The 62,872-nt window shown below is 33.6% G+C and overlaps 2 protein-coding genes across 3 annotated transcripts; one reads left to right on the forward strand and one right to left on the reverse strand.

Annotated features, from left to right (window-relative positions):
• Positions 1-17,623: 17,623 nt before the first annotated feature.
• Positions 17,624-22,007, reverse strand: LOC112039817 (WPP domain-interacting tail-anchored protein 2). Its single transcript, XM_065768578.1, is given in 5 exon segments — positions 17,624-18,040; positions 19,515-19,567; positions 19,570-19,696; positions 20,166-21,301; positions 21,413-22,007. Coding segments are annotated over 5 exon segments (2,094 nt in total). The 5' UTR covers positions 21,948-22,007; the 3' UTR covers positions 17,624-17,797.
• A 34,086-nt stretch (positions 22,008-56,093) lies between these two features.
• On the forward strand, positions 56,094-60,594 carry LOC112040143 (transcription factor bHLH49). Of its 2 annotated transcripts, XM_024073047.2 has the most exons (9): positions 56,094-56,864; positions 56,974-58,094; positions 58,200-58,430; positions 58,521-58,586; positions 58,692-58,760; positions 59,141-59,212; positions 59,306-59,503; positions 59,776-59,863; positions 59,956-60,594. In XM_024073047.2, exons 2-9 carry the CDS (start codon positions 57,171-57,173, stop codon positions 59,991-59,993), a joined length of 1,686 nt encoding a protein of 561 aa, XP_023928815.2. In that variant the 5' UTR covers positions 56,094-56,864; positions 56,974-57,170; the 3' UTR covers positions 59,994-60,594. The 2 variants fall into 2 exon arrangements, with proteins under 2 accessions (XP_023928815.2, XP_023928823.2); XM_024073055.2 differs by having other exon boundaries at positions 56,094-58,094.
• The last annotated feature ends 2,278 nt before the right edge of the window (positions 60,595-62,872 follow it).

Here is a 62,872-nt window from a genome sequence, read left to right on the forward strand (position 1 = left end):
TTTTGGAATATAAAAAAGTGTCACTAAGGGATAAACTAGGAGAAGAGATTGTTCCTTTATGATTAACAAGCGTAGGAGTTCCATTAGTAGTGTAAAATAGATGGAATGTGCTAAGGGTGTCTTATCAGAGAATTGTGATTCATCAAAGGTCATGGTTACAACATGTAGTATAAAAAAACCAAGAATGTTTATCTGAGATGATAGAAAAGGAAGTGGAAGTTTGGGATAAAACTTGTTGAACTACTACCTCAATATTAGCAGTAGAAAGTGAGGAAGCTAAAGATGGACTTGTAGGAACCAATAGATCTGAGGGACACATAGCAGTTGCCCAAGGAAGAGCAGCTTTGTTCTACTCTTGCATGAATTTCTACAGTTTGCTACAAACAGAGATAGCACGGCCTTTGGCATGACAAAACTCGTAGCAAGTACCTTTGGAAGATTGAGAGGTGGGATGCCCAGAGGTTATTCGTGGATGAGCAGTAAATGTAGCAATGTGAGGCTGTGGGAGAGGAGAGAGTGTAGTCAACAGATGGTCAGAGGATGACATGTGATAAGTAGGCTAACGGTTCTCCTCGGAGATGAACTCCTTGATTGTAGCATCCAGAGAAGGAGTAGGAGACTGGCTAAGTAGAAAAGTCCTAGTAGGCTTAAAATCCTCATGTAAACTCATCATGAAATGCATAAATTCATCATAGTCCTGATATTTGGCAAATAGCTTAATGTCCTTAGGATACAATAGTGAAGGATCTGCAGTAGAGAGTTGTTCCCACATAGAAGAAGTCTGAGAATAATAATAAGAAATATACCTGCCTCTTGGTGCATTTGATAAAGCTTTGAGTCAATGTGGAACTCTAGGCTCGAATCATTAGTGCAATTGTAGCAATTGGACAGAAATATCCAAGCAACCTCAGCAATACCAAGACAAGGAAGAAGACTATGAACGGTAGGTACAGAAGCATTGAGAAGCCAAGACAAGATCTTACTTTGAATACTCTCTCATTCCTTTAGGCGTGGTGCATAATCATCTTCTGTAACAGTAGTCTTAGAGACATCGGCATCAATTGTGGCTTTGGACTTAGGTATTGGTATTGGTTTGGGAATTGAACCAGTTACATACCTCCATAGTTTGCCACCCTTGAGAAAGACAATCATATTCTGAGACCATAAATGATAGCTAGTAGGATCATCCAAGATAATGGTGATAGCACGAATAATGTCTCGTTCGTTTAGTTGAGTCATAATGAAGAAAATGACCAAAAAGAGGGATTTAGAGACCTTAAACGAAGAAACAAAACACAAAATCAAAATCTACATGAAAAACTGAGCAAGATGGGTTCTATTAAAATTTTTTGACTTCGGTCAACGGTGGCGGTCAACAACGGTGGTCAAAGTCTGATGACGTCATTGTGCTGATGTCACTAGGACTGACATCATGATGATGATGTGCACCGATGTGAAAAATTGATTTGAGCACGTGGGGTGCGTGAAAAAATGTTGGCGCATGGCGGCAAGTTCTCTGGTGCGTGTCAGCTAGGGGTGGTGCGTGAGGCACATGTAGCGCGTGTTTGATGGACAGAAACTTGGGGTGGCACATGCGGGCATGTGTGAGCTCTGATTGGGCTGTTTCTAGCAAGGTTTTGATCGTGATAATCTGATCTATCACGTCGTAGTTGTAGTTCAACGATTTGATTGACGAATAGACTAGATCTGCGAGTGTAGTGGTTGGGTTTGACGGTGGAGACTCACTTCTAATGGTGGCTACTAGTGAAGATGAGGGCAGTGGAAGGATGTTAAAGAATACCACTGGGTTAGGGCAATGACTCTAATACCATGTTAAAAATATAAAGTGAGAGAGAGAAAGACTGAATAGTCTGTATATTGATGTATATTCTTTATATATGACATTATACAATAGAGTCTTATATAGACTATGTATGAAGTACAAGTAATATGAGTATATTACAAGTACAATATACTGAGTTAAGCTAAACTAAGCTATATACTAACAAAAGTGTTACGGTAATTCTAAGTATCACAAGAATTGGGTTGCTTATCTTGCGCCTTGCATTGCCTTGCTCGCAAGCCAATTTCTCTTCCTAAAATTCTCATAGCGCCAACTCAACCCATAAACCCACAAAATCCAAGGTACCAAGTTCGGTTGGGTTGGGTCAAATTTACTGGATTGAATGCACAGTTCACATCCTTATTGGTGACCAATTAATCTATTAAACAAAATGGACAACCCAATCTTGGATTCAATAATCTCAGCAGATATGAAGGAATTTGTCATGATTCTATCCGGTCCAACTGCCTAACCCCTGCTATCACTGATGGAGGGAGGAAAAAGAAGAAGAAAGTAGTATGGCTTAGCCACTGGCTGCTATGAAATTTAAAAGCTGGGTTAAGATTGTTGGCATCCAGGGTTGGTCGAGTCTAGACTACAAACATGCAAAATGTGAATCTGCCATCATTTCTGGGCTGGCATATTTAGATTTAGACCCCATTGTTTTGCCATCCTTAATCCTAACCCATATTTACCACCATTTTTTTTCTCTATTCGTAGCTGAGACTAATTAGTTTGATTATAGGTTTTTAACAACTCTAAGAGCCAAGCCCAAAGCTCAATTAAATTTGTTAATTTGAAGTAGGTTCAGTGATTTGTTTTAGAACATCTGAACAACTTTCTCAGGAACCATAGAAGAAACCCAGATGAAATGGAGAGACAGCAAAAGAAGGCAGAAGGGAGTTTGACCTGCTATGAGTAACAGAGTTTGCGACATACCCAATAGGCAATTGCCTTGGCAAGCTGGCCACAAATGTTGGCATTCTTCAGAGCAACTAGTAATATAATATGCCGTTTTGAGCCGGCAATGCCACAATACTGTACTAAGTAAGACCTCAAATTGGCAACATTAACCTGGGCCGGTCAAGAGCATGAGATTACTGACTGAAGACTCCTGTTTGCGTTTAGTTTATAGAAAGAAATGAGTCCATCAAAGAATATATCCTATCATTCTTTCTTTTACGTTGTTTGGAATTTCATACAACTACCAAAGCCTATTGTTTAATTCCAACAATTTAGCTACTTAGGAGAATATAAGAGTATGTCAAACAAGCCATAAGACCATAAGACCATAAGAATCCAGCTTTTTCAGAGTGTGTGAAGGCCAACAAACAAAGTATCTAATGAACAGATCAACAAAGTAAACAAAAATGCTATGCCCACACAAGGGTATGATTCATATCTATGGAATCCAGCACACCGTATTATAAGCAAAAAAATTTTCCCCCTTTGTATATGATATATAGTCAATTATATTAGAAGAAAAATAACATCTTTTTGAATTTGATAACCACAATCAAACTTATGTTGGGTGGAATGGTTGATCCTTTCCATACAGGAAACAAACAGAAAAGTTAGATGAAACTGTTACATTGTTGACATTGCCAAAGTTAGAGGTATATTATTTTAAAATATCATTAATTTAATGAGTTAAAGGTAGATAATACGTCTTAAGTGATTAGAGGAGAGCTAACTTTGATTTAATTTGTTCAAGGTCTATTATAAAGGTCATTTGTATATCCTGACTAGTTAGAGTAAATTCATTTGGACCATTCTCTGCCTCGGAAGAGTAATGGATGAGTATGTGGGAAATAGAGTTCTGAAGTGACTGCCGCCAAAGCTTGTAGAAGAAGGCTGGGATGATGTGCCAACCTTGAAGATTATGAATTCAGAAGACATGAATGAATTAAACATGACACAACAGCAAAAGGTGGGTTAACACATGCAGAATCAGCTTTTTCATCATATATATATATTGACACGTATATCAATTCTATCACAAAAAAGTTAAAATTTCCAAAAATCATTCTCTTAAATTTCTGAAATGAAATGAAACAATAATATTTGTCTTGCAGATGAATTTGATTACACTTCTCAACATATATTTTTAGAATCATTGTTATCAATAATGTTTACTGAGGCATATTGATACATCATTGTTTTCACTTCAGGACGCATTGGAAATATGGTCATACCTGCATGACCATGGTTTAATACAATATGGAGATGAGATAGAGTCAGATGGGAGATGCCTGAGTGAGCTGCTTAACTTGAGCCACGAGGAACTTTCTTCTCAGTTTGGTATGAAGAGAGGCCACATAGCCCGCTTCATGGATAGAACCAGTTCATGTGCAGATTGGCTTCCCAAACCACATGCTTTCCCTCCTACAAAAAAAATTAGTATGTCTTCTAGAAATAGCAGCCGTGTGTACAAGACATTGGACTCTAGAAATGTGCAAAGTAGTGTAAAAAAATCCCTGGGCCCTAAGTCTGTGAGAAGAGTAACTTCTGATAAGTCAACAGAACAATCATTGGCTGATTAAAGATTAAAGATGGGTACATGTTCAAAGGAATTATTGGTGCAGAACCTGCTGAGCCTAGAGTGTGCGGTTGTGTAAAACCTCCTCCTATAGTTGACACGGTCGCTCCTTACTCCGCAATTGAAAGTATCTCCATTCAAAAGCTAACTCCAGAGTATAAGCTGGGGATGGAGTTTTTGGTGAAAACAAAAACGCCGCCCATGAAAGCTTCAGAACTGTGGCGAGATAAACCGGCCATGCTTCTCTGCATCCGACGTCCTGGGTAAGGACAATTTTTCATTTCTTCTTACACACTTGTTAACATAAATGTCTGTACACCACCAATTTCACCTTTAAAATGTGAACATTAACGAAAAAAAAAAAGGATGTTGTGCATGCAAAGTATCTTGTGAAATTATGGAGGTTGTGTATACAAAGTATTCAAGATCTGAGTGTAAACGATATTTCCCACTGGGTAAATTCCCATATTCACACACACACACACATTAACACATGAAAATTTTGCTATTTGCTACCGTAGGATCAACCAAGTGGGTGGTCTCATTATATTTATGAATATTATGTTTACAGAAGTTTGTTACAGTAAATACTAAATATATTAGTAAGAGTTACATGAGGAAGCAGTAAAATGGAACTGTAGAAATTGAGGACTCATCATATTAATATGCTGATAAAGGCTTTATTGTATTTGTTTCTCAAATCAAGTAACTTCTCTTGCACTTGAAAACAGGTGCATCTTGTGCAGAGCTGAAGCTCACCAGCTATATGCCAAAAAACCGATATTTGATGCACTAGGAGTTCAACTATTTGCGGTTCTTCATGAGCAAATAGATTCGGAGGTAAATATATATTCAGTAAACTCTTGTAGCTCTTCCAATCTGCAACTACTTCTCTTTATTTGATGTAATTAACTAATTATATATGTTGGTTTTCTGCAGGTAAAGTACTTTTGGCCAAGATATTGGGGTGGTGCCGTACTGTTTGATCGGGGTATGGAATTCTTCAACGCTCTTGGTGGCGGGAAACTTCTCAAGGAGAAATTCTTATCAGGATTTGTTTTCAACCCGGGAGCAATTGCAAATTACAAGCGTGCAAAAGCAATGGGAATAATAGAGCAAAACTTCATAGGAGAAGGTGAAATCAAAGGTGGACTCTTTATAGTTGGCAGTGGAAAGAGTGGCATTACTTACCAGTTTATTGAGAGAAACTTCGGTGATTGGGCACCTATAGTTGAAGTCATTGAGATCTGCACTCAGTTGCAGCAACCAGCTGGAACATTAATTCTCTTCTTTTGTCTTATGCTAAGATGACTGCTTTCCATATCATTAATCAGTTATTCATTAACGTTAAACTTGTGCAGAACCAGCCGCAAGATTAAGGGGAGTCCATCAAAAAACATCGAGGGAATATGAATGAAAAGTTTCGTCTTTCTTTTACTGCATCAACGACTCTCTGTTCCCTGTATTTCCTACAGAAGCAAACAAACTACTTCCTATGAATGATTGTTCTTGCAAGAGATTTGTTTGTATTGCCTGGTGTAGCAGGTTTTTACTTCAACTTCGTTAATGCAGTAATGGAAATTTGTTATGAAATAGCTCTTCTAGGATTAAGAGTAAAGCTAAAAATAACTCAGGTAATACAAGACTTTATGCGGTTTGCCAAATCGTCTACATCTACCGGGTATTAATGAGAAGAACATTTGATGTAGGACTGAATTTATCATAAAACTTTTGTTATTTATGAATTTTTATATTTAACTAATTGCGGACCCACGCGTTGCGCATGATAATTTTTATTTTTTATTTTTAATGATAGTATTATTATTTTGAATATTTTTTAACGTATTACTACTTAAACTACATTATATATGTATAACCAATATATTGTAGGATTCATGGTAATAGGAGGTATTGGTCTTGGTATTAGATGTGGAAAACATAAAATATTATGTGATATTAAGCATTGTGGTTGCAAAACATTAAAAAAAAAAAAGAAAAAAAAGAAGAAGAAGAAGAATTGTGATATTTTGCACTAGTCATGTTTTTCAATAGAAAGTATCTAACCTCTGAAAATATTACAATCTCATCTAATGGTTATTTCAAAATCTGAATATCATGTGGTTCTAAAGAATTTGGATTTTTTACTGAATTATTTTACAATCTCATCTAACGGTTATCTCAAAATTTGGATATCATGTGGTTCTAAAGAATTTGGAAAATTTTTAATTTATAAAATTCCCCCATTTTTTCAACTTGTTTGGGTTCTATATTCTTTTGAACCATGGGAATATAATTCAATAAAATTTCATATTGAAAGATAAACACCCTAGTTGCTGATGTGACTCCATAGTACCTACCAACCATCATTTACTAACCGTCATTATAGTAAAAGATCATTCCAAATAATTGGTGGATAATATGAACACCCTACCAATAATATGAGGACTACTTTAGCAAAGCATTTCATTTTAAAGAGACCTAAAGAAATATTCCGGCTTGTGTGAACTTGCAATCTAATAAATAATCTGTTACAATTTGGTAGAAACCAAAAGATAATATAATCTCAATTTTGTAATAGCCTTTTCATTAATTGAGATTTGGACATACTTTACAAAACAATCCAACCGTTGGACTTGCAATTTAACAGAGAATCCATAATCAAGTGGTAGAAAATATGAACAACCTACGCAACCAAAAGAAAAAAAAAAAAATTTAGCATGGCTTTTTCATTTTATAGCTGTTGAACTTGCAATTTAATAGATATACTGTAATCAACTATTAGAAAATATGAACAACCTACACAACCAAATAAAAATATAAAAAATATTTTAGCATAGCCTTTTCATTTTATTTATAACTAAAAGTTAGAAATACTTGAACAAACAATCTAGCTTAAAAACATGTAAATTAACAGGTAACTTGTGAGCAACTAGTGGGTAAAATAGTAATCAAAATGGTGACAGGTGTCCACATCATTGAACACCAAGACCTTTTTTGTTTTGTTTTTTCTTTTGATAAATGAACACAAACACTCACAAGCAAATACACACTCAAAACCTTAAAAAATAATAATAATAATAATAATATTTTACGTCATCTATCTATAGTGTCTTCCTGCTTGGTAAGTAAGTTCACATAAGTATCATGAAGACCATTTTTCTAAGACTATTTGGAAATTCCTGTTTTTATGTAGTTCCATGAAAATTAAAATATCACAAGGTAAGACCCAACCCAAAAACTTAAAATAAAATAGTTTTTTAGACAAACCTCATTGTTTTTAATCTCCCTCCATTTTTGCTTTTAAGCTACCTTTGTTTTTACTCTTTCACTTTGTGTTAATACCTTTCACTGCCTATTTTGATCTCCCTTTGTATATGGTGTAATTAAATAGTCTGAAATTTTAATCAAGCATGTGAATTTGGGTAAAAAATTCATTAAATAACTTGTTGCTCCACAATTGATTTTTCAATTGCTATAATTGCAGTCAACACCTTCCTTTTGAATGAGATCAATAGACAACAAACCCAAAGCAATACCAATTTTGTTTTTTTTTGTAATTCGAAATATATTATGTATATAACCACGTTTTGAAGCTTGGCCTTTGGTAGCAATTATTTCGCAAAATGGACCTCACAAGAAGACTAAATTACTGAACTTTTTTGAGAATCAACTAAATTATTGAAGTTAATGAGGTATATAAGGCTACATTAAGGAAATAATTAATTAACCGTGTTCTAAGGCATCAACATGGTTGCTGAAAAATGTCCTAGACACTGATCTCAATGTTGATTTCTTTGTCCTTAGCTCATCGTGCTTAAATAGTAGTGACATGAAATAAGAGGCATAGATTTAAAAAAAGTCTGCAGTTAATTAAAACTTCTCAATTTGAGGAAAATATCGCACCTACAATAGTTTAGGACATGCCCATTAAGAAAAAATATCACAAAAGATCCAAAGAATTTTCCAAACAACTCAATAAATAATTTGGGATACATCTCAAGGCTTAAAATGACTAAGACAAACAATTTACTGCTTAAGGCACTGTTGGAGGGACTTTGATGGAGACATATGGCTACTTAGGGCTAATAGACAACAAAATAAAAACTTTAATCCAATTACCATGGGTACCAATCTACACTAACACAGAACGTTTGATAGAATTGGAGACAAACAACAAAGTGAAAACTCTAATCCCACAATCACAAAGGTGATGCAAACGTTTTGACTCCAAATATTTATGGCCATTTAACCGTACTATTTTCTTGAATACATCTTTGAAGTGGACTCCGTTAAAGTCAAGTTTAAGGTAAGGACTCGATTTCCTTCTAAGACAATATACTAATATAGGGAAAGTAGCCGATCATAGAAACCACACTCACACAGTTCTCCAAAATGCAAATATGATCACCAACTTGATGTATTAAACTGTACTTTGTAACCAAACTTGTACTTAGCAAGTTGTTCAATGCAGGTAATAAAAAAAAAAAAAAAATATATATCCAATAGGAAAAAATGAAACCCGAAGATTCCCGTATGTATTAGGATGCCTTGTGAGGATATTTTGTGTTCTAAATGTTTCTTAGATTTGTTTCAATCAATTACCTGCCTAAAAAAGAAAAATTTATAAGTTAAAATATATACAGATAGTAGAAGTGTTTACGATGGGGGCATGAAGGTATCAATTCTACGTATAATAATTCAAAGATGCAGTTGAGGAATTGCAGGGTGAAGGATTGGTCTGGGGGAGTTTCTTGACTTGATTTTGTGAAGTGTTGAAGTCATGCATTTATATGGATTCTTTGTACCCCCTTGATCATCCTTGATCATCTTTATGTTTCTCGGGTGAAGCTTTTTAATTTCTTGTACCCTTTGTCAATCATGACCAAAAGGGGGAGAAATTGTGGAGACTTTGTGGTTTCTTTTTAAGATTCTACATGTTAGGGAGAGAAATACATGCCTCTGTAAAGGGGAGATGTGTTTCATCTTGTTAGGGGGAGTGCTTACTTCCTTGTTCTTGTACCTTGGGTCTTGTGACCATTGTTTACATACATTATGCTTAACTTTTTTATATGCTAATGTATGTTTTTTTCACCTATCTTTACATGTGTTGTTTCTTTTTTTTCTTTATATACATATTTCTTTATTTGTATGCAATTTATTATTTCTGTTTCACACTAAGATGCCTTGATAAGTTTTGTTTAAGTGTTTCAGAAATACAGGTTGTCAAAGTCTTCCATGCCATGAACTCTCTTTTTGCAAAGTTTTTCAAGAGTTTATACTAGGATAGATTTTATTGTATTCAACAAGTGAGTATGAGTTGAGTGATTTATGACTTCTCTCATATGTTCATTTGTTTGTTGTAGTTTTGTTACGGATTGCCAAAGGGGGAGATTGTTAGAACATATGTCATTATTTTATGTAGTTGGCTAACCCTTCGACAAAATGCACTTTACTTGTAATTGGATTGATCTAGGATGTGTTTAATACTTCAAGAAACATGTTGTTCAAGTCTAGTATTAAAGCCATGAAGATTGGACCAAGAAACAAATAAAGAAAATGTGTTCATTAAAGCTGGACAGATAGCTTAACACATGTGGACAGATATCTCGACAGTTGCTCGACACCTTCTCAATAGCTAGCTATCTATCGAGATTCTTAAGGTGTTTCTTATCGCAATCTCGATAGCTGGTAGATCGATCGAGAAAGTTTCTATCCCTTCGACACCTGCTCAATAGCTGTATCTATCGAGGTTTAAAGCTCGACACCTCCTCGACACTTCCAGATCGATCAAGGTTACAGGAAATCAGAATTTTTAGATCTAATTTTTGGGCAAGACTTTTGTATTTGTGTAGGGTTTCTTTTCTCACAACCCTAGACCTATATAAGGCTTATTTTAGAGGCCGTCACATAAGAGAATACAAGGAGAACATATGCAAGGTGATCGATGCCTTATTCTCTCTGAAAGAAGCTACTGTGTCTTTGCGCTTTAGAGTTTTGTAACCAGGTGCTTCTTGATCTTCATTATTGATGAAGTGAAGAACTTTGCAGCCAACATCTTCTTCTAGTTGGTGATTCAGTGAGTTATGTACGAGGATTCGTGCAAAGGAGTTAGTCACGTATTGGGATCCGTGCATCATTAAAGGGTGGCGTTCATATATTGAAGAGTTCTGAAGTTCTGAAGCGATAGAAGGTTTCTACTATGAGTTCATCTACTGGGATTGTAAGGTCTAGGGACAAAGGTTTTGTACTAGATCTGAAACTTTTCTTTACTATAGTGGATTGCTTTTTGGGAAGGTTTTCCTCCAGGTTTTTTACTGTGAAACTGGTTTGTTTCATTGGTTTTTCTAGGTCATCATATTTTGTCTTATTTATTATTTCCGCTGCATGATTTTGACATGATATTGATATTTATTTGTTTTTAACAAGTTTTATTGATAATAAATCTAATTAACAATTTGGATTTAAAACTTGTTAATTTTATCAATCGGGGTCTAAATTTTCCAACAGTGTATTTGACATGGAAAGACATCAAGTGCTATAAGTAGGTATATATAAAGGTGTAGAAGTGCAAAAGGTGAAAATGGTGAATTAAAAAAATAAAGAGTTTTGTGTGTATGTATGGGAGATGAAAAGTTCTGAAACATTGAATCAAAGAGTTTTCTAATAAGTATTATTGTTTACTAAAAAAAAAAGAAAAAGGATGTTTATCCCACATTAGTTGTGTGCGTCTAGTATTTGCTGTTTATAATCCTAGTCTACAACTACAAAAGTTAGACAATCTTGTAATTGTACTCTAATTATGTAATGTATTATAAACCCAGTTTAAAACACTAGTATTACTATTTTCGTGTGTATTCTAATAAGTGTTACTATTTGCTAAAAAAAAAAATGAAACAAAAATTCAATATTTAATTTGTTTTTGTCTCAAATGTGGCATTTGAGAATATTTCAATTTTGTTTGTGTGTGCGCGCGCGCGCGCGTGCATAGAATTGAAATATGTGGGAGATGATGAATTAAAAAAATAAAGAGTTTTGTGTGTATGCGTGAGAGATGAAAAGTTTTGAAATATTGAATCAAATGATACAAAGAATATTTATTTTTTAATTAGATAAGTCTTGAAACATTGAACCAAATGAAATAAAAAGTTAATATTTAATTTGTACTTATCTCAAATGTTGTACTTATGAATATATATTTCAGTTATCTTTGCATTGAATGTGTCACTTAGCATAACCTCATACTTTTTCACTTGAAGTCTTTGCTTTTATATATATATATATATATATTGACTGATTGATATGATACATTTGTTTATATATTATTTCTATAGTTGTCTTGTGTGTACGTTTTGTGATATTATATTTTATGTAGTTAAATATGTTTGACTAGTAAGCCAGACTCAATACGGCATAAGAATTAAGAAGTCCAAATGATGGCGAAATAATAAAAATGCAGATCTTGACCTCATACATGCATTTAAATATGTTCATACACAGTTGTGTAGACATGTAGAGATAGGGTCATGACATAAAAATAGGCGTTTGTATTGTAACTTCAATGATTTGGGTGGCATGCACCTCCCTTTAACCCGTGCATAAACTTCTGTTATATAGATAAGGAAAATAAATAAATAATATATATATCGGGACGAAACTTATAAATGTTTTATTAAACTCCATCTAAAAAAAAATATAGTATTATACATGAGCAATTACTTAATCAATTGATATGTACATCGAAATACAAAGCAAAGTATGGTGTGCGACTCAAATATCCACTTTCAAAACAACTAATTATCAATCTAAACTAAAATTAAACCAAAGTGATAAGAGACAGGACCTACGATAGGGAATTAAAACACCCCCCCCCCCAAAAAAAAAAAGATTTGACAAAAAGCAGTAAATGCATCAACTTGAAAAGGAGTTGCTAGAAAAAAAAAAAAAAATCCACCGCATAGATGATAAAAACAAAAATAAAAACAACCAAAACAAAAATATAACAATAGAAATAGAGAGAGTAATCAACTTTTATTTTTTGTATGGGCAGAACATGGAATGGATTGGAGAGAAAGTTATAGGGGAGTAATGATAGGTTAGATGGAAAATAAGATGGAGGGGGAAGAGTTAGAAAAAAGGTAGAATAAACTGCAACGTTAAGCTAAGATGGAATTAGAAGGATTGGGGCATGTGTGAAATTATAGGGGAGGAGAAGAGTTTAAAATTAAAAATAAAAATAAATATATATCTAATAAGAAGAAAAGGTTGGACGAAGTGCAATAGTAAACTGGGAAATGGAATAGCCAAAAATTTAAGAAGACAAATTGAGATTGCTAATGATGTGGTGCAGTAAGAGTTTAGCAAAATAAAATGCAGATTCTCCATTATTATATATTGTATAGATCACTATATAAGATTTAAATGCCATAAGTTAAAAATCTCATATATATATATATATATATACACGCGTGTGTGTGTATATATATAAGATTTAAAAACTTTTGTATGTTTTTTAAAAAAATAATTGTAGAATATATTTATTATTTTGATGTGATGCATTTATTGTCATGTCAATTTTTATTTTTATTTTTAATGTATTTATCACAAATTGCACATAAAAGTCGCAATAACTTTTAAATAATGTGAGACAATGGGAGAGGGAGATTCAAATCCTAGTTCTCCCAATAAAGAAGAACAAGCTACGTCAAAGAGTTACAAAGTTCTTGATGAATTGTTACTCAAAAAAAAAAAAAAAAAGGTTCTTGACGAATTTATAAGACTTTTTAAATCAAATTGATAACAGTTTTAGTATTTACTATTTTTGTATAAAAATTCTCTTTGGAAGAACATTTGCGAAAAATGTATTCAGCTATTTTCTCTTGATCAATCTATCATATGCTGCTTTGGCACACTCTAGACATTACTTTCCCTTTTACTTGTATTGCATAAAAACTAGTGAGCCAGGTGGATGAATGACTCATAATTTTGCTATTATTTGCAGCTTTGCTCCATTGGTATTTGCAGGTGCAAATCTGCTTCTTAACTTTTCACTTAAATCCAAGGATCGTTGGACTATTTTACCCAAAAATGAAATCTGACGGATCTTATTTGCACATTGCCAATGCCAACAACTTCTTAACACTATTTTGCACATAATTATGTGAACCATGCACGGCAATTGAGAATAAATGGCTTATCTATATTTGTATACATCTAAAAGTTAAAGTTTAGCATTTATTGTTACTACGCTCCGGTTAAGCTACATCAGCACCATATTATAATTTCTTTTCTTTCTTTCATTTTTACTTTTTGATTTACCGGTTGATATTTATTGAGCATCTCTTTAGACTTAGGTGTTACTTTATCTTCAACTCTACTGTGTGTCTCTCCATTAACCCAAATTCTTCAGATGTTGCTATTATATGGAATTTGGACAGTCATCAATAGATTGCAATCTCTTCACCTCCTTACCTCTCATTTTTTTTTCTTTATAAATTTCCAATTATTCTCTCTCCACAAATTGATTGGCATGGCCTTCAATGGGATAGTTTCTTGAGTGTTTTAGCTGTTCTTTTGGTCATGACTTAAGTCTGCCTACCAAAACCCAATCAAATGAATGCAAGAGATAGAGAGTGACTCTAGAGCTTGCAGACAAAACTGAAGCACATGAGAGGCAAACATTAGTTGCCCAGGTCCAAAGGGTATGAACTCAAAATGAGTTTTGTTATTTGTATTATTATTATTATTTATTTATTTATTTATTTCTATCTCATTATTAGGAAAAGAAGTAGAATATAATTCAATTTTGGGATTTCATGATGAATGAGTTTGAGTTTTTAGTCTCAAAAATATTCACATATACTTTTTCTTTTTCAAAAATGATTTGAGTTGGCCATTTGATTATGTTTTTTGTAAATTGCTTTATAGTTGCCCTTCTCTAGACTATAGAGTGTTACTCTCAATATGTTTGCTATAATGTTTTTCTGTTTGATAATTAGCTTCAATGTGATGTTTTTGTTTTGGTCTTCGTTTTATAGTAAGAGCGTTATTCATTTTCATCAAAGAGAAATTGCTATTGTCTCTTTTTCCTATCGTTTTAAATGATGAACTAAATTTCATTTTTATCTCTATTCTGTTTGTTAATTCATTGATAGATGTCAACGATCAAGTCTTGCAACCACTGAAAGCTTTTTATTCTTTTGAAGGTCATACCAATCAATTGGTAACCATTTTTTCTTAGATTCTTTTGAAGCAAAGGGGAATAAAGTTGTTTTTTTTTCGGTGGTGCTTGATAATTTGCTTTTTATGGTTCAATACACAACAACTATTTAGATTTCCCTTTCCTTATATTAATCATTTGCTGTTTATTGTTTAATTGGACCATTTGGTGTCCTAGAAATTGCGAGAAAATGGAAGAGAAAAGAGAGTAGTGTTTGAATCTTAATATATATATATATATATATTTTTTTTTTGAATGGAACTTGGGATGTAACAGTTAAATTTTTTTTTTTAATCTTAATTTTTTAAAGGAAACATAAATTCTTCAAAGTACATCAGCTTGAGTAGGCTATTGTGTTGTGGTTGGAATTTTTGTGTTTTGAACCTTAGTTGGCCTATTTGGTTTTGACAAACAACTTTGTGGATTGTTTAACTTTTGAGAAATTGTTTGGGATTCTAGGAGTGAGAAAATTCAAATAACTGAATTCTTTTAAATTCCATTAGTATCTAGATTTAAGTTTATTATTGTGTGGATGGAAAAACTAATTGGTTCTTGATTCTTGAATACGTATCTATAATATTGTGCATATGAACAATAGTTGGGTTTTTAGTTTTAGATTTTGGATTATGCTATTTTTTTCAACAACTTGATTTTCTTTTTAGAATTTTCTCCTCTTGAATATCTAGAATACTGTGTACATGAGTATTAGACAAAACTTAACAATACTACTATACTGCAAGTTTAAAATTTTGGATTTTGCTATTTTTTGCCTTATTTAACACATTATGTAATAGTTGATGTGATCCAATGAAGACAAAAACAACTACTATTTTTGGGGCATAGCAGCTGATACAATCTAATAATTTCTTGTAGCCATTTAAAGTTCATGAGTTGGAATGCTAATAGCCATCTTCTCTGAGGCAATAACAATTGGCCGAGTTCAGCAAGTTTGCCACCAATTTCGACCACAACGTATTGCACAATTTTGATAAAACTATTATTATTGATTAAATGGTCATTTAAGTGGAAAGATCAAATTAATTTAATTTTCATATTCATTTTATTTTTCATATCCTTTTCATCAATTTCTCTTTTTTACCAAATTTTAAGCTTTTTAAATTGCTTTTTATTTAACAATTAATCCCATATAGTGATATAACGTATGGTTTAATTGTTTTTGGCCACAACCTTAAGGCTTTGTGTTGAAGCTTTTCAAAGTTCTTTAAATTCATAAACATTACCTATACCACTATGAACCAATGGGGAGAAAAAACTTGAATGCAATTAAAATATGGACTTAATTTGGAAAGGCTACGTCTGACCACCACAATATATACATATATATATATATGTGTGTGTGTGTGTGTGTGTGTGTGTGTGTGTGTGTGTGTGGATGTGCGTGGTTAGGTTAGTAAGATATAATATATACACCTATGTTCTTAACTCACTTACTTACAATTCGTATGTGCACTATTTTAATTCTTTGTGAGAATTCAGAACATTGATAAAATGAATGTAATGACAAGTGGGTGATTTGTATATGGACGCATTGATGAATCATGAATGTGCGTGATGGATATGGGTGGAATAAATGTGAGAATGCAAAACATTGATAAAATGAATGTAATTACAAGTGTGTGATTTGNCATCTTCTCTGAGGCAATAACAATTGGCCGAGTTCAGCAAGTTTGCCACCAATTTCGACCACAACGTATTGCACAATTTTGATAAAACTATTATTATTGATTAAATGGTCATTTAAGTGGAAAGATCAAATTAATTTAATTTTCATATTCATTTTATTTTTCATATCCTTTTCATCAATTTCTCTTTTTTACCAAATTTTAAGCTTTTTAAATTGCTTTTTATTTAACAATTAATCCCATATAGTGATATAACGTATGGTTTAATTGTTTTTGGCCACAACCTTAAGGCTTTGTGTTGAAGCTTTTCAAAGTTCTTTAAATTCATAAACATTACCTATACCACTATGAACCAATGGGGAGAAAAAACTTGAATGCAATTAAAATATGGACTTAATTTGGAAAGGCTACGTCTGACCACCACAATATATACATATATATATATATGTGTGTGTGTGTGTGTGTGTGTGTGTGTGTGTGTGTGTGTGATGTGCGTGGTTAGGTTAGTAAGATATAATATATACACCTATGTTCTTAACTCACTTACTTACAATTCGTATGTGCACTATTTTAATTCTTTGTGAGAATTCAGAACATTGATAAAATGAATGTAATGACAAGTGGGTGATTTGTATATGGACGCATTGATGAATCATGAATGTGCGTGATGGATATGGGTGGAATAAATGTGAGAATGCAAAACATTGATAAAATGAATGTAATTACAAGTGTGTGATTTGTATATGGACACATTGATGAATGTGTGTGAAGGATATGGGTGGAATCAATGACACAATACTATTTAACAATTTGGTCTTTGATGAAAATTGGTACAAGTGAGGGTCTATTAAATTTGATCAATTTGCTGAAGTAAGGTTTGTTTAAAACATATTTTATTTATTTACCTTATTGTAGCTAAATTTTTGTATATGATGATTCTAACCAGTTAAACCTTACTTTAGTTTTTTTTTTTTTTTTTGATGGTCTTATCAATTTTGTTAACAACTAACTAGACATCACTTTTAGGAATTAAGAATCCATGTAGTTGGTATGAAGTTGCATTTGAAAATTCAGAAGAATTAAAATATGATACAATCTTATCACATGAAGAAAAAAAAAAAAAAGGAAATCCAATGTTGTGTTGGCATGTCCGTCCATTATAAGGTTACAAATATCAAATCTCAAAAAAAAAAAAAAAAAAAAGCCCAAAATAATATAATGATATATTTGTATAGATAGAGTTGGAAATACTTTTAAAACTAGTTCAGTTGTTGAGGTGACCATATTATCTTCAATAAATTTTAGAGAATAAATTATAGATTATAACATATTACAAAATAATTATATATTCTCACGCATCGCATGAGTCTGCGACTAGTTCATTTATAATATTCTCATTCCACAAAACATATCATCAGGGAAAAATTACAAATGGCATAGTATACAGAAACCAAGAAACAGAGTACAATTACACCAAACAATCTAAAGTGGGAGAAAAAAACACAAAAAATTTATAGGATACAATATGTGCAGTTGGAATGCAATAACTTCTGGTGTTAAGGCCATGAGGAAAGTTGGCCATCAAAACCAAATTGGAAATTCTGGTTAAACAAATATATTGCAGACACCGAAAGTAGTAAGACAAATATTGCCATAAATATACAAATTCGGCGATAGTGCCTGGTCTCTACCTTTTTCAGAGCCTTGGACTTTGAAACCTTGACATCGGCACTGTTTTCAGAAACATATGACCTCATTTTGGTCTCACAGATAGGTGCTTCTTCTGATGGTTTATCCAACTGATTTAAGAAAAATAACAAGGGGGAGATCTTTTAGATCATCAATCTGCAGTTACTAAATAAATCATAAAGGTACAATAAATGTCAACTCACATAACTTTCCATCTAAACTATATAACAAGTCCAGCATTAGAATGTTAATATCTGTACGTATCTTAAAAATATATAGAAGTTATCAGCAAGGTTAAACATTTAATTGTGGATAAGTTATTGATGAAATAAAATCTTTAAAAGTTAACCAATCAACCAAATTTTTCACTTGACCTCAAGGTGCATCATTGTTGCAATCAGGTAGTGCACAAAGCTACAAAGGACACATCAATCTAAGTAACGAACAGCAGCAAGGTAAGAGGATTAATTTTGTCAACAGTTTTATATACATTTTCAGAATGATGTATTCAATCTTTCACTACAAAAGTGACAGAAGGAAGAAAAGAGGAAAAATAAAAATAAAAGAAGAAGAAGAATCATACTGAGGAGCAAAACTAGGTTTTAGGAATCATTTGTTTTGCTTTATTTAGTTGACTCCAGGAGTAGCATCTCTTTCTAGTGTTTCATACACATTATCATATTAATGCTTCTCTACTCGCACATATGTTTTCTAAGTCAAAGAAGCCAAAGCAGAGAAAGCAAGAACAATTGCTTAACAAGACCAAAAGGAGTAAAGTGGAAAGGTGAACTATACAAGCACTGATTTTTAGCCAGCAATAACAAAGAAGTAAGAAACTATACTCTGAAGTTTTTCAATATGCCCTGAAATTATATTGGGCTATGTTTTGACTAAACCAGGCACATCATCGAGCATGAACTGTGTACACACACACACACACACAGAGATTCAGACATATCATTCCAAACCAGCACTGACCAAAAATTTTGTTTGGTTTTGCTGGGAAAGGTCTTTTGGTTACAATTTACTCTCACCATGATCCCCCAGGAACCTTTATTAAATAATCAAATAAGAAAAAAAAATGTTAACCGTTCTTGAGTAAAGCAATAATGCTTGCCAATGAGCAAACAAGAACACTTAAATATAAATGATGTGAGGTTCCTCAAAGGACCAATTAGTGAAAAATAATTTCAACAACCTTGGTATAATGTATATGGTCATGTCCCAATTATGCAGAGTTCAGTCTTCCAAATGACGGAGACATAAGTACATCAAACAAGCAAAGTGAAACACATTTTTGTAAGACAATAACAATCAAGTTTTAATTAATTATACAGAGCAATACATCATAAAAATTATAAGCTTACACATATTATGTGATGTAAGTGCTATTTAGTCCTGTGTGCACCTAAATCAATGCCTATTTTCTGTCTCTAGCCTAATCCCATGGCTGTCTATCCTGGCCCATGGCCAGTTTTAATCTATAATCTATGAAAGAACATTACAATCCCTACTTTCCCTTCAATCTAAAGACATACAAATACACTTATCATACAAATTAAAAAATATCCAAGGAATACCTGCCTGGAGACTTTTATCCAATGACCCTGTGACTGCCTCCTCATATGTTTTGAACAGGTAGCACTGATAGCATCATTCTTGGAAAATAGAATCTCTTTATTGTCACCATCTATGTTGTTGTACATAATCTTAGCAATATGTAATTTCTCAACTAGAATTGTCTTCTCCTTTGTTAAATTATTTAGCTGCACAGAACATATTGTAATTGCAAACATTGATATGAATGTTCAGTAAGTTTGCTATAACTATTAAAATTTATTTATAAGAAAGAATAAAAAGAACTAAAATAACTATAATATAAAAAACCATTTAGGAGCCCCATGGGTTTCTCATGACAAGTGGAACCAACTCCTATTCTATACATTATCAGAAGCTACAGACTCGTCATTTAAAATGGATTTAGAGGAACAAATGTGAGCAATCACATTGATAAGGTTTCTCATCCCGTGACACACGGCCATTAGCATTTTCTACCATTATTTATGAAGGCTGCCATTTTCATTAGCATCCCTCTTCAGTTACAGACAGAACATAATGGAACAATTCAATGTCCATTGGAAATGCAAAAACACCTTCAGCAAATGTAGTCAGTTCAACTTTAAGTGCTGACGGCAGAAAGAAAATTAATGAAATGATTATACGAGAATGTTGTACCTGCTTCTGGATGCGCTCCCTTTCAGTGGCTAGTTGCATTGCCATATCCTTAATAAACTTGGTCCTGACATTAATTTCTTTTGCACTTTCTAATTTTGTACTGTTAGCTTGATCCAGAGACGTCTCCAAGAATTCTATTCTACCTCTCAGGAAACTTAGTTCGTTACTAAGTTCTAAGTTACTTTCGGATAATAGAACACATTGCTCCTCTGCAGTCTCAATCTTACTTTCAGCTTTTGAAACCTTGGATTTTAGATCTTCAATCAAAGTCTCCATATCCCAAATTGCAGAATATAGCATGTTCTGCTGTTCTTGACTTGCTTCAGAGGAAGCCTTTGCATGCTGTAATTGGATCTCTAGTTCCCTTGACTGCTTCTCAAGTAAACCTATCTTTTTTTCTGTGTTACTAGTACTTCCTTTATGAAAATTCAGTTCCTCAGTGAGCTCCATGTTTGTCTCTGTTAGCTGATTAGCCTTGGCTTCTGCACTTTCAGCCCTACTTTCTGCGTTATATATGCTTTCTTTTAATGACTCAATTATATTCTCCATTTCACTAAGTTGCTCTTGACTTGCTTCATTGCAAGCATTTGCATTATTCAGCTGGAACTGAGATTCTTTCAGTTTTTCCCCAAGAAAATCCACCTTTTCTCTCAAAGTGAATACTTCTGCACTTTGGGCAATATATTCTGCATTGCTACTCTCAAGTTTCTCTAAAGCAATATCTTTTTCTTTCAGCTGTTCAATGAAATCTTCATGTTTAGCTTTTACCTGAATTTCTCGTTGAATTGCACTGTTCATATTAAATTTAACTAGCTGGAGTTGACCAACCAACTCCTTTGAAATGCCCATGAGTGCCACAGAAGCATTTTCCGCCTCTAAAAACCTTCCCCAAACAACTTCTGCTGCTTCTTCCATGTGAAATGCTACTTTTTCCGTATGGTGTAACTTTAATTTTAGTTCTTCTTCATTTTGTCTTGCTTCTGCTAATTTCTTCTCAAGATCTATCTCCCTTGCAAGTGACTTTTCCAGCATCCGCAGCAAATGTCTTTGTTGTTTGGCCATCTGCATGTTTGATTTTGCATTTAGGTTTGACAGTTGACCATTTTCTGATAATTCCAAGGCCTTGTCAATTTCACCTGTGAAAATGCATGTTTCAGAAAGGTAAAAAAATTTATAAGAAAAAAAATAGAAAAGTGCATCTTCATTATCTGAGGCAACCATCTAACTAGACAAGGATGTTAACATACCATTTTCAGATTTGAAAGCAAAGACAGTTCCCTGAAACTTGGCTAACTGAACCTTCACCTCCAAAATCTGCCGTTGAGAATGCTTTAAAGATTCTTTGGAATCATGCAATTTTTCCTCCATCTTAGTAGAAAATTCTCTCAAATGTCTGCATGATGATATTTTATTATGGGCATCAACAATGTCTGCTTGAAGATTATCCATGAAACCACCCAGCTCTCTTACCTCAGAATCTAAAATGCCTGACAAGAGATCAAACATCAATACCTTCTCAATAGAGCCTGTCGATACATAGTTCTTCTCTAGAGCCATAGCTTGAAGATCATTTTCATGAGCCAATAGGTACATCAAAATTATGTGCAAATTTACCAACTTCTCAGAAGAATATGCCAAGTCCAAGTCTACATTTGTTAGAATTTTCTTGGACCTCTCTATCTCTTGTACACCATTTTCATTAGATGAGATTCCTAAATGTACATAAAGTTTTTCAGACTCCAAAGCCTCAGCATAGATGTCACCAACAGCTTGACTGTCCATTTCCACCGTTTAATTCTTGGTTCAAACCTGCTAAAGCAAGAAACAAAGAGGAAGGAAAAGTGAGGGAAAAAAAGGCCCAACAAAATTAACCCCAGTAACTCTTCTTTTTTTTTTTTTCCTTCTTCCGGGTGGGTTTGTGTGTGTTTTGGGGGGGGGGGGGGGGGGATTTGTGATGGTTAGGTATTGAATATAAACCTTTTGTTCCATTTTTTGTTTTCTATTTTTTTTCCTTATAAATAATCAAAGTTTAAAATAAAATAAAATACATGACGGAGTGTAAAGTAAATATAAAAACAAGGAAATGTACATTTTTATAANAGATGGCAAGTTTCCATTCAAAGGAGAAGAGTACAAAGTGTACGTTTACTACTCACCTTGTACTATTTAATGTTAAAGCCTCAATAATTGAAGTGGAGTGGCTGTTTCTCAAAAAAATAAAAAAAGTGGAGTGGCTAACGTGCGCTGACATTAAACGGTAGCGAGCGAAAATAAATACTACTGAACTGACGGTTGACTAATCTGTACCCACCTACCGGCGCGCGTTAAGAGTTAGACTGAGTTTAGACAGAGTCTTCCAATTCCAAGCTCCATCCGTATTACACAACAGATTTGTCCTTTTGGATTAACGGTAATTTGGAAATGAGTGGTGTTGGTTAAGAATTTCCCTTTCCTATTTCTCTCTCTCTCTCTCTCTCTCAACAATCATTGACCCTGCTTGCCTTTGCCTGTGGAGCTGGAGGCTGGAGCTAACAACATCCACCAAACATTTTCCCGAATCCGCAGGTACTTTCTTCTTAACCCCATCGATTATGTTTTCCCCGGAAATTCACCATAGTAATTGCATTTCCGCCACTTTTGTTTCCTGTGTTTGTTTAGAGCGTTCAACCTTCAAAAGGGTTTTGAATTCTCATTTACAATTGGGACTACTTAGTTTGGAAACTTCGATTTACTTTCTGAAAAATAATACATGGATTAGTGGCCTTTTTTCCCATTCCCTTATATTTGATATTTTTAGTTATAATTAGAAACTAATGTATTAAGCTGTAGTTTTTTCTTTCTTCTTTTTTTGGGTGAATTCAGCTACTAATTTCTGGTTAGTGTTGTTTGATGTTTGAGAAATGTACGATATTGGAGTCTAAACTTTATTATGAAAGTCAGAATCTTACTCAGTTTTCAGATTTTATGGTTGGAGAGGGATACTTAATTATCATAATTCAAATTCTTTATAATGTGAAAGGTAAACTAATGATCACTTTTTTTTTCTAAATGATTTGAGACATTAGGTGACATTTTCACAATTTGGCTTCTCTATTAGAATTTAGAAGTTCTGCCGTGAGAGATATAGGATTATTGCCTGTTGGATCTAAGAATTCACTATATAGAATATTAATGTATTGGAATTTACAACGATAGAAGAGTTCCTGATATTAAAAGAAAAAAAAAATGATATTGCAAATTATGTTTATATGACCACGACATTACTGTTATAAATTTTGGTTCTCAATCATAGAACTTCACTTGTAGTCTAGTGGTTTTCGAAAGAGGTCTATTTTCTACAACGTTCAATTATTGCATATTACTGGTCTTGGCTGTTAACTAGTGAGTAATCACAGGGCCATTGGTGACTAAGGTTGAATTCCACTTTGTGTTTGGTCTGCAATGAACTGATGGTAGACAGTAAATTGCTCATTTCTAGTTTTTTATTAGTTCCCTATAGTCTGCTATGTTGTGTGTAGTACAAAAAGGAAGTAGCATACTAATATAACAAACCCCCCCCCCCCCCCCAAAAAAAAAACCTGAATGGAGTGTACACCTTAAAAAAAAAAAAAATTAAAGGCTTTATTACGTAACTTATTTTTTAAGTCTCCTTCCCAAATAATCACTTACAAAATATATCAAAAATAGAATCTATTAGAAAAAATCTGTTAGAATTATGAAATCATTATATTGTATTTGAGGACAAAATTGGCATATGCCCTTTTTAGGCAAAATAAGTAGTATTCTACCCTCTTTCCCAAACTAATTAAGAAAATGCTCCTCTTTTGAAACTCGACTAACTCAAAATCGAGTTTAAAAAAAAAAAAAAAAATCTAGAGCCCTATAGTGACGTTTTTAAGATTCTATAGTGATGTTTTAAAGACCTATAGTAGTGTTTGTAACTCGAGCTCCATGAACTCGAGTTATATGTAATCTTTTTACATATAACTCGAGTTCATGGAGCTCGAGTTACAAAATGCCACTATAGATCCTTAAAAAGGTCACTATAGAGCTTAACTTGATTTAGAGAAAGTCGAGTCTCAAAAGATGTGCATTTTCCTAATTAGTTTGGAAAATGGGGCAGAATGCTACTTATTTTGCCCGAAAAGGGCAAAGGCCAATTTTGTCCATGTATTTGATACAATAAACTATACATGGGGCGCTTTTATATAGGAGGTAGAGTTGTACTTGTATGTGTGTAGTTATAGACACTTAATTTTGTATCCGTTAATAACCTTTAGTCTCCGGCCCCAATGATGAGCTTGATGTATGTCAACTAAGAGTGATTGAAGTGTTCTCAATAATTTGGAGGTAATTACAACTCAAAAATGCTCCAAATCACTTTGAAAACAATGCTAAAAAATGACATTTGCTCACTGTTTTGACCATAAAATTTTAACCACAAAGAATATTTAATTAGGCTTTTTTCATTGGAAAATATACATCTTGAGCTTCAATTTGAAAACAAATTTTGTCCAATTTGGATTTTAAATGAGTGAGTTATGGTCGTTTAAAGTCAGGCCCTCAGTGCTGTCAGGAATTAGCATTCTTGGTGAGTTTGCATACATGGCTTCAAGGCTGCGTATGCAGCCTCACTTCCAGGGCCTTTTCTTTTCATTTTTAAGGCCCCAAATGTCATGCCCCAAACCCAAAAGGGGTCCAAAGCATGAGAAATAAGGTACATGTATATTTTTCCTTTTTGATAAATCAATCCAAATAATCCATACCAAGTACCAACATTAAGAGTTTTCAAAATAATTTCATTAAATATACTCCCAAAGTAAGTTAGAGTTCTATGCAATAATTACAAGGACCATTGGTCACAAAAGAAAGAAGGTCTAAATAAATATAGTTACATATCATCAGCTTGTCCCATCAGTGGGAATAAAGTCATCACCACTACTATTGGATACAAAAGAATGAGTCAAGCCTATTCTAGGATGTACATCATCTAAATATCACCATCACAAAAGTTTAGCCTCTATCAGTAGTTAGTCTAATTGCTGCTAGCCACAAAAACCTATCTCAAAATGATCGTTGTCTATTTTGAAAAAGTTTGTAAAAGAATAGGATAAGACAAAACCCAGTAAGTAGCATAATTAATCGGGTAGGGAAATGCAATTTTCATGATGATGAAAAGCTTACAAAGCATGTTATAATTTGGGAATTTCCAAATAAATTCTATAAAAACATTTCCAAAAATAATATGACAAGAATGATTAAAATGATACGGCATAAAGCTTCTCAAAATGCTCACTTGAAACTACATAATATATTTTGTGAGCAATAAAAATACAATTCCAAACCCAAAGCCACATGACAATGCCATCACAAAGACAGAACTAATCTACTGTCACAAAGACGGAACTCTTCGCCGACACACAGCCAGAACTAAATATTCACCATCTATTTCACATTAAAAAGTCAAAACCCCTAAATTTTCATCACTTAGATAACCACCATTGTAAAAACTATAAACCCAGTCATCAAATAATTCCACCAACACAAAACCCATACATATAAACACATGAATATCACTTCCAAAGCTCATAAATCACATGGATATCATTATCAAAGCTTAGATTAAAGAACCTCAAGCAAAAGCATATAAACTCACCAAAAAGATTAGAAATTTTTACCTTAAATAATAGAGATGAGTGAGCCTTAGCTTTTTCCTAAGGAGTTTTCCAATAAACCTTGCGGGAAAAATGATGGTGGAGGTGGTGATGAAGAGTGTGTACCGGTGGGAGTGTGAGGGAGTGTGAGAGAGGAGTGTTGTGTGAAAAGAAAAGAGAAAGAAGACAAAGCAAAATAAGAGGGAGAGAGAGGGTCAGCCAAAGAGGGAGATATGAGATGAAATTGTGTGGTAGGGAAGTAAAAGGGGTAGGTGGGTCACGGGGGGGTCCAAAAAATATGAACCCCCCCCCCCCCTCCTTTATTTATTTATTTTTTTTAAGGGCTGGGATGTTACACCAAAGCTTCAATATTTGGGTTAGGTCGCCCCCCAGATCCTTAGGTACATCCAAATGCCTATAAAACCCTAGTTTACTCCCATATATACTCACCTTATGCCTCTACCCAAAACCCTAGCTAGAGAGAGTTCATTTTGGCCTCCATGTTTTATAAAACCCTACTTCATCTTTTCTAATCTCACACACAGCATACTAGCACATTTTTTTTTTTAAGTATTCAAAACCTCTATCCAGTAGTATTCTAAGACAGAAACTTATTTTCAATTTTTTTTTTTATTTAAATCTTTTCAAAGTAATCTTGTTCTTGAGTTGTGGTTATCAAAATATTGTTGTTATTCTTTATGTCCCATATTCTCTCAATTTTAACCTCTATGATGTAGGCACTAAGAGACTGGTAAAATAAGCTTCAAACTTGTGATCCTTAAGCAAGGTGAGTTTTATGCCCATGATTTCTTATCTTGCTAAGAAGATCCCACATAAGATTCTTTATATAGTTTATTTATATGTTTCTTTGGTTTTTTTTATTTTATTTTATTTTTATTTTATTGTGATATTTATTTGATGTATGTTAATAAAATAAAAGAATGTTATTGAGTAAATGCCTAAGTACAAATCGATGAATTAATGTTGCTAATATAGTTATAAAAATAAATAAATAAATAAAAAGACAACAATTTATTTAAGAATGGAGTGAAGCACTTGGAGAGTGATGATGAGGCTGGGAAAGGGATTAAAGATTTCAGGGGAAATTACATAAAAAGCGTTGTAGCTTTTCCTTGGAACTCATTAAACCCTAAACTTTTAAATGTGACTTTAAACCCTAGACTGTCACAAATGTACCTAAAAACCCCCAAAAAAATTCATCCTCGTTAGTCTTCTAATGGTAGAACAAAAACAAAACCCCACCACAACAACAATATAAAGTGTGTGTGTGTGTGTGGTGTGTGTGAGAGAGAGAGAGAGAGAGAGAGAGAGAGAGAGAGAGAGAGAAATTTGACAGGATTTTTTTTTGGGCATATTTTTGAGAATATGGGATTTGAAGCCTCATTTAAAAGTTCAGCGTTCAATGTTTTCTGAGGATAAAACTACGGGGTTTTTCTACGTACTCTCCCCAATATTTTAGGAGAGTAGAGTATGAAGTGTAGAACTAAAAACTGGCTATAAATTTTGTAATTTGACTTAAAAACCCCTGCAAAAGTATGTGCAAACATTAGTTGGTATGGTCGATTTTTGGAGGATTTTTAAGCTAAATTGTTATGATTGGTTTTCTCAAAAGTGGAATCGCAACCACACCGCAGTGTTGAATATTAGCTCTGATACCATGTTAAATGGAGAAATTATCAAACGCAATGTGTTATACCATGTTGTGTATGCTAGAGTGGATGCGGAAGAGGAAGCATAGAATAGGAACATCAAGAACACGAGGGTTACGTGGTTCAGCCTTGACGGCCTACATCCACGGAGGAATCCCTTAAGGGCTACATCTTTATTGTGTAGGAGTGTAGTACAATAACCTCTGTTATAATGAACCCTAACATGAGTATATATATGCGACTAAACCCTAGACTACTAGTACAAGTAGGAATGGGCTTGGGCCTATTACATTGGACTAATATATGTTTAATATATATCTCTAACACGCAGGAGTCAAAATTTTGGCTGTCGGCAATCGTATCCATCGATTCGATTGTTTAGATTCTGGCATACATCTACAAAACTAAATTAAAACCCACACATAATTTATATATATATATATGATTATGTGCGGGTCAGTTGGTATTATCGGAATCTCAAATTAGCGATTGACAATTGTGCCAGCTAACATTAGAAAGGCACTCACCTCCAATCACTTCCCTAATCATCATCAACATTCCTATTGAGCAGTTTAAGGGGTGTGACATCAGTCAAAATTATCAATCTGGATCATGGAATGAACACCTTTATACAAAAGTCGCCATGAGATTTTGAATGACTTCTTTTGGAATTTGACAACTTTTTTTTCCTACTTTTTCTATATCTTTATTTCCTCCCTTAATGAAACTAGTGTAATATCTATGAGTCAAATGAATTTTGTTACTTTCGTGTTTCTCTAGCTCAATTGGTATTATTGTGTATACCATTCTGCTATAGAACATGGATGATGGATTACAAGAATTTTTGTTTAACTTGTGGAAAGGTTAGGTGTTATTCCTAGTTTCCCACATGGATTAAGTATAAGTTTAACTATGTGTTTGAAAGCTCTTGGGCACCCTCCCATTGCAAGTTGGCTTTCAAATGTGAGTTCTACCTATGGGTTTTTAACATTTGGTACCAAAGCTGTTGGGTTAAATTGAATTGACCCCTTGCAAATTAATTAATTATCCAAGTTAATTAATTAGATCAAATTACATGCAATAGCGTGGCAGCACAAACAAATCACCAAATTATCTAGAGGCAAAACTCCACTAAGTGAATTTCAGGTCACCACTCCCAAGAATCCACTATTATCAATCACAAAGCAGTTATAAGTATAAGAAACCTTACCAAACCCTTTGCCCTATCTTGAAATACCAACCTATAGTTGAACCCTTACCCCAATATCCAATTGGACTTGTATTGTAGTGGCAATCTTCCAATTCAATGCACGAATCCCAGTACGTGACTAACCAATGATTCACGGATCCAAGTACGTAACTAACACCAACAACTTGAAGAAGATATTGGCTGCAAAGTTCTTCAGTTCATCAATGATGAAGATCAAAAAGCTCATTGGTTACAAAACCCTTGGCATAAAGACGCAATAGTTTCTTCAAATAGAACAATAAACTAGGACATTTTTTGCACTTGTTCTCTATGTATGATAGCCTTTAAAATAAGCCTTATATATGTCTAGGGTTGTGAGAAAAGAAACCCTATACAAATATTTTAGCATGAGCCAAAAATCAAATCTGGATATTCTGATTTCATAGATCTCGACAGATTCAGTTTTTGTCGAGCTTCTATCAAGCTTTGTTCTTAAATCTCGATAGATCCTGTTTCTGTCGAGGAATCTGTCAAGCTTTAATGAACAGCTCTTCTTCACTTGTTTCTTGGTTAGATCTTCATGGCTTTAACACTTGACTTGAACAACAAGTTTCTTGAAGTCTTAAACTCATCTTAGATCTACCCAATTACAAGTAAAGTGCATTTTGTCAAAGAATTAGCCAATTACATAAAATGTGTCCCTAACAAAAGCCAACTACCACCTCAAGTAATTAGGTGTAACTCATTGAGTATGAGATCAAATGAGTTATGGTTATGTGGTTGGATCTCAAAAGAGCGACCTAGAGGCTAGATTAAAATAACTGATAGATGAGTGGAGCCACTAAAAAAGAAATGAATACCATCAAATTAGTGTCACTAGAGTGAGCCATCATGGACTTTGGCTGCGAAGTGTGGTATTATGCTATGATCCTAGTGTCCCACATAGATTAAGTATAAGCTTAACCAAGTGTTTATAGGCTCTTAGGCACCTTACCCTTGCATGTGTTTATAGGCTCTTGGACTCCCTACCTTTGCAAGCTAATTTTCAAGGATAAGTTCTGCCCGTGGGTTCTTAACATTATATTTTAATAAAAATATTCATAAAGTTCTAAATCTTCAATCCACGAGATTATTAAATTATTTGATGAATAATCTAGTTAATGGCTTATGTAGTTGATATTGACATTTACCCAACAAATGTTTGGTTCATTCACTCAATTATACTTGCCTACCAATGGTAAGAGTCCTCTTGGCATGTCCTAGGTCTCTTCTTCATAGTCCTTAAATTCTTATATTTGAGCACGAAGCGAGGAGTGGTAATTTCATGCTCTATTTTATCACAATTCCCCAACCTAAGCTAAGGGGTCCCATATCTTACATTGCCTTTCACTTTGCCAGATGAGATTGAGATTTGAGAGGAAAATTGGGAGAAAAAGAACTACACACATTAAGGATTTTGGTCCTCTCCATTTCAAACCTTTGAAAATGGTGAGAGTACATTTTATGGACTTGAGAAAAGTGAGCCAAAAGGGGCCAAAAGTCCCTGAAAATAATCATTCAACAACTCATCACGTAGTGGAGTGTTTGGCTTGATTTTCTCTCCTTGTCTTCATCACTTAAACTCAGTTTCGGTTGAGTATCAGTGATGAAAACCGAAAACAAGGATTTGCTATTTTCTGTTTCTTAAACTCAAAGTCAGTGGTAATTTCAGTAAAATGGTAGACCTCGTGGAGTCCATAGCTAGTGTATTGTCATGTCAGCTTGATATTACCATTGCAAATTCGCCCATTTCTCTTTCTCAGCACCACCACAACAAACCCAACGCCACCATAGCACCACTACACCAACCCAACGCCACCACAACAAACCCAGTGCCGATCCATTCCACCGAAACACCAACCCAGCGCGCTGATCCACACCACCGAAGCACCAACCTAGCACCGATCCACAACAAACCGATTCAAGCCACGCTGTGACCCATAACCCAATCTCCACCGTAACCCAACCCTAACTAATTCAAGCCATGTCGTGACCCATAACTCGATCTCCACTGTGAAACCCAGCCAACACCCAAATACAGATTGAAGAGGGGAGAGACAAAGAAAGCTGAGAAAGAAACAGAGAAAAGTAGAAAAATTTGATAGATAAAAAAATTTGATGGAAAAGAGGGAGAGTCAGAGAAATGAAAGGTGAGAGGAAGAGTGGAAGATTTTTTTGTTAATAACCCACGGGTAGCAACAGTGTTGCACTGGGTAGTGTCAGTGGTGGGGTCCACGGGTTTGGGGAAAAGTGGTAGAGATATGTAACTAAGAACTCAACCCAAACATGTGTTTTGCAATTTTTGAGTGAAACTGAGTTTGAGAATTGAGTTATGAGTTTTGGGTTTGAGTTATGGGAATTGAAAACTGAGAACTTAGAATTGAGTCAGCTCTAAACCAAATGGGGCCTTATTATGCCTTTTGTAAACCTAACTGACACTCTTCCTTTCTACCCTACAACATCCTTTTACATCACAAGTTTTAAGGTGTAGCAACTCCAGCAACTAGCAAGAATAAGTAAAAGTGAATGTTATAAAAAAAAAAATAATAATAATAATAAAATAAAAAGTGTATGTGACCAAGTCAAACCATTGAACTGTGAATTTTAGGAAAAAAATTGCCCTTTTCTCTTTTCGGGAAAATTATATAGCCTTATGTCTTCCTTTCCAAACTAATTAGAGAAATACTCCTCTTTTAAAACTCGATTTACGACAAATCAAGTTAAACCCTATAGTAGCGTTTTAAGGAGCCTATAGTGATGTTTTAAGGATCTATAGTGACGTTTTTTAACTCGACCTCCATGAAATCGAGTTAAAAAACGTCACTATAAGCTCCTTAAAATGCCACTATAGGGCTCCGTTATTTTTTTATTTTTTTTTAAATCAATTCGTAATAAATCGAGTTTTTAAAAAAGTGACATTTCTTAATTAATTTGAGAAGGGGGGCATAATGCTATTTAATTTTCCCAAAAAGGGCAAAGGGCAATTTTGTTTGTGAATTTTAAGTTACGACCCTTCAACAATAAATTCAATTGAGTGAGCATCTAGACGTGTATTTTCTAATTTAATAAATATTTTCTATGCACGAGTTAGGACAAAGATGGAATTGTCTTCGTCGTCTCATTCACTTGAGAGTTCCCATAATTTTCTTCTAGCCCGCTTTAAGTAAAATATAAGAAGATTCATACCACAAATAACGTGCATATTTTTTAACGAGTGCAAGTACGATAAATCGATAATAGATTGATATAACTTGAAAGTCCCAAACGTGCATTAATTCATTGATTAAAGCTCATGACCAAAGCCGACTTTATTTACATAACATCTTCAGGTTAAAGAATTTGAAACATGAATGAATATAGTCCTTCATTCATGTTAAAGAGTCGTTTGATGAGTTCTATGCCAAGCTAAAGGACATAGTGAACTCAGCCTTCAATTTTAGGGAAACCATCCCTGAACCCAAGGTTGTAAGAAAGGTGCTCAGATCTCTACCTAAGAGATTCCATGCCAAGATTACGACAATAGAAGAATCAAAGGATATTGACAAAATTCCTTTGACTGAGCTGGTTGGAAACTTGCAGACCTACAAGTTAGGACTATCTAGGATTGGCAAAACAGGTAAAGGCAAGAGCATGGCCTTGAAGGGAAAAAGTAATGATACAGATGAGTCTTCCGATGATGAAGATTCTAAGATGAAGTCCTACATTACAAGGCAGTTTAAGAAGTTTATGAAGAATGTCAATGAGAGGAACTTTGACAAGGACCGTAGACAATCCAGTTCTTCTCAGTTTAAGAACCAAGACAAAGGTAAGAAGGACACTAAGGATGGTGGTCAGTACACTGTTCCGGCTGGACCAAAGTGCTTCGGATGTCATGAATTCGGTCACATGAAGCATGAATGCCCAACATATCTCAAGAGCATTGAGAAGAGTAAGGCACTTGTTGTAACCTTGAGTGACACTGAGCCCGAAGATGATTCCAACAATGAGGATGACGGAATCTTAAATGCCTTCACTACCACAGTCGATCCTACTGAAGGGATTGTTGAAGAAGTGGATGAAGAAGAAGAACTGGTGGAGTCCAAATTTAAGAAAATGGATGATCAAGATGATATCCACTCAGCCTATGAGAAGCTTTACAAGCTCTCTGAGAAGCATGAGAAATTGTATAGGTTGGCCACCAAGAAGCTCAATGATGTGAAACTTGATCGTGAAAAGTTGTCCACAAAGTTTGATGAGACGAATCAAACTATTGGAGCACTGAGATTTGAGAACAACTTTTTGGCTGAGAAGACCAAGAAATTTTATCACAATTCCCCAACCTAAGCTAAGGGGTCCCATATCTTACATTGCCTTTCACTTTGCCAGATGAGATTGAGATTTGAGAGGAAAATTGGGAGAAAAAGAACTACACACATTAAGGATTTTGGTCCTCTCCATTTCAAACCTTTGAAAATGGTGAGAGTACATTTTATGGACTTGAGAAAAGTGAGCCAAAAGGGGCCAAAAGTCCCTGAAAATAATCATTCAACAACTCATCACGTAGTGGAGTGTTTGGCTTGATTTTCTCTCCTTGTCTTCATCACTTAAACTCAGTTTGGGTTGAGTATCAGTGATGAAAACCGAAAACAAGGATTTGCTGTTTTCTGTTTCTTAAACTCAAAGTCAGTGGTAATTTCAGTAAAATGGTAGACCTCGTGGAGTCCATAGCTAGTGTATTGTCATGTCAGCTTGATATTACCATTGCAAATTCGCCCATTTCTCTTTCTCAGCACCACCACAACAAACCCAACGCCACCATAGCACCACTACACCAACCCAACGCCACCACAACAAACCCAGTGCCGATCCATTCCACCGAAACACCAACCCAGCGCGCTGATCCACACCACTGAAGCACCAACCTAGCGCCGATCCACAACAAACCGATTCAAGCCACGCTGTGACCCATAACCCAATCTCCACCGTAACCCAACCCTAACTAATTCAAGCCATGTCGTGACCCATAACTCGATCTCCACTGTGAAACCCAGCCAACACCCAAATACAGATTGAAGAGGGGAGAGACAAAGAAAGCTGAGAAAGAAACAGAGAAAAGTAGAAAAATTTGATAGATAAAAAAATTTGATGGAAAAGGGGGAGAGTCAGAGAAATGAAAGGTGAGAGGAAGAGTGGAAGATTTTTTTGTTAATAACCCACGGGTAGCAACAGTGTTGCACTGGGTAGTGTCAGTGGTGGGGTCCACGGGTTTGGGGAAAAGTGGTAGAGATATGTAACTAAGAACTCAACCCAAACATGTGTTTTGCAATTTTTGAGTGAAACTGAGTTTGAGAATTGAGTTATGAGTTTTGGGTTTGAGTTATGGGAATTGAAAACTGAGAACTTAGAATTGAGTCAGCTCTAAACCAAATGGGGCCTTATTATGCCTTTTGTAAACCTAACTGACACTCTTCCTTTCTACCCTACAACATCCTTTTACATCACAAGTTATAAGGTGTAGCAACTCTAGCAACTAGCAAGAATAAGTAAAAGTGAATGTTATAAAAAAATAATAATAATAATAAAAAAATAAAAAGTGTATGTGACCAAGTCAAACCATTGAACTGTGAATTTTAGGAAAAAAATTGCCCTTTTCTCTTTTCGGGCAAATTATATAGCCTTATGCCTTTCTTTCCAAACTAATTAGAGAAATATCCCTCTTTTAAAACTCGATTTACGACAAATCAAGTTAAACCCTATAGTAGCGTTTTAAGAAGCCTATAGTGATGTTTTAAGGATCTATAGTGACGTTTTTTAATTCGACCTCCATGAAATCAAGTTATAGGTAAAAAAAAAAAAAAAAAAAATTGCCTATAACTCGATTTCATGGAGGTCGAGTTAAAAAACGTCACTATAAGCTCCTTAAAATGCCACTATAGGGCTCCGTTATTTTTTTATTTTTTTATTTTTTTTTAAAATCAATTCGTAATAAATCGAGTTTTAAAAAAGTGACATTTTCTTAATTAATTTGAGAAGGGGGGCATAATGCTATTTAATTTTCCCAAAAAGGGCAAAGGGCAATTTTGTTTGTGAATTTTAAGCTACGACCCTTCAACAATAAATTCAATTGAGTGAGCATCTAGACGTGTATTTTCTAATTTAATAAATATTTTCTATGCACGAGTTAGGACAAAGATGGAATTGTCTTCGTCGTCTCATTCACTTGAGAGTTCCCATAATTTTCTTCTAGCCCGCTTTAAGTAAAATATAAGAAGATTCATACCACAAATAACGTGCATATTTTTTAACTAGTGCAAGTACGATAAATCGATAATAGATTGATATAACTTGAAAGTCCCAAACGTGCATTAATTCATTGATTAAAGCTCATGACCAAAGCCGACTTTATTTACATAACATCTTCAGGTTAAAGAATTTGAAACATGAATGAATACAGTCCTTCATTCATGTTAAAGAATTTGAAAGCTCTGGTTAAGATATCTCGAATCCCATGTTGCCCTGAATGGGATTCGGTTTCTTGGATTTAGCTTTTTCGAAATGGACAGGCATGCCAACCATGATCCAACTCTCATTAATAATTTAATATTATATTTAATAATCTCCAAAAAACCATATTTTAATCTAGTTTAATTGTTATTTTTGTCATTTACATATGTTAGGGACATATTTAATGTAATTGACTAATCTTTTGACTAAACACACTTTATTTGTAATTGGATAGATCTAGGATGAGTTTAGTACTTCAAGAAACAAGTGTTCAAATTTAGAATTGAAGTCATGCAAGTTTGACTAAGAAACAAGTGAAGAATGTGCTGCTCATTAAAACTCGACAGAAGTCTCAACAGAATCTTTTCTATCGAGAATTACTGCTAAAACTCGACAGAAACTTGACACAAGCTGTATTTGTTGAGAATTACGAAATTAGGTTTTCCAGATTTGATTACATGCATATTCTTGAGTATTTATGTAGGGTTTCTTTTCTCACAACCCTATACATATATAAGGATTATTTTAAGAGTCATCTTAAAAAGGATGCAAGGTGATGTAAAGTGATTATACATGTATATTGTGACCAGAGACAGAAATTTCTCTAGTTTATCATATTCTCTGTAGAAGCTACTGCGTTTTTACGCCTAGGGTTTGGTGACCAAGGAACTTCCTAATCTTCATTGTTGGATGAACTAAAGAACTTTGCAGCCAATAATTCTCCTTAAGTTAGTGTGTTAGTCATGTATTGGGATTCGTACATTGAACGAAGAGATTGCAGCTACAATACAAGTCCAATTGGGTATTAGGGTAACGGTTCAACTATAGGTTGGTATTGAGTACTGAAGTTCCTTTTACTTGTAACCGCTTATGATTGATAATAGTAGATTCTCAGGAGTGGTGACCTTAAATTCACTCGGTGGGGTTTTGTCTCAGTGGTTTTCCTCATTTGTAAACAAATCACCTGTGTCAAACTTATTTTCCACTACATTTATCTTTGTTGGTGATTTGTTTGTGCTACCATGCTATTACATGTTAAATTGACTTAATTAATAACTTGAATAATTAATTAATTAATTTGCTAAAGGGGTTAAAACATTTTTGGCTTAGTAAGTTTTTGAAAGGGCACACCATTATATGTGGCAAACCCCCATTTGCAAAGTTCTTGCTTCCAAATAATCAGTCCAATAGGAGAACATGGTACAAAGGAATCCAATCCCCTATAGGTTTTTTTTTTTCATTGTCTTTCTTTCGGACTGCACCCAATAAAATTTTTTGTGTGGATGCATAATAAAATTTTGTTTGAGGTTTATTATACAATGTAACAATGTACACGAATATACAATTTTGTATTAAAAAAAGAGACTTCGACATATATAAAAAAGTTTTTATCACTTATATAAGTTATATTTAGTTATTTCTTGAACATACCTGGTAGTCAACCAACCCAATCCACGCAAATCATTTTTACCTCTTACATGACCGATTTGCTTTAGAGATTTCATTATTCTAAAAGCTTGGGTCTTTGAGATTGCACATCCCAATGCCAACTAATAGTGGCCTGAGAGAGAGAGAGAGAAGAAGAGGCAGGCGAACAATGGTATACTGTAATTAGCCTCTATGCACGCAAATTGCATATGCTCAGAGGCTCATCTATTTTTTTTTTTTTTTTTCAAAAAAATTTTAAGTAGTAAATGTAATTTTTTTTCGAACGTGTGTTTGAAAGTGATGTAGTGATATAGAGAAAATATTGACTAGGAAAAATAAGATGAGCATGAGGGGAAAGAATGCTAAATTTTAGAAGTTCTCTTAGTTAAAAAAAAAAAAAAAATGGAAGTGTTTTATTCGGATAAAAAATGAATAAAGAATGGTTAAATTTTAGGAAATAAAAAAATGATGTATTTTCACTTGCTAAGAACATATGTCACTTATTTATATAAATTGGTTAAATCTTTTGACAAAACGCACTTTACTTGTAATTGGGTAGTTCTAGGTGTTTTTAATACTTCAAGAAACAAGGTTTCAAGATCAAGTGTTGAAGTCATCAAGTCTGTCCAAGAAAAAGCAAGTTGAAGTGCAAATTCATTAAAACTCAACACCTGCTCGATAGCTACCTCGACACCTGCTATCTGTCGAGATTTAAAATTTCAGATTTTCTGATCTGATTTTCTTGGAATTCGTGAATATGATTTTGGGCCTTCTTTTCTCCAAACCCTAAACATATAAAAGGATTGTTTTAAGAACCGTCAAGTGTGACACAAGTTGAAAAATCATTGAGCAATCTCTGTTCAAGAAAATTGTGATCAAAGACGAAATTCTTGACCTAGTTCATCTTCTCTGAAGAAGTTGCTGTGTATCTGCACCATAGGGTTTTGTGATCAAGCATCTTCCTGATCTTCATCGTGTAGGATGAACTAAAGAACTTTGCAGCCAACCTCTCTTCCTTAAGTTGGTGTTTTGAAGTCGCGTACTGGGATCCGCACATTGGTTAGTCACGTACTTGGGAGCCGTGTATCAAAGGTAGGAACTGTCACTACAGATCAAGTCCAATTGGGTATTAGGGTAAGGGTTCAACTGTAGGTTGGTAAGGTACTTGGAATTCTTTTACTTGTAACCGCTTGATTTGATAATAGTGGAGTTTCGGGAGTGGTGATCTGAAAATCACCCGGTGGAATTTTTGCCGCGAGATTTTTTCCCATTTGTAAACAAATCACCGTGTCATTTAATTTCCGCTATATATTTAGTTTTTGGTGATTTGTTTGTGCTTCCACGCAATTGCATGATAAATCGATTAATTAATAACTTGGCTAATTAATTAATTGGTTTAATCACAAGTGGTCATTCAGTTTGTGGCCTATCAAGTGGTATCAGAGCAGGCACACTCTGATTAGGTTTAATCTTTGTTGTGTTGATCCATTGACCCCTCTTTGTCATGGATAGAGGATAGTCATTAATTATACCTCTTTTATTTGATGACACTAACTATGCATACTGGAAGGTATGCATGAGAGCTTTCTTGCAGTCTTTAGATGAGAAGGTGTGGCAAGCTGTAGAGATTGGCTGGACCAAGCCAAAAGAAGAACCAGCCGATTGGGATGACGCAAAGATCAAGGCGGCTAACTTCAACAGAAGAGCGTTAAATGCCCTATTTAGCGCAGTCACCAATGAGGAGCTCCATCTTAATCTCTTCAAAGCTTGTGTAAGCCTCTGAAGTTTTAAATCCTTGACAGCCTTAGTTCCTTCATAGGTTGTCTGGAGGATGGTCCATGCTTCCTTTGCAATTTCAGTGGAAGATAGCTTCTCAAACACCTCATTCATGACTGCACTGAATAAGGCNTAAATGTTTGAGATGGTAACATTATCGGTTTATATTCTGTAATATGTGTGATAGTGTTTTAGTAGTATCCCTGTGATAGAGTTTTAGTAGTTAGAAAATTGAATGATAAAGTTTTAGTAGTATTCGTGCTTGCAAAAATTCAATTGAATGGCGTAATCTATGTCTACAGAAATTCAATCTCTAAGGTATTTTAGTAGTTAGTAAATTGAATTATAGAGTATAAAATTCAATACTATACTCAGAACATGATACTTCTCCTTTTTTCTTAGTCTCCTCATTTAAGTGAATCCCTCCTTCATCATTGAAATTATTTTTTTTAGACCCCTTAAAACACAGTTGGATTAACCCAGTTAACAAGCCAAGTTATTACTTAGTGCAAATTTCAGATTAAGGTTAACACAATCATATAATCATATCAATATAAAATGCGAAATATAAAGAGTACAAAAATATGATCACTTAGGAAAACCAAACTGGTAAAAAACCTAAGGATGATTTAACCTAACTATCCTCAATGTAAAACTAAATCCACTATGAAAGAATCGAAGTTTTACAATGGCGACTTAGACGATTAACAACCTATTGCTACCTCATGTAGAAAACTTACTGACACGACCATGTGCAAGCTCCAAGACCACAGACTCCTTCTTTCTTGAATTCTCCAGTAAGTACAAGCACTCCCGCTTGTGTATCTATAAGCTCTTTAGTGTAGCAACTGAATGATCATTAAGCTCTGAATGAAATCTCCTTCTTAATAATCCTAAGCATGTGTGAAGGCAACCACCTTTCAATCTCACAAGAGATTCACACACATAACAAGTAGAGCAATCTCTAAAACGTGGCTAGGGTTTCCCTTTTATACCTAGGGTAAAACATAAAACCCTACACTCATATGGACTTAGGGCTGAGTTGGAAATTATAAAGAAAAAACATTCTGTCCAACTTTCGATTGGTCGAGTCTAATTCTTGATCGATCGAGGTAGACTAAATTGCATAATGAATTCTGTAGCAGCTCGATTCCAACTTTACATAAAACACATACTTTGAGCAAGTCTAAAACAAGACTAAAAACTTGTTTTGATCATGGTTTGCCAACAATACAATTTAGAGTTCTAATACATTAGTTCCTAAGTACTTAGAACCTAACAGAAATCAATTTAAAATTCCTTCTACTAGCTTTGATTGTACTGTTGGCTATATCAAAAAAGACTGTTTTTTGATATAATCTTTTTATGGTAATTATCGTCATTTTTGTTGTAGTTGAATCAAAATAAGATTTGCTAGATCTGTATAATTAGTAGTCATTGCATTTTCATCATTATCATAAGTTTAAGATAGAGATTACCCTCATCAATAGTTGCTGCATCTTCTTCGTTGCCAAACTTGATCATCTTGACAAACTTTTTATTTATCTGATTGTACCACATGTATTTATCTATTTATGGATTCTATTTGATTGTAAGATTTTTATGTCTTTTGATATAAATTAACTAGCTGGTATGCTAGCCAAACTGCTTGCTTCTTCAGCTTTTTTTAATCTTTTACTTTGCCTCCAACATTATTGTAATTAGTTGTCTCTTTAATAGCATGTTTTGTCTCCATCGCTATATATATATATATATATTGTTTTGTAGGATCCAAGCAAGAAAGAGTTTAAGATGCTTGCTGTGTTATTCTTTCAAATTTTTTACAGCATGAACAACTTGCATGTTGAAGTAATTATTGAGTATTTTATATTAGCAGTTATTTGTTAATAGGTGTTTGACAACTTTAGAATATGAAAAGTTTTAGGTTAAATGGGTAACAACTTTAATTTTGTTAATTTTTGCTTTCTAAACTACTAATAGTGATTTATCATATTAAATTGGTAGTTTATTGGCGTAAATGCTCTTTTCGTCTCTATATTTTGGGGTCATTTCTATTTTGGTTCCTATATTTTTATTTTACCATTTTAGTCCCTAAACCAATTAACGCGTGACATTTAAGTCCTTATCGTCACCCAACTAACAGAAAATGCTGATGTGGCTAACGGCACATAAAATAATAATTAAAAATTTTATTTTGACATTAAAAAATTGTCACGTCAGCATCTAAATTTAAAAAAAAAAATAATTTTAATTAAATGGAAAAACAAAATTAAATCCCAAAAATCAAACCCAGAAACCTATAGATTGTGTGGCGTAATTGAGGGTGTCGTGCAAGAACTTGTTCTTCATGTTCTTCCCATATCCAAGAACAATCAAACACAGAACAAGAGCACAATCAAACCCAGAACAATGCAAAATTTCATACAAATCTGCATATAAAAAAATTTAAAAAAAAAAAAAAAAAAAAACAAACAAACCAGAAAGTTTGGGCAAAATCTCAAAACACAAACAAACCCAAAACATCAAGGGCACAAAAAAAAAAAAAAAAAAAAAAACATAAACAAACCCAAAATCGCCGTCAACAACACCAAATCCCTGTCAACAAATCCAAATCCACCATCAACAAACCCAAATCCCCATCAACAACACAAAAGCACCAATGTTCTCTACCTTCCTTCTCCGACGGAAAACTCCTCATGCAAAGCGACCTCGACCATTGCGATTCGGGCTCCAACGCCATCGTTCTCTCTCACCCAGGTGGAGTTCATTTTTCCAATGAAATCCATTGTTCCCATTGTTTTCTCCGCATCAAGAGAGAACCTTGATCTCTACCCCACGAACCCAGGTCCACCCACAACACCACAACCCCACGTTGATGTCCACCGTGACAACCCAAAATCTTAGATCGACCACCACCAAAACCCAAATCGCAACCTACACGTCTCGCTCCTTAAAACCCAAACCTAAATCATTCATGCTCCTCCTCCACAAATCAAAACCCAAACCCATAGATTGGCTTCGTCGGCGACAGATCGGAGATGTTGGAGGTGGGTATGGCTTTGCCAGCGTGAGGGAGATTTTTGCGTTGGTGGATCGGGTAATGTAGGAACAAGATTGGCCATGTTTGATAGAGAAATTTTCAATTTCAAGCTTTCAGATGTGAACACAAAAAATCTTACAAAAAGAGGTTACAAGACTTATAAATGAAGTGACTTTCTCAATACCCATATTGAAAAAAAGAAGCGTTTCTCTTGTCAATGATCAAGTTGAGGCAAAGAATCAAATCTATGACTCTGATGGCTTTGCAGACAAGGAAAACTGGGATTAGACTTCAAACCCAGATGGAATTCGACGCCAAAAATGGGACTCAGCATAGACAACCAAAAATGAGAAGACTTTACATTGATTTGAGATTCAAATTTGGAAGGTCTCAGCTTTTTTGGTACTAAATAGAGTAAAGAAAAGAAAATATAAGGAAATTACAGACCAATCTGGATTTGAGAAGTCCTGGGATTGAGTTTAATTTTTTTTTAAATTTATATTCTTTTTTGTTTAAATTGTAAAATACCAAATAATGTGTTTTTAATAATATTTTAATTGACACATCAGTATCACGTCAGCCCACGTCAGCTAATAGAGTGTTTCTCTGCCACCTCACTTTTCCCATTAGTTGGCTGACGGTAAGGACTTAAATGTCACGCGTTAATTGGTTTAGGGACTAAACGTGGTAAAATAGAAATGTTGGAACCAAAATAGAAATGACCCCAAAATGTAGGGAGAAAAGAGCATTTACGCCTAGTTTATTTGTATATTAATTAGCTACAATGTTGTATATGAAACTCTAGATGTAACACAAATAGCTAAGGATAACGATATTCACAAATATTTGTCTTTTTAATTTAAATGGTATTTTGCACAACAGCTTTGCATTCATTAGATTTCATTTTCAGTAAGGTTAGCAACTAGTTTATAATTAGACACACATATAAAAAACACACACACATATATATATATATATTTATTTATTTATTTATTTAAAAAAAAAAAAAAAAGACAACATTTTGAGATATTCTGAAATGAAATAGATATGGGATGAAGAACATAAGCTTGGCCATTGATATTGCAATTCATTTCTTTATCTATCTATACTTACTATTTATAAGAGGATTTTACCTCTTTAAACTAGTCTTTTTATGTAGTTCAAAAATATCTTCACTAATGAAGGGTAATTTTTCTTAAAAAATAGGGTCTTAAATGTCAAACAAATAACCAATTTATCTATACTTTCTACAGTACCTACAACTACTATCACTTTGAATTTAAAAAGAGAACTCTTAAAATTTAGTCTTTTTATTTATTTATTTATTTTTTACCTTCACGTTTGATAGGCCACAAACTGAATGACCCATTGTGATTAAACCAATTAATTAATTAGTCAATAAAAAAAAAAAAAAAAAAAACCAAATCAATTTTAGACATAGAAACAAACAATCATATATCAGTATAAATACCCAACCTAAATACATAAAAACTCATATATGACCCACAACACAAAAGAGGTAGTAACAAAATTAAAAAAGAAAAAAAAAAGCAATAAAAAAGAACAACACTATTAATCTAATCCTTACATTGAACTATTATGCAGGTAGCCACAAGAATAGAGGTTAAGAGTAATTAAGATTACCTAAATTGAATCATCCAGCTTTTTAGTATTAATATAGTGTGAGGAGAGGAAGAGATGAAGGAGTTAGAAAGCCAAAGTCTGGCATTAGGAGCTGAAGGGTTGCCGTTTGAGATTGTAAGCATGGAACACAAAGGTTTGCCATCTAAAATTGTAACCGTGGAACACAAAGGGTTGTGAATTATTTTCTTTTTATTAGTATTTTTAAATTTAAGAAAACTAATTTTAAATGGTAGGACAAATTCAGGAAAAAGAATGGTAATGACATGGTAGCTGATATGGCTAAATCTAAGTATAGTAGTATTAAATGCTACACTTTAGCTTTTAGTAATATATAGATATAGATGTAATAGCCGTGAAAAAAAGAAGATTTATTATGTTTGTGTGTTTTTGACAATTTATTGTGGTCTCAATAATTATATTTCAGATTTCATAAGGAGTTAATAAAAAAACAAAAAACCTTAGGAGGAGACTTCTCAGAAAGATTTCAAGAAGAAGAAGACAAAACTCTCTTGATGTAAGAACCCTAGAAATCCTTTTTTTCTTAATTGATATAGTCATCGTGGTAAATTTGTTATGCCGTTTATAGTTCCCTGGTGCCGATTTACTTCTCTTTTGACTTTTGAAGCAAGAAGTTTCATTTGTTTCTCTTGATAATGGAACTGTATTTGTCAATGGGTTGAAAAAAGAACAAAAGAAAATTAAGGGTTGCTCCTATTGGATTCGGCCAGCAACAGAGGTTCCACCAAATCACTTAGCTTTCTTGTCCACTTCCTTAGTGACACAAGTTGGAATCAGTATAATTCATTAGTAGATATCTTTATATTACAGATGAAACTACATTGGACGGGTATCTCCATGTGATGTCAGTTTATTGATAAGTTGTGATATCATTTATACAAATTGATACATTTTTCATTCTCTTTTTTTTTTTTTTTATATATATATATATATATATATATACACATTTTGGGTTTTTGAATAACAGATTTTTAGGTGAGACCTGTGGATCTTAAAAAGACTGCTTCGAGAGAAGCATTCAATCATTTTAGTTTGTTAAGAGGTAAGTGACTCTTCCCTTATTATTTTCAAGCCTGCAAAGTTTGTTTTCATTGAAAATAATGTGTTTTTAGTTATTTATTTATATATTTACTTTTTTTATTTTTTATTTTTTATTTTTTTTTTTGAGAAACATTTATTTCTGTGTTTGATTTAGCTACTTAAGGTCTAAGGCCAGTGGTTACTTACTTACTGAATTGTGAAACTCGTTGTTTGATGTCAATGATGAGACATTCCCTGAGCCAAGAACTTGTCTCATATACATCTTAAATGGTGGTTTCAAACTTTGTTGCTATACAAAAGGAATAAGAATAGAGTATGGAACCAGAGTTTCAGCAGGCAACCTCGTGTTCGAGTGAAGAAGAAGAGGAGCTCATCAGGAGTGTGAAGAAATTCAAAGATAACAGTATAGATAAGCCTTTCACCGAACCCCGCAGCAGGTGAGCTATAAGGATAGTCTTATTGGGGACATTCCTGGCGCCTACGCATAAGTATTTATTTTCAACAGAACTGTGAAGATAGAGGATGAATCAGATTCTAAAATGGAAGATTTAACAGATGGTGCGGCGGAAGTGAAACTTTCAAAGGAGACAAAGGCTCAAATTAAAGCTCCTTGGTCAAAGGCATTGATAGTGAAAGTGTACGGTAGAACTCTGGGTTACAACTATCTCATTTTCAAAATCAATACTTTATGGAATCCAATGGCGAAGATGGACTGCGTCAACCTAGGGAAATATTTTTTCCTGATTAAATTTAGTGATGAAGGTGACTATGATAAGGTTCTGTGTGGAGGCCCCTAGTTTATTGAGGAACTTTTTTTAGCCATTAAACCATGGGAACCACACTTTAAAGCTTCAGAGGCCAGTTTCTCTTTAGTAGCAGTCTGGGTTAGATTCCTAGAACTATCTGTTAGAACATATGTGAATCATGTTAGGAACATATGTCAATGTAGAATTGGCTAATCCTTTAACAAAACACACTTTACTTGTAATTGGGTAGATCTAGGATGTGTTTAATACTTTAAGGAACAAGGTTTCAAGTCCAAGTGTTAAAACCATGCAAATCTGTTCAAGAATCAAGTAAAGAAGTGCTAGATTTTAAACCTCAACAGCTATCTCGACAGATAGCATCTATAGAGGTTTAAAAGGTTGTGTAAGCCGGATGCTCGACAACTGCTCTACAGATAACCTATCTATTGAGATTTACGAAAATTAGATTTTCAGTTCTAATTTCACTCCAATCTGTGTATATTTGTTTAGGCCTTCCTTTCTCACAACCCTAAACATATATAAGGATTATTTTAAGGACTGTTACAGCTGATGCAATTTAATGCAAAAGTTTTTTACAAGAGTATTTGTACACCGTAGGGTTTTGTAACTAAGGAGTTTTGTGATTTTCATCGTGTTGATAAACTGAAGAACTTTGTAGCCAACATTCTTCTCAAGTTGGTGGTTAGTCACGTACTTGAATTCGTGCATCGATTGGTTAGTCATTAACTGGGAGCCGTGCATTGAAAATGAGAGATTGTCACTACAGAATAAGTCCAGTTGGCTATTGGAGTAAGGGTTCAACTATAGGTTGGTATAAGGTATTAGGATTCCTTTACTTGTAGCTACTTGTTGTGATAATAGTGGATTATCAGGAATGGTGACCTTAAAATCACCCAGTAAGGTTTTCCTTTGAATGTTTTCCCCATTCGTAATCAAATCACCGAGTTAATTTTATTTTTCCGCTACATTTAACTTAGTTGGTGATTTTTTTGTGCTACCACATGTATTACATGTTAATCGGATTAATTTATTAACTTAGCTAATTAATTGGTTAATTCATCACAAGGTGTCAATACATTCTTGGCCTATCAAGTGGTATTAGAGTATGCACACTCTAATTAGAGCTAATCTTTGCTGTGTGATCCATTGACCCCTATTGTCATGGATAAAGGACAATCATGGATAGAGGACAATCATTAGATGAAAAAGTGTGGCAAGCAGTGGAAATAGGCTGGACCAAGTCTAAGGAAGCGCCAGCTGATTAGGATGATGCAAAGATCAAAGCGGCAAACTTCAATAGCAGGGCATTGGATGCCTTATTCAGTGCAGTCATGAATGAGGTGTTTGAGAAGCTATCTTCCACTGAAATTGCAAAGGAAGCATGGACCATCCTCCAGACAACCTATGAAGGAACTAAGGCTGTCAAGGATTTAAAACTTCAGAGGCTTACCACAAGCTTTGAAGAGATTAAGATGGAGAAGGATGAGTCATTTAATGAGTTCTATGCCAAGCTCATGGACAAAATTCATTTGATAGAGTTGGTTGGCAACTTGTAAACCTATGAATTGGGTTTGACAAGGATTGGGAAATCTTGTAAGGGTAAGAGCATGGCATTAAAGACTAAGAGTAGTGACACAGATAAGTCTTTAGACGATGAAGATTCTAAAATGAAATCCTACATTACAAGGCAATTCAAAAAGTTTATTTGATGTAATTTTCTTAAGGATAATTGTTAGTCTATTGCAAGCCTTGCACACTTTTAGAGTGAAAATTTTATAAGTATGTAGTTGTTGTCACATACCTAGTTTTTACTTTGATTGGGAGTGTATTAGTTTAAGTTGCACTTGGTGTCCCTTTGGAAATTGCTTATTTTCAAAAACTTATTTGTAAAGTGTTTATCAAAAGATATAGTTTTTGGTAACTATGTCACAAAAAAGCTAAAAACTAGTTTATTTTCAAAAAATTAATAGTTATCACATACTTATTGTTGATACACACTTATTTGAAATTGGGCTTTAAAAAGACAATTTCACAATTTTAAGTGAAATTGTCTTTTCAAAACATGAGTTCAAAGGAATGTGTACGAAGTGTGTGCAACAGTGAGTGTGTAACAAGATTTAACCTTTCAAAAAAGCTAAAAGCTATATTAAAGTTGAGACAAAAAGAAAAAAAACAAAACTTTTTTCAACAAATCTCAAATGCACACTTGATATAACTTGAAGTAATATTATACCATTCAATATTTTTTTCATTGGATGCAAATTTTGATAAATTCACGGTTGGATTAAATATTCTTCTAATATCCTTTATACTTGAAAATTTTTAAGATGATCAAATATCAATAACTATATCATAAACCAAAAGTTAAATTTTAAGTTTTTGTAGTTTGGAATTTATATCTATATATATGTAAAAGCTGAAATGTAGTATTTATTATTTCTACGCTTCTATTGAGCCACATCAGGGGCCACGTCACTTTTTTTTTTTCTTTTTTGGTTTTCCATCTTTATTGATTGTCTATTGCAAAATTAATTATCTATGGTCAACATGATGCACTACAAGCCATCATAAACTCTAATTGTTTATTGTCTATATTGAAAGAAAATGACACTCAATCAGGAGAGAAAATGGCACTAAAGATGGAAAGAAAATGGCACTCAATGTTGAAAGGAGCTTTCAATATATATATATATATAAAATAAAATTTGCTACTCAATCATTGAGCCACACATACATTTATTTTCAACCTCTTATTTTCTCTTTTAAACTTTTCTTATCACTACTCTTAAAAACAAAAAAAAAAAAAAAAACAAAAAAACAAAAAAAAAAAAAAAAAAAAAAAAAAAATATATATATATATATATATATATACACATTTTGGGTTTTTGAATAACAGATTTTTAGGTGAGACCTGTGGATCTTAAAAAGACTGCTTCGAGAGAAGCATTCAATCATTTTAGTTTGTTAAGAGGTAAGTGACTCTTCCCTTATTATTTTCAAGCCTGCAAAGTTTGTTTTCATTGAAAATAATGTGTTTTTAGTTATTTATTTATATATTTACTTTTTTTATTTTTTATTTATTTATTTTTTTTTTTTGAGAAACATTTATTTCTGTGTTTGATTTAGCTACTTAAGGTCTAAGGCCAGTGGTTACTTACTTACTGAATTGTGAAACTCGTTGTTTGATGTCAATGATGAGACATTCCCTGAGCCAAGAACTTGTCTCATATACATCTTAAATGGTTGGTTTCAAACTTTGTTGCTATACAAAAGGAATAAGAATAGAGTATGGAACCAGAGTTTCAGCAGGCAACCTCGTGTTCGAGTGAAGAAGAAGAGGAGCTCATCAGGAGTGTGAAGAAATTCAAAGATAACAGTATAGATAAGCCTTTCACCCAACCCCGCAGCAGGTGAGCTATAAGGATAGTCTTATCGGGGACATTCCTGGCGCCTACGCATAAGCATTTATTTTCAACAGAACTGTGAAGATAGAGGATGAATCAGATTCTAAAATGGAAGATTTAACAGATGGTACGGCGGAAGTGAAACTTTCAAAGGAGACAAAGGCTCAAATTAAAGCTCCTTGGTCAAAGGCATTGATAGTGAAAGTGTACGGTAGAACTCTGGGTTACAACTATCTCATTTTCAAAATCAATACTTTATGGAATCCAATGGCGAAGATGGACTGCGTCAACCTAGGGAAATATTTTTTCCTGATTAAATTTAGTGATGAAGGTGACTATGATAAAATTCTGTGTGGAGGCCCCTAGTTTATTGGGGAACTTTTTTTAGCCATTAAACCATGGGAACCACACTTTAAAGCTTCAGAGGCCAGTTTCTCTTTAGTAGCAGTCTGGGTTAGATTCCTAGAACTATCTGTTAGAACATATGTGAATCATGTTAGGAACATATGTCAATGTAGAATTGGCTAATCCTTTAACAAAACACACTTTACTTGTAATTGGGTAGATCTAGGATGTGTTTAATACTTTAAGGAACAAGGTTTCAAGTCTAAGTGTTAAAACCATGCAAATCTGTTCAAGAATCAAGTAAAGAAGTGCTAGATTTTAAACCTCAACAGCTATCTCGACAGATAGCATCTATAGAGGTTTAAAAGGTTGTGTAAGCCGGATGCTCGACAACTGCTCTACAGATAACCTATCTATTGAGATTTACGAAAATTAGATTTTCAGTTCTGATTTCACTCCAATCTGTGTATATTTGTTTAGGCCTTCCTTTCTCACAACCCTAAACATATATAAGGATTATTTTAAGGACTGTTACAGCTGATGCAATTTAATGCAAAAGTTTTTTACAAGAGTATTTGTACACCGTAGGGTTTTGTAACTAAGGAGTTTTGTGATTTTCATCGTGTTGATAAACTGAAGAACTTTGTAGCCAACATTCTTCTCAAGTTGGTGGTTAGTCACGTACTTGAATCCGTGCATCGATTGGTTAGTCATTAACTGGGAGCCGTGCATTGAAAATGAGAGATTGTCACTACAGAACAAGTCCAGTTGGCTATTGGAGTAAGGGTTCAACTATAGGTTGGTATAAGGTATTAGGATTCCTTTACTTGTAGCTACTTGTTGTGATAATAGTGGATTATTAGGAATGGTGACCTTAAAATCACCCAGTAAGGTTTTCCTTTGAATGTTTTCCCCATTCGTAATCAAATCACCGAGTTAATTTTATTTTTCTGCTACATTTAACTTAGTTAGTGATTTTTTTGTGCTACCACATGTATTACATGTTAATCGGATTAATTTATTAACTTAGCTAATTAATTGGTTAATTCATCACAAGGTGTCAATATATTCTTGGCCTATCAAGTGGTATTAGAGTATGCACACTCTAATTAGGGTTAATCTTTGCTGTGTGATCCATTGACTCCTATTGTCATGGATAGAGGACAATCATGGATAGAGGACAATCATTAGATGAAAAAGTGTGGCAAGCTGTGGAAATAGGCTGGACCAAGTCTAAGGAAGCGCCAGCTGATTAGGATGATGCAAAGATCAAAGCGGCTAACTTCAATAGCAGGGCATTGGATGCCTTATTCAGTGCAGTCATGAATGAGGTGTTCGAGAAGCTATCTTCCACTGAAATTGCAAAGGAAGCATGGACCATCCTTCAGACAACCTATGAAGGAACTAAGGCTGTCAAGGATTTAAAACTTCAGAGGCTCACCACGAGCTTTGAAGAGATTAAGATGGAGAAGGATGAGTCATTTAATGAGTTCTATGCCAAGCTCATGGACAAAATTCATTTGATAGAGCTGGTTGGCAACTTGTAAACCTATGAATTGGGTTTGACAAGGATTGGGAAATCTTGTAAGGGTAAGAGCATGGCATTAAAGACTAAGAGCAGTGACACAGATAAGTCTTTAGACGATGAAGATTCTAAAATGAAATCCTACATTACAAGGCAATTCAAAAAGTTTATTTGATGTAATTTTCTTAAGGATAATTGTTAGTCTATTGCAAGCCTTGCACACTTTTAGAGTGAAAATTTTATAAGTATGTAGTCGTTGTCACATACCTAGTTTTTACTTTGATTGGGAGTGTATACAATCAAATACTAATAGAATGATATATTTGTAGAGATAAAAAGATAAAAAAAAAATACTTGAAGTAAGTGTTACTTTTTATATATTACACCCTATTACATAATATTTATATACAATCTCACGCATTGCATGGGTCTATGGCTTCTTATGCACAAAAGATGAGTTTAGGTGGTGTAATCATGTGTGTGTTTTGTATTGGGGTCCATCGAAGGTTCTGATTATGAGCATGGATGTGTCATTTGTGAAGACGTTCATATATTAAAGAGTTTAAATGTTTTTAAGTTATAGAAGGTTTTATGCAATATGTTGATCTACCATGTAGGGTCTAGGATTAAAGGTTTTAATCTAAATTGTAAAACTTTTCTTGATATAGTGAATTGCTTTGTTGAAGAAGATTTCCCTTGTGGTGGTTTTTTCTTTAGGCTATGTTTGGTTGGGTTGATTATTGGAAGGATGGAAAATTTAAGAGAGAAAAGTGGGGAGAAAATGGATATGGAGGGTGTTTGATTGGGGATGGAAAATAGTAGAGAAAATAGTGGGGCCCAAAAGTTTTCTCACCGAGCCCACCTAACACCAAATTAGGGAGAAAATATGAGTGATTTGCTTGAGGCTTTTCATTTATATATTTTAACCTCATTTGTAATTGTAACGTTATTTGCCTTTCATTTTTTGTCATTTTGTTTCATTCCTGCCACGGTGCCACCAGTTTGTTGCTTCTTTCTTTCTTATTCTTCTTTCTTTGTTTCTTTCTTTTCTTCATTTTTTCCTACTTGTTCAGCGGTCAAATTTGTGCTCTCTTTTTTTTTCGTTGTTTTATAAATTTTTTAAATAAATATAAAACAAAGAAAAATAAAACAATATAATGTGTAATGTGTTAATTTTTATAAGATATAAATTTATTAATTTTAATTGATGATAAATAATATTTTCCTTGTTTATTATAATAAGCAAATAAGGGTAAATTTATACACTTCATTTTACATCTTCTCATTTTTCCTCTCAACCAAATAAATGAATTTTCCATCTCTTCACTTTTCTATCCTTCCATTTCTATCTTTTCACTTTTCTATCTCTTCTTCATTTTCTATCCTCATACTTTTTCATCATTCCAACCGAATGGACCCTTAGGGTGTTGCTCCATTGATTTTCCCCTTTGTCACCATATGATTATGTTCTATACTTTATTACTATTTCTTAACATGTAGTGATTGTTAATCTGTGGTAATTAACCTATGCCAATCGATTTATCATAATTATTTAATTTAAGTTGATTTATTTCACTGTATAATCAACCTAGGGGTCTAAATATATTATGAATAGATTAATTGCTTGAGTATGATCTTTGATCCTTGTTGTCTTGGATAAATATCTGAGTTTTTATTCACATGACCCTAAAGATTTGACTTTTGAAGACTCTAATGGTGAAGATGGCCTTGTAATTGTATAGGGTAAATTCCTTAGGGATTATCTTAAATATTAGAAAATTGCTAAGGTCTCTCTAGAAAAATTAAATACGGACAAACTTAAAAATGGATTATAAAATTAGATGAAAGACCTGGAAAACGTGTTGGGTCTAGTTAATCAAGTTATGTGTCATATTAGGTTCGAGTAGTCATAAACAAGTCATCCTAAATGGGTTTTAAATGGGTCGAGTTAATTGGGATGTGGGTTAGGTTGATCAGGTTTGGTAGCGACTCCCGTAATTAAGTGAACCACTAAGAACCCCAAGCATAGTGCATTCATACAGTTCACACATTCACCACACGTGTATTCATACGATCGTTCTCTTTCTTCTCGATGAGAAGAAAATGAGGGAAGGAGAGGTCCTCGTTGCCTCTTGCACCCAATACGGCAATACTTTTACTAGTACTTATTAGAAGTACGAAACTTCTAGCAGTCAAACGTAATTGTGTGTGTGGATAGATACGATAGTAGTTCAACTTATAAATGTTTGCTCCATGACAATTACAATAAAAGATTTTACCAATTAAGATAATTGGAACCCACAAATGTAATTGTGTTTTAATTTAATTAGCATGTAACTCCATGCAAACGCATGGATACATTTAAAATTAAACAAAATTTTTATTATAAAAATATAAATAATCAGTCAAATTAATTTTTTTAAAACATGTAACACATGCATTCATGCATACATATAAATACATTTAAAATTAAACACAATTTTTATTATAAAATATAGATAATTAGTCAAATTATTTTTTTAAAGTAAACGTGGTCACATATTAAAAATCTTACTTAAATTTAATACTATTTATGATAATTTTTTTCTAATTTTTAATAAGATAGAACGTGTGGTGATTTTTGTTATGTGGTGATTTTTATTTTATTTATTTTTTGAGAAACATGTGGTGATTTTTATTGAATATATGTGATTTTTTTTTTAATTTTTATAGTTCATTAATATTAGATTTTTAGTATTTTGCACTCATTAAGTCACTTGACACAAAAATTAAAAAACTTAAGTAGACACATAGCATAAGCTTAAGTAGATAATTATGGTGTAGTTCTCACATAAATTTAGACACATGGTGCACAATTAGATTATAATTTCAAATTCAAATTCAATTTTATCTAAACTTTACCTATTAATATATATATATATATATGACTTATAAATTTGAATTTTTTTTTTAGATATATGATTGTGTTTTTATGGTTTATTATATTGGACTCATCATTTTCTACACTAAATTAACTAATTTGACACAAAAATTTAAAAATTTAGATTAGATGGGACACGTGGCACAAAATTAAACTCTAATTGAAATTCAAATTTTACACTAAATTAACTCACTTGGTACAAAATTCTAAAATTTAGATTAGATGAGACATATGATGCAAAATTAGACTTTAATTGAATTCCAATTTGAAATTTAATTGGATTTTCTCTTTGCTTTATCTCTTATTAGATATATAGATTAGTGTGTAATCTCGTGCATATGCACATGTACAACTAAAAACAATCATAATTACATTGTTTAAATTGTACTTTTTTTTAGAAGAGGTTCAACTATATATATATATATATATAGGTAAAGTTAAGAGAAAATCTAATTAGATTTCAAATTGAAATTCAATTAAAGTCTAACTTTGCGCCATGTGTCCCATCTAATTTAAGTTTTTAAATTTTTATGCCAAGTGAGTTAATTTAATGTAAAAAACAAGGAGTTCAATATAAATAAACCTTATAAAAACCTAATTTTTAGAGAAAATTTAATTAGATTCAAAATTAAAATTTTCTTTTGTTAGCTTTCCATACAAATTAAATTGTTTAGATTTTTGCTGTTATTTTTTCTTTGAACTAATGAGCATATTTTTTATACTGTTTCTATTAAGATATTTTGTATGTCAGGATCTTGAACGTAACAAATTCTAATTGAGCTGAACGATCCCATATACTTATCCCCATTCAATTTAGGAGATATTATTGGACCAATTTATTCTTTTATTTTGTATTGTATTTAGTAGAATCTCATAGATAGTGTTTTGAGTAGATATTGTATATATAATATCCAATAGGGTTTTTCAAAATTATATACATAATAACAGTATAATGAGTAATTTGGTGTAACCAATATCATGAAAATTGCAAGAAAAAACTATTATAGTACCTTTGAATGTCCTAGTCGAACTAATATCCTATATGTTTTATAACCTAAGCTAACATTAATAGCACGACTACAATTCATTATTTTTGTGCATAAGCATGGGTTACATACTAGTTTTACATAATATTAGCTTACAACTTTTTTAGACCATACATTTCTAAAATATGTAATAGTTTCTCATTATATATATATATATATATGATTTAAAATTTAATTGAATTTAAACTTTTCAGTTTTTGCATCTAATAATTTGCTTGCCACAAATATCAAAAAAATTAGATGGACATGTGACACAAAATTGAATTTCAATTGAAATCCAATTTAGAATCTAATTGGATTTGGATTCTTAGATTTTTACACTTAATAATTCACTTGGCACAAAAAATTAAAAATTAGATAGGATACGTGGTACAAAATTGAAAATCTAATTAAATTTTTTCTAAACTTTAACTTTTAATATATATATATATATATTATCCTCAACTACAAAAAGAAAGAGAAAAAAAGAAGAAGCTTAGGCTTCGTTTGTTTTGGTGGTAAACGATTTCAGGAAATCATTTTCCACCTAACCTGCGTGTTTGGCAGCTACGGAAAATAAAATTTTTTGGAAAATCAGATGCATGTTGACCATAATTTATTCCTTTGACCTGGAAATGGTTTTACACTTTCATTTTCACTTCAAACTATTTCTGGGTCATGCGCAAAAGAGAGAACCATAGAAATTGAAGAGAGCCAGAGAAAGAAGAGAACCCAGCTGAGAAAGAAGAGGGCCAAAGAAAGAAGAGAGCTCACCTCACCTCAACCACTGTTCTAGCCACTCACACCGAGAAAGAAGAGAGCTCAGCCTTCGCACCGTGCCTCCGATCCAGCCACTCACACCGAGAAAGAAGAGAGCCACGAACCCACGAACCCATCGCCTTCGACCTTCGACCCAGACCCAGCGAGTCGCACCGCGAACCCACAAATCGCGAGTCACACCAGCGAGTCGCACTACGCCGATCTAACCCAGTCGCCTTACCGCAACGATCTGACCGAATTTGATGATTTTTTTTTCTTTGGTTTTGTTTCTTTTGTGGCTTTTGATTGCCGGAGTTTGCTGCCGTGTGTTGAATTGGAGTTTCGGTGGTATGTGGTGTTGGAATTTGGCTGTGATTTGTTTTGTGGATTGGGATTTGGCTGTGATTTTGAAATTTTTTGTAATGAAATTTGTTTGGATGCTGAGAAAATATGAAAAATGTGTAGGAAAATAGCATTTTCAGAATAGAATTAAACACATGAAAATATTTTCTACAACAATTTTCATAATGCAACCAAACACTTGAAAATATTTTCTTTTCTCGAAAATAGCATTTCCGAAAAATAAGCTATTTTCCAAAAAATATTTTACGAGAACCAAACACAGCCTTAGTATCTCCCCCTCACATAAATGCATAATACACACTGCATTACACAAAATACTTTCTTTATTAATGAGAAGGGAATATACTAGTATTTAGTGTGTGAATGTGAGTTAGATTTTTAGTTGTTTTATAATATGTGCGTGTTTAACCAAAAAAAAAAAGAAAAAAAAAAGAATATGAGTTAGATTTTGGCATTGGTTTCTTGACCAAACAAACCATATTAAAGATCTTAAGCTATTCTCCCAAGGTGTATTAAAGGGCGATACAGTAAGATAAAGGAAAATCCCCGATGAGATAGTTGGCAATGTCAGTTGCTGGCTCAAACTGGTATAATAATTATTATCAAAATAAAGTTCAAAGATTAAAAGTAAACTAAAGTAATATACTAATAAATACTACATCAAATACTCTACAACAACAAACAATAGCAGCGGTGAAGAAAGTGTTTATTATATTAAGCAAAAAAGCTTGGGAGAAGAGCTTTGGGAGGTGTGTTTTAATTAATATATTTACAGTAGAAGTGGCGGTGGTTAATCATCAAGAGCTCTCATTTTTATGTAAGCGTGGGTATAAATGCAGGACCTTTGCCATTACTCTTTTCTCTTTCAAAATACACACTACATTACATTACACTACTCATCGCCTTAATTTCTCTTTGGACTGCCTCTTTCAGTCTTTATCTCAAGACTGCTTTTTTTATTTTTATTTTTATTTTCTCTCTCTCTCTCTCTCTCTCTCTCTCTCGCTCTCTGTAGCGTGACAGTGTACAGCAGGGTTTCTGAGCCAAAAGGACAGGAAGGGTTTGAACAAACAAAAGCCCAAATTCAATAAAAGTTGGGAGTGAAAAGGTTGAATGGAGGGCAGAGTACCAAAAGTAGCTCAGAATCTCAAATGGGTATCTTTCTCTAGCCACTTTTTAGCTCTCTCCTCTCTCTCTCTTTCTCTCTCTCTCTCTCACACTCAGAGCTGGTCTGACTAGGGTTTGAATGGGTATTTATTATACTGAAATCAATGTTCTTTGTATAATTGGCTGCTTCCATAGACCTTTTCTCAGCTCTCCTTTGAACTGTCTTTTTTAGTTTCTCTGTCTTGGTTGGGCTTCTTTCGAGTATTTTTGGTACTTCCAAGTTCAGTGGTGGCTTTGGGAAATAGTAGCTTTTAAAGCTGGGGTTTCAGTGTTTGAGCTCAGTACTAGTTCATGTGGGTCTCTCTTGTTTACTTCTTCTAAGCTGCATTACTTGTAGTTAGTTTTACAGACTTACATGATATGGTCCTCTTTTGGTGGGAGTCATTGAGCTTATTCGGAAGATCTTGCGGCCAATGTGAAGGTTCCTATGTTGTTGTAACTTGTAAGTATCAATTACATGGTTGAATTGAAGCCTGTTAATTTGTGTGGTTGAACTTGTCTGGATTTGATTTGAATTTAGTTTTGTTCTGTTTTTCCTCCCTTTTATTTAGGTCTTTGATCTTTGGGTGTTCGTAGCTAGGATTGGCCAACCAGATTTTTGTTGAGGGTGGACAAAATTTTATGTTTTTGTTTGATTTTCTGAGGATTGATTGCCGGTTGTTTGAGAATAGTTGTAAAGAGAAAAGGTAATTTATTTAGTATTTAGCACTCTGGCTGCTTTTGGTATTCTCTTTGTGAAGGTGATCAGATGGATATGGTGGGTGACAAGGATAAATTTGAGCTAGAAAATAGGAATGAGGAGGATCCTATGAATTTTGCTGCATCTAGTCCTAGTCCCAGTGTTGACTGGCGATTTGGTGGTTTGGTTCCCACCGGAAATCCAATGGCAGTTAGCAAAGGATCTACTTCAATGGTGGTGGAGTCATTCGGGCCAACCCTTTGGGACCAAAGCCAAACCGCCAATCCACAAAACTTGGGGGGATTATTTTCTGACATTAATAATGTCCAGAACAGTGCAAGCACTTCAGACACATTAGGAATTAGAAAAGGTACTCCTGCAGCTGTGGTCTCTTTACCAAGTATTGATCATAAAACATTTGACATGGGTTGGAATCCAACAAGTTCAATGTTGAACTTGAAAGGAGGAGGGGGAATTTTCTTACCTGGAAATGGAATGCTCCCACAGAGCTTATCTCAGTTCCCAGCAGATTCTGCCTTCATTGAGCGAGCTGCTAGGTTTTCATGCTTCAATGTCAGTGGTGGGAATTTTAGTGATATGGTTAACCCTTTGGAATCTATGGGGGGTACTAATTATTTTAGGGGTGGGGGAATGATGCAAGAGGTTTTTGGTGGCAATGGGCAGTCTCACTCTCAAAAGAATGAGGTGATGAATGTGGATGAGGCTTTCAAAGGTGTTTCTATGACTGTTGGTGAGCATGAGCATGAGCATGGGGCTACTGGAGGTGGAGGGAGCCCACTAAAGAATGTTAGATCTCATGATGAAGCTAAACAAGGCATTGGTGTCGGTGGGTCTGGACCTGGTAATGATTCTGATGAAGCTGAGTTTAGCACTGCAGGTGGTCAAGACGAGCCATCTGTGTTGGAAGGTACTACAGGTGGGGAACGTTTTGCTGGGGGACTTGAATCAAAGAAAAGGAAAAGGAGTGAGCAGGTAAACCATGCTTCTCAATTTTTCCTCTTTAATCTGTAATGACTTCCTTCTTGTTGTTATCGTTTGGTTTTTTTCCCTCACAGTGATATTAAAATCTTTTGCTAGGATACTGAATCGGATCTAGCCAAAGTAGGTCCACAACAGCCTGGTGAATCTGCAATGGATGACACTGAAATTCAACAGAACGGAGACCAAAAGCCAACTGCAACTACTAATAAGAGCTCTGGGAAACATGGTAAACAGGGTTCTCAAGCTTCAGATCCACCAAAAGAAGAATATATTCATGTCAGAGCTCGAAGGGGCCAGGCCACAAATAGCCATAGTCTTGCAGAAAGAGTAACATTGGATTAATTTTTTTTCTCTTTTAAAAAAAGCCAAATATTTTGCGTTAGCACCTGGGTTAAAATTACATGATTCTGATTATAGGTAAGAAGAGAAAAGATCAGTGAAAGGATGAAGTTTCTTCAAGATCTTGTACCTGGTTGCAGCAAGGTTGGTTTGTTGAAATTAATAGTTTTGAGAACGTAATTATTTCAAATTCGCACCAAAATTGAGTCTATGCTCTTCAAATTATGAGAATTAGATTTGTATCTGCAGGTCACTGGTAAAGCGGTGATGCTGGACGAAATCATTAATTACGTACAATCACTGCAACGACAGGTCGAGGTATGGAAGTAGCAAAATTTTCCTTACCTTGAGTTTATCCGTTGTTATTGCCCTTTCCTGTGTCTTGAGTTTCTGTGCAGCATCAACTTTTAATTTCATCAGATGTTCTAAATTGCAAGTATAGATGCACGAGCTACCTAATATTGTGTGACTTGTCCATCCCGACACAGATCTTGAATGATTAAGCAAGCATTGCAGCTGCTTATATGGTCATTGCTATAAGATATCACTTTTGAGTTGGCAAAAATTGATGAACTATTGACTAATTTACCTATCTCATGCCTTTTAATTAAATTATTGCTTCACCTGTATATTGGAAACATGTTTGTTTCAATGATTTCATGGTTCTTATGGTTTAACACTAAGTAACTTTTTTGCAGTTTTTGTCAATGAAACTTGCTACTGTGAATCCACGGCTAGATTTTAATGTCGAAGGGCTCCTGGCAAAAGATGTAAATGACGTACCAAATATTTTGCTAAGATGCAAAATCATTACAAGTACCTTTTTATATTTCCTAAACGTATTCTACAATTTATATATGCAGATCCTTCAGTCCCGAGCGGGTCCATCTACGTTGGGATTTTCACCAGATATGCCCATGGCTTATCCTCAGCTGCATTCCTCTCAACAAGGACTCATTCGAGCAGGTCTTTCTGGCCTAGGAAGTTCATCTGATTTGCATCGAAGAACCATGAATTCCCAGTTGACACCCATGACGGGAGGTTTCAAGGAACCTACACGGGTATCTTTAATCCATAGCTAGAACTATAGTTTCTCACCACCAGCTTTGATTCTAAAATGGTTCTTATTTAGTTTGTATAAAAAAAGTTCTTGTATTATATCTTACATAAAGGTAATGGTGGAACCCTAAGTTGGACATCTTTATGTTATATTGAGATTCATTTGCAATCTCTCTAATTTCTTGACACGTATATAACTATGAAAATTAAGTCTTCATGGCTCTCCATGCGTCACCAATGATTAACCTTTCTTTTGATGTATATGACTTCACAGCTACCCAATGTCTGGGAGGATGAGCTCCACAATGTTGTCCAGATGAGCTATGGAACCAGTGCTACCCCCAATAGCCTAGATGTAGATGGTATGATTAGCCGATTTTTGCACAAATGCTCTCCTATGTTATACACCCAAATGTTCCTGAGGTTATTACTGAGTTCCCTTCTGTATGTGCAGGGTCTCTGCCACCTGGCCATATGAAAGTTGAACTTTGATAATTATTTTGGATTTTATGCCATGGTAATATGCGTCGTATATGCTTGCAATGCAATCTTAAGGAAATAACAGAGCTCACAAGGTTATCTCTTTCATTGATAAAGATTTATCATTGCTGTATTTACTACAAGCTGTGTGTTAAATGAGATGCTACTAGCCGGTGTAAAAGCTTAAAGGGTCAGTCACATGACCCAAAAGAAGGGAATGTTTCTCTAACTTGGAGGATTCTTAGAAATATGGTGCGGCAACAGCAGTCACTATTGTTTCTTTTGTTCAAACTTTACATATAACCCAGAAGTTAAAATGCTATATTCTCAACGATGAGTGAGGATGTTTGTGAATCAAGAAGCACAGATTAAAGTTCGGACTCTACTAGTCTGCGTGTGAAATAGGCTGGGTGAATTTAACGAGAAGATTGGTAGGGAAACCATGGTGATGCTCTCTCAAGATGAGTTAGGAGCCTTTTGTTTAATCATAATTCATAAGCTGACAAATGTAATATTATTCCTTTTTCATTATTCCATTCTTTCCCTGGCTCTGGTTATATTGGAGTAAAAACATACCATTTCCGTGAATATTAAGTGAGTAAATTTAAAGCCTCGTCAAACTTGTTTGGTGTGATGCAACTGAAACTGAAATTGAACTCAAATCATAATTGAACTCGTGGGAGTTATACTTGATGAATTTCCATAAGTGTATAATTTGTTTTTAAAAATTTGTTGAAGGTAATTTTTTTTTCCTAAAATAATTTTTCATCTTTCTATCTCTACCGATATATCATTTTATTATTTTTGGTGTAGTGTTTGATTGATATTTTTCCTTTATGAGTTGGTCCATATTCTTTGAAATTATGTTATAGTGTGTTATGTTTTTCTAATTTATTTATTTTTATTTATTTATTTATTTCCTCATTCTCTTAAAGGAGTTATCATGATATTAAATCTCATACCAAAATTAATTTTAATATTACTCAAATAATTAATAGACACATTTAAATGTATATTGAATATTATGTTTTAATATAAGTTCAAATTTTCACTTCTAAAATAACTAAATATTAACTCAAACAAAAATTAAATTAAAATTATAAGAGGGAGATAGACTATTTGTGTAGGGTACTAAAAAATACAACCCCAAAATGCATTAACTCAAAATAAAATTATAAAAATACAAAGTGATTCTTCAACCTAAAATGGAGTTGTAAGAAATAATAAAAAATCAAGAGAGAATATTCATTTTTCAGGAGAGTTTGGGAGAGATAATAACAAATTTATAGAAAATTAGATGAGAAGAAAAAGAGTTAAAAGATATAGTATTAAACATCAAATTATCATAGTCATGCTATGTAATAGAATAATACTATATTCATATATACTATTCTTATAATGTACTCCTTCCATTCCAAAATGTTTGGCATGTATTTCATTTTGAAATATCCCAAAATTATGTCCTGCTTGAAAAGTTAAACACCATTAATTTATTATCATTCCTTTTATGCCCTCAATTGATTTGTGGGAGTATTTTTTTTAATTAAAAAAATTTTAAATCCTAAATTTTGAAATCCATTATATATGCCATATTTATTCAAATAATAATAAATAAAAAAACCTTTAGAGATAAGGCAGTTAATGATAAATTTCATTAATGGTAATTTAGGAAATTTCTAACACTTTTTTTTTTTTCAAAGATAAAGCAGTTAATGATGTTTCTCTAAATAATTGGATTTTTTCTAGCTAGGCCAAACAATTTGAGATGGAGAGAGTGATAGGATAACATCTATGAAATCAAATAAAAGAAAAAAGATAACTTAAAAGCACAAAATTAAATCATATCAACACAAAGTAGAGTTCTAAAAAACACAAAAATTAATCAACCTAAAGTAGAGATGCAAGATAAAAAATAAAAAAAATAAAAAATAAATAAAAAAACCCAAAAAATGAAAAAAAAATAGAGAGAGAGAGAGAGAGAGAGAGAGAGAGAGAGAGAGAGAGAGAGAGAGTTGGAAATATGTGGATGATGTGGTTGTTGAAGTGGTTTAATAGGAGCGTAGTAACAATAAATGCTGCGTTTCAACTTTTAGATATACTAATCATAGACCCGTATGATGCATGGGAAAATTTGATATAATTATTTTTTATTAGATAATTATTGAATTAATATATTAGATTGTATATTTTAAAAAATGTTAATGTGCAATTTGAAATTATGTTTTAAATTAGAAGTTTTTTGTAGTGTAGCAAAATATATTTTATAGTCAAGTGTTATATTTAGTGAGATATGTATGAAAACACAATGCAATATTTTTTTAAAAATTTTTTTTTTTATTTTAAATTGATAGTGTGAGAATTATTAGACCAAGTTGTAACTATGTATACTTTGTTTATTGCTATAGAGATGTATGTGATTCAACTCTTATAGGTATATTTTTCTCCAAAACATAGATTCACATCTCTTTCTTCCTCACAATTGAAACTAAGTGAAAAAATCAATAAAGATAACTACGCAATAGATTGATATCAATAAATCATATATCACAAAGTGGAAATATAAAATAAATAAAATGCAAAAAGAAAAATTTCCTTAAGTATCCATACATGAAAACATTATTAGCATAATGATACTTTCAAGTAAATTATATTTTATCTTATTTTCTTTTTAGCATTTTTAGTAAAGATGATCAACTAAGCAAAGTAAAAACTTACCAAGCAAGTTCAAATTAACTAATAATTTGATGGGGGAGATGCTAATTATTTTTAATAAAATGACCAAAATAAAAATAACAAATAGATTTGATAAAAACACATAATATTTCTAAAAGAAATTTTACCAAACACAAGGGATGCAACAGTACAAATTTATTACACTGAATTTGAACACA

This window comes from Quercus suber, unplaced genomic scaffold, assembly GCF_002906115.3.
Source record: "Quercus suber isolate HL8 unplaced genomic scaffold, Cork oak 2.0 scaffold_965, whole genome shotgun sequence".
In the NCBI taxonomy this organism is placed as follows: domain Eukaryota; kingdom Viridiplantae; phylum Streptophyta; class Magnoliopsida; order Fagales; family Fagaceae; genus Quercus; species Quercus suber.

Excerpts from the sequence above, each read along its gene's own strand:
- LOC112040143 (XM_024073055.2), top strand. The coding sequence starts at position 57,171 with ATGGATATGGTGGGTGACAAGGATAAATTTGAGCTAGAAAATAGGAAT. Across the intron at positions 58,431-58,520 it reads GCCATAGTCTTGCAGAAAGA|GTAAGAAGAGAAAAGATCAG; the intron begins GTAACATTGGAT and ends TTCTGATTATAG. Across the intron at positions 59,213-59,305 it reads AAGGGCTCCTGGCAAAAGAT|ATCCTTCAGTCCCGAGCGGG; the intron begins GTAAATGACGTA and ends TTATATATGCAG.